The 70,126-nt window shown below is 34.0% G+C and overlaps 6 protein-coding genes, 1 long non-coding RNA gene and 2 other non-coding genes across 13 annotated transcripts; 3 read left to right on the top strand and 6 right to left on the bottom strand.

Moving 5' to 3' along the window:
- Positions 1-264: 264 nt before the first annotated feature.
- On the top strand, positions 265-336 carry TRNAN-GUU (transfer RNA asparagine (anticodon GUU)). Its single transcript has one exon. It is a non-coding gene; the product is annotated as a tRNA-Asn (tRNA).
- Positions 337-802: 466 nt separating this feature from the next.
- TRNAE-CUC (transfer RNA glutamic acid (anticodon CUC)) lies at positions 803-875 on the bottom strand. Its single transcript has one exon. It is a non-coding gene; the product is annotated as a tRNA-Glu (tRNA).
- A 55-nt stretch (positions 876-930) lies between these two features.
- LOC126709479 (60S ribosomal protein L37a-1) lies at positions 931-2,973 on the top strand. Of its 2 annotated transcripts, XM_050409734.1 has the most exons (5): positions 931-1,064; positions 1,981-2,020; positions 2,410-2,498; positions 2,597-2,679; positions 2,771-2,973. In XM_050409734.1, the coding sequence occupies exons 1-5, from the start codon at positions 1,062-1,064 to the stop codon at positions 2,832-2,834; spliced, it is 279 nt and encodes a 92-aa protein (XP_050265691.1). In that variant the 5' UTR covers positions 931-1,061; the 3' UTR covers positions 2,835-2,973. The 2 variants fall into 2 exon arrangements, with proteins under 2 accessions (XP_050265691.1, XP_050265690.1); XM_050409733.1 differs by lacking the exon at positions 931-1,064 and having other exon boundaries at positions 1,975-2,020.
- A 3,151-nt stretch (positions 2,974-6,124) lies between these two features.
- Positions 6,125-12,131, bottom strand: LOC126708570 (uncharacterized). The gene is made up of 3 exons (XM_050408359.1): positions 10,801-12,131; positions 8,088-8,346; positions 6,125-6,823 (listed from the first exon to the last, which is right to left on the bottom strand). Exons 1-3 carry the CDS (start codon positions 11,892-11,894, stop codon positions 6,644-6,646), a joined length of 1,533 nt encoding a protein of 510 aa, XP_050264316.1. The 5' UTR covers positions 11,895-12,131; the 3' UTR covers positions 6,125-6,643.
- Positions 12,132-22,742: 10,611 nt separating this feature from the next.
- Positions 22,743-27,779, bottom strand: LOC126710576 (casein kinase II subunit beta-1-like). Of its 3 annotated transcripts, none has more exons than XM_050411107.1 (5): positions 27,223-27,779; positions 24,361-24,579; positions 23,953-24,047; positions 23,691-23,856; positions 22,743-23,325 (listed from the first exon to the last, which is right to left on the bottom strand). In XM_050411107.1, the coding sequence occupies exons 1-5, from the start codon at positions 27,464-27,466 to the stop codon at positions 23,195-23,197; spliced, it is 855 nt and encodes a 284-aa protein (XP_050267064.1). In that variant the 5' UTR covers positions 27,467-27,779; the 3' UTR covers positions 22,743-23,194. The 3 variants fall into 3 exon arrangements, with proteins under 3 accessions (XP_050267064.1, XP_050267062.1, XP_050267063.1); XM_050411105.1 differs by having other exon boundaries at positions 23,953-24,062; positions 27,223-27,775; XM_050411106.1 differs by having other exon boundaries at positions 23,694-23,856; positions 23,953-24,062; positions 27,223-27,775.
- A 2,762-nt stretch (positions 27,780-30,541) lies between these two features.
- LOC126709463 (uncharacterized) lies at positions 30,542-34,523 on the bottom strand. Its single transcript, XM_050409713.1, has 3 exons — positions 34,299-34,523; positions 32,620-33,149; positions 30,542-30,999 (listed from the first exon to the last, which is right to left on the bottom strand). The coding sequence occupies exons 1-3, from the start codon at positions 34,450-34,452 to the stop codon at positions 30,739-30,741; spliced, it is 945 nt and encodes a 314-aa protein (XP_050265670.1). The 5' UTR covers positions 34,453-34,523; the 3' UTR covers positions 30,542-30,738.
- Positions 34,524-39,418: 4,895 nt separating this feature from the next.
- Positions 39,419-44,999, top strand: LOC126709935 (MLO-like protein 13). Its single transcript, XM_050410310.1, has 14 exons — positions 39,419-39,563; positions 40,274-40,331; positions 40,506-40,720; positions 41,155-41,271; positions 41,416-41,470; positions 41,566-41,663; positions 43,111-43,185; positions 43,270-43,358; positions 43,446-43,495; positions 43,577-43,617; positions 43,715-44,002; positions 44,155-44,222; positions 44,318-44,378; positions 44,504-44,999. Exons 1-14 carry the CDS (start codon positions 39,444-39,446, stop codon positions 44,765-44,767), a joined length of 1,599 nt encoding a protein of 532 aa, XP_050266267.1. The 5' UTR covers positions 39,419-39,443; the 3' UTR covers positions 44,768-44,999.
- Positions 44,436-46,366, bottom strand: LOC126709936 (uncharacterized). 2 transcript variants are annotated; one of them, XR_007649533.1, is made up of 4 exons: positions 46,095-46,366; positions 45,584-45,908; positions 44,716-44,827; positions 44,436-44,573 (listed from the first exon to the last, which is right to left on the bottom strand). It is a non-coding gene; the product is annotated as an uncharacterized LOC126709936 (long non-coding RNA). The 2 variants fall into 2 exon arrangements; XR_007649532.1 differs by lacking the exon at positions 45,584-45,908.
- A 2,478-nt stretch (positions 46,367-48,844) lies between these two features.
- LOC126708788 (NAD-capped RNA hydrolase DXO1) lies at positions 48,845-56,016 on the bottom strand. Its single transcript, XM_050408722.1, has 13 exons — positions 55,547-56,016; positions 54,581-54,810; positions 54,209-54,274; positions 54,009-54,087; positions 53,756-53,835; positions 53,625-53,648; positions 53,103-53,224; positions 52,005-52,221; positions 51,858-51,911; positions 50,267-50,313; positions 49,793-49,877; positions 49,596-49,659; positions 48,845-49,194 (listed from the first exon to the last, which is right to left on the bottom strand). Exons 1-13 carry the CDS (start codon positions 55,917-55,919, stop codon positions 49,091-49,093), a joined length of 1,545 nt encoding a protein of 514 aa, XP_050264679.1. The 5' UTR covers positions 55,920-56,016; the 3' UTR covers positions 48,845-49,090.
- Between the last annotated feature and the right edge of the window lie 14,110 nt (positions 56,017-70,126).

Raw genomic sequence — 70,126 nt, 5'->3', positions numbered from 1 at the left:
CCTAAAAAGAGGCAAAAAAGAAAAAAGAATTACATTATTGAGACTGGAATCCAAATTATTGAAAAAAAAAAAAACGATTACAAAGTTTAAGGATAAAAAAATTATTAAAAAAAACTATTTAAAATTTATGGACAAAAAACAAACTTATAATAAAGTTTAAGAACCAAAATAGTATTTTGTTTTCCAAAAAAGAGGTAAATTGGAATTACGAAGGAATGGATTGAGAATGGGAATTGAACTCTATAAGATCAAACCTCTTGTTGTTCCTCAATAGCTTAGTGGTAAAGTGGTCAATTGTTAATTGACTGGTCGTAGGTTCGAATCCTATTTGGGAAGATTTGATTCATTCCAAATTAAAAAATTCAGAATGAAAGGGTTGCTTTGACCGTTAAGAGTAGCTAACCCATTCCTTGTGTGTTTGTTTCTATTGCATTCTATTTCAGTATATCACATTCTATTATGTAATATGGGGGAATTACTGTCAATACCTCGGTGTAGGTCCGGGATAATCATTTGTTCTGTAGTTTGGGGCTATTTACAACTAGTCAATTAAGACTACTTAGATACACTAGTACTAGCAAGTGCTTCTTTGATGTAGTCATCAATTCTCCCAAAAGCCCACAAATATTTGAAAATAAAAATAAAAAACTTTTTTATGTTTATGGATGAAAACAAAATTATAGTAAAATTTAAGAACTAAAGTAGTATTTTATCCAAAAAGAGGCAAAAATAATGAAAACAAATTAAAGAACCAAAAGCAGGTTTTTTTTTTTTTTTTTTTCAAAAAAGGCAAAACAAAAGTTTCCGTTGCCAGGACTTGAACCCGGGTCTCTCGGGTGAGAGCCGAGTATCCTAACCAACTAGACTACAACGGATGCTGATTTTTAAACTTCACGATATATTAAATAGATACTATATAATTTCCTGTACCCGCTTTAAAACTCTGGACCCGTTTGGGCACTTATAAAAGCGAATCGAAGAAACCCTAAGGGTTTCTCCAACTGCTCAATTTCATCAGATTCCGCCGCTGCTTCTCTCTCAACACTTCCAATCCAATCAACATGGTACCCTCTCTCTCTCTCTCTTAATAGATTTCAATTTTCTCGATCAGTATTGTATATTGAAGCCCAGGATATGTTTGTTTACTAGGAAAATGAGACTTTTCCGTTATTTTTTTCATATATGTTTTATTCGTATTACAAAAAAAGCAATTCATTAAAATTGGTGTGTCCCTATAATGTTTGAATTTATGGTGAACATGTGAGTCCATTTTTTTAAATATTGGGTTTACTGAGTTGAATCGTTCTAACTACATTACCAGTATGTGCATTGGTTTGGTTCTAAATTTGTTGAGTTTATTGAATATCTTAGTAATTCTAGATGGAAATGTTGCAAATTTAAAGTGGTGCAAAGACCCCGATGCCTTAGTCAATGTTTATGAGACAAAAGAAATATGGGTTTTGGTTGTTACTTAGAAAGAAGCTTTGACTGCTTGTATGGTGTATTGAACATGTTGCATATGTTATTGATTTAGAGCTATTCAATTTGTTGAGGAGTATGCTGTTCTCTGACTTGCATTATGTTAAATTCGCGGCATGATCGATAATAATGGCAGGAAGCGGTTTTGCTGTCAAGGATTTTACACATCTAGTTGAATTTCTTTCTTAAACATCGACTAAGAGTGATAATACCACGAGTTTGTTTGTCATCGGCTTTTTACAACCTCATTTTCTCTACGAACAACCAGACTTTAGTCGGTTTTCAGTAAATAAAGTAATAAGCTATCAGCAAGAAGCTGCATCCAAATGCATGCACATCTCTTCCTTGTACCTCTTGCTGTCAATAGATAGTCTGGCTGACCCATGATTCGCTAAATTTCCCATACTGTTACCGTACTTTTGGATCCTTTTTTAATTCAAATTGCATTTTCATATAGTTTTGGTTTTGGATCTAAGTCGATCCCTTTGTTTTTGGATGCAGACTAAGAGAACAAAGAAGGCGGGTATTGTTGGAAAATATGGTAAGTGCTTTGAATTTATATGTTTTTAATCTTATATGAATCTTGATTGATATTTTTTCCTCATAAATAAGAGATTGCATTTCTATCTAGTGTTCTTGATTGGATAGTGCCTCCACTTGCTCCTCAATAAGGGTGAGCTGAGAATTTATCTGATAGTGAATTAATGAGACTTTTCTTAACTATAATTTTAATTGTCTGAAGTTTTTATGTGGAATTTTTTTGTTTTTACCTAAAGAGAATATGGATAAGGAAAGAAAAACACTGGACAAATTCTCCTTTTTTTTCCTCTTTTTGATTACCTTTGCCAGAAACCATTTATACTGTTCCAAATTTACAGTTGCCTTTGCATGAATTTTTTTTTTTAAATTGCATGTTGCCTCTTTTTATAGGTACCCGATATGGTGCCAGTCTGCGAAAGCAGATTAAGAAAATGGAAGTTAGCCAGCATAGCAAATATTTCTGTGAATTCTGTGGGAAGGTAAGGCGACGTTCTTGTGTCTTCTTTTTCTTTTGGGGGTTAATGACAGCACTTCATTCAAATGTAATCTGTTCTAATTATTTACTTCCATGTGGCAGTTTGCAGTGAAGAGGAAGGCTGTTGGAATTTGGGGCTGCAAGGACTGTGGGAAGGTCAAAGCAGGCGGTGCCTATACCTTGAAGTAATAACTCTAACTTGAAATGGTTTGCTTTTCCTCTATTTTTGAACCCTTACAAGTAAATGACTAATTGCTGTTTTTGTCATTTTGACAGCACTGCTAGTGCTGTGACTGTGAGGAGCACCATTCGGAGGCTGAGAGATCAAACTGAAAGTTGAGCAGCAATCCTATTCTATCTTGTTTTTGAATGTCCGCACCTTTAGAAAGATGCGCTACTTTAAGAACGTTTGTAGTTTGTTACTTTTTAACCCGTTCATCATTAATGCAATGGAAATTGTCGGAAGTATTTTTGTTAAACTGAGATTTACACTTCTCTGCTGTTGTCAAGTTGGTTTCTGGTAATATTAGAACAGTTAAATTGTGTTTTCACGACTTAGAATGTGAGTTACAAGCTATAATTTGTTTCCAATGTTGATCTTGTCTCCCTGGAATCTGATTCTTTATACACTGCCTTTGTGGGATATCAGGATAACAAATAGAGGTGCATCCTTGTCCTTTTTTATTCCGCAGCAATGAGGGTTGGGTTCTGGAGTAATTTACGTTGTGAGCCTGTTAAGCTCATAGTTGTGCTAATCCCAATTTGTCACTGATTGGGATAACCCTTTTTCCTTTGCAAGTGTGATAAAATGTGAAAGCACCTTGAGAATACTTCTACAGGGTTAAGCAGTTTATGAAGATTTTTTTGGGATATGAAATGACCATTGTGCCCTAGCTTGATTCGTTGCAATACCTACTTGTTGGTTACCAATATCTGAGAATGAGGGACCCGATATCGTGCCACAAATGAGAGAGCCTTTGTGTTATTTAGACCACTCACCCTCACCGTAGGTGGTATCAGTTTATTGAGATTATATTTGAGCAGAGAGTATGAAAAGTTAGACAGAACAGTACCCGTGAATGCAGAGACCCACAGTAGCGGCAACGACGTCCCAAGCAGAGAGAAGGTGAGCTCGAGCGAAGCACAAAGGGATGGGTTCGTTTGTTCCGTGTGGGATTGCAATTACCATGTTTCAGCTCTTGTTTTGATGGTTTATTGCAGGATGGTGGGTAGATGCATTTCATTGAAGACGAAGAGGACGTGGCATTGATGAAAATTGAAGACATCTCTGCACGGTAGTTGAGAGGAAGAAAGGGAATGCAAAAATTTAGCTATTGGAGAGAACGCAGCATTTTGTCCTTTTGCTTTGTGGGTCAGAGAGTGTTGTGAACATTACAGATTGGGTTCAACGCGTTTTGTGTTTATGCTCACCAAAAGTGGAGTACCTACACGCACAGACGTTTTAATGAAACGGTGCGTATTGGAGTTTCATTTTGCGTTTCAGCGTGGAGGTGTTGCGCGTTACTTGCTACCATTGTAGCCGGGTCCCACACCCATCAAAAACGCAAACGTGAAACGCTCACAGTAAACGCCCAATCCAAACGTAACCTTAGTTGACGTTTATTTTTTTTACTAAGATGATGGAGTTGAAACATGGTTCTCAACTAAACCCACAACCCTAACAGATGACTAGCAACCCAAAGATTATTGAAGTCCCAAATTTACTACTATATCAATTGAAAATCTTGAAAACCATTTGTCAAGAACTTCTAATGACTAGCAACCCAAAGAGTATTTGAGTCCCAAATTTATTACTCTATCAAATCTTGAAAACCATTGTCAAGAACTTCAAAGCTCAAACCCTTATCAGCCAAATGAAGCTTGTAGCTTATAGCAGCCCTCTTTGAAACCCATTTGCGTAGACAATGAGCTGTTGTTGTCAAATTCGTTATCCATGTGTTGATAAATATTTCGGTACTCAGTTGATACTTATAAATATTTTTAGTATCGTGTATTGTATTATGTATCAGAGTATCCGTTAAAAGTTTCAAGAATACCTTCTTGCTCTATCTGGGCCGAAACATCCCACACTTCCCTTTGTCCTAAATTGCTTGGTCCCACCACCTCTAGGTAGTATAAAAATCAACATCGACGCAGCTATTTCTACCAACAAAGTAGCTTTTGCGGTTGTTGCTAGAGATCACCTTGGTGCTGTTGTAAAGGTTTGGGCTAGAATCTTGCCAACCCGCTCCTCTCTTCAAGTTGAGACTGAGGCCTCTTCTAGGCGGTGCAGCTTGCCAAGCGTGAATGTTGGCATCATGTCATCTTCGAAGGGGTTTCAAAGATTTGTTTTGACGCACTCCTCTCCCCCATTTGCACCCCGGACTAGTCCACCTGCACCTTAATAGATAATATTCGTGTTTAAGCTAATGTTTTCATTTTCTGCTCTTTCCTTTGGGTTAATAGGCTCTATAACTCTGCTACCACAACAATAGAGTTTGCTTTAAGTTCTAGTTCCTCTTGTTTTTATTCCGGAAATCTTCCCATTACTTTGTTTGCAACTTGTAAGGAGGATTCCCCCCTTTGTTTCTCGTCTTTTGTTTTATTTCAGATTATCAAAAAATAATAATAATAGTAATAATAATAATACAAACACCTAATAAAATATATAAAAAAGATTATATATATATATATGAAAGGTATTTCATTTCATTATAAATTCAAAATATATTCAACTAATGACTAATTTAATCATTACTTATGTAATAATATTTAACAAAGTTAACTTAACAAATCAAACTATGCATATTTATAACATATATGTTCAAATTGATTAAACTCAAAAGTGATAATACGCCAAAATAATAATTTTTTTTCGTCATATCTATTATCTTGCCTAATCAACTACATCTAAATTAATGTTATGATCATGTTCATTATCTTACAAAATTATTTATTCATTGAATTTTTTTTATCATCAATATTTATTATCTCTTTTAGTTCTTTTTTTTTTTAAATTTATTTTTCAATTTTTTTGGGCATTCTAGCTTCTTTGACTTAAAACAATAATAGCAAAAATAGAAAATAATCATGTTGTCATTTAATAACTTATTTATAATAGAGAAGAGAAATTTGCAAATATGAATGTGAAGTATCAATTGTCAAGTGTGTAATCCAAATTTCGTAAGAGAAAGGAAAAATTTGGTAAAATAGTTTTTTGTGTTAAGTAAACCAATAATTTGTGCTAAAAACAAGTTTAATAACTTGTTGGACTTAAATAAAAGTACAAATTTTAACAAAAATGTCTATGTATTATACGATACGTAAAATTTTACTATATGATATAATTTATACAACACACTCCCATGTAACATACGATTCAAGACCGCTTCCCACTTCCGATAAGGAACTTTTTTGTACATGATATGTTATTGTCTATCGTATAACATTGACAATTATAAACATAGTGATGTGTAACATACAAATTACATCAAATTAATGCAAATCTCTATTTTTCTATGGATAAATTCATAATTTATGTAATTATTCAACATACAAAGTTACTACTAATTTCTTTTTTGCTTTAAATATGAAAATATGTAAAACCTTATGATTTATGACCCAATCCTATGATCCACCGTAGCATCCTGATCTTAGAAAGATCAGATCTTTTCTTCTTCTTTTTTAAAATAAAAGTACTGTACACAACTTTGGCTGGGCTATTTTATCCGATCACCAGCTCATTCATGATATTTACATTTACAAGACAATGCTAAATTTGTGATTGTGAAGGCAGCAAACCCAACGCTAAACTCAGGCACCTCAGTGCCAGTCTTCACTCAAACCTCAGAAATCCTATGTACAATTATTGAAGCCAGAAAAATGCAGGAACCAACTTGCTCCACAATCAGCCATTTATTCCAATGACTGAATGTGGTTCCAAGCAGGAACCCAGCATGCGCAGCACTAAAATGGGAGAATTAACGGCAAAAGTAAAAAGAGTAATGGATACAATAAAAGTAAATCATTTTGGCATTTTGCAGCATTCTTGAAGACTTGTGCATCTTAAACTTTATCTGATGTGAAAACAGATGCAAGTGGGCATTTTGTAGTGAAAGCATGATGCTGATGATGAGAAGTCTTTCAGGATCAGACACATGGAATTGGCGTCCCATAGTTGTTGTTACTAAGACGCATTTGGTTTTGGACTGCCTTTACAGCCGCAACTCTTGCTGCATTTGCTGCTTTATTAGCTGCTGCAACAGCTTTCTTCACCCTTTCGTCCACCTTTCCAGCATTAAATGCCTTCTCAGCAGCTTTCTGTGCTTCCTGCTCATAACACACCTCAATTAGAAGTTGTTACTTGTTTCAATAATTAAGGTTGTCTATGTTTCAAACAGAGTGACAAAAATGCAACTGTATAACAAGCCTATTAAAGTTCTGTTTGCATTTTTTCTTTGAGCTGCTCTCCACAACCCCAGTGGACAGCTATCTGAAACTAATCGTAAAACAAACCAAACACAATCTAGGTTCCATGTCCTTCAGAAAAGAACTAAACACCACAGATATGTCCCACCTTTGACTACTAAATACACCTTGACCGGACAAAGAAAACACCTCAATTGTATGTTTTCCAGCCAATCAGCTATTGTGCGGAGGAAAGAGCTTTATCCTCCGCAAGCACAGTAATCTTAGCCATTAGTTTACCTTCCACATATAATTTATATCCTACATATACTATATACAGTTCAATTTCACTTGGGGAGGAGTAATTCAAGCTCCCCTGCTGTACTCTCAGGCTCCACCATTTACTTCATTCAATAAAATGCAAAGTTGCCCTTACAATGAAAAAGTGTGTAATATTTCCAGCCTGGCAACCTTTTCTTTTTTTGGGGGGGTGGGGGGCATCCAGGCAACTTTGTCTCTCTCACCCATTTGGAGCATCTTTGGTGGCAAAATGGTTAAAAATCTAAATTCTTTACTTTTTTTAGTTAACATTTTGTTGGGAGGCATTTATTTTTGAAGGTTTCCATTCTGAACGCACTTAGGATATTCAGATTCTCATTGGAAATGCAGACAATGATATGGACTTTGGAACAAGTGCAACCTATGGAGAACAGGAGTGAGTTTGATTTCAGAATGTCAGCAGCTTTTTTTCCCTCATAAGAATTAGGTGGTGGTTGAGGTTATAACTTATAGGTTTGCCCTAGGGGATGCATTAGTTTCTTACCAATGGTCATACCTAGTGCACGTGGCACTTGCTTTTGTGGGATTTGGGAGAGATTATAACACTGGTGGGAGGCAATGGCCAACAGCAGCTGCTTAAAAAAAATTTCAGGTTCTCCAATATGAGAGAGAGAGAGAGAGAGAGATTTTTCCCTCAGGCATAGAAGAGAGGACAGAAATGGCTGATGATCAGGTTTTGGGGATTCTAATCATAAAATTAAAGGACAATTTTATCAATATTTTTGTCAAGTTAGGAGTAGAGGTAAGTGTAAATAGTGATAAGCTTTACTGATTCTGGATTTCATTTTATTTAGTGGTTTTTCTTTGCACAGGAATTTCATTTCACAAGGTAAAAAACCACATTTACCTTGACTGCATTGAGAACTTTGGTATGGCTGACAGCATAGGGAGAATCAGGATGGGTTAGTTGCACGCAAGGAATGTCAAGAACCCCATTTTGCCAATGACCAGATTGTGTCTCCCCGTTCCTGAAGGTGTACATACCAAGTCCCTGCCTCCTTCCCTCATGCCAGGCTCCCTCATACCGATGTCCATTTCCAAACTGATAGACTCCAAAACCATGCATTTTGTCTGCAAAATATTCCCCAGCATATGTGTCCCTATTCCTGCATTAATATAGGAAGCACATTAGCATGAATGCCCCATCATAAAAAATTGCAATCTGGCCATGTGTTTATATTACACAATGATCAGAACAGTATACTTTATATAATTGAAACTGCCACAGGTAAGTAAACTGCTATCTCAGATCAGGAATGACCCCAGCTAAAAGAAAGCCTTGGTGTAATGCAACTGAGAGATGATTGTGATTTGTGACTAATCCATTGATTAACTGTCACAAGATGTTGGATCTATTCCTCAAGATAAGTCAGTGGCCCCTTTGCATGGCAAATTCTTAGATATTCAAAGCAAATGAACATGAAATCATATACTGAAGTAGAATTTAAAATCAGACTAGCTATTGCTTTCTAATGAAGAAAATATCTGCATCTTCTACATATGATATTGGCATTAACATTATTCAAATGATGTTTAACAATTTTCATGCATCAAGCATTAGGCAAGATCTTAACAGTATCCACATGTTTTTTAGCTCATGCAAATATGAATTATCCAAATCATAAGCCTACACAAATCCAATAGTTAGTTTTAATTGCTTAATCATCAATATACTGAACATATTGCACTTAATTTACAACATTTCGTACTTGATTTTTTGTATTCTTTAGCTATCCGACAATATATTGTCATATGATGTTAATCAGCTTATACAAGCTTTTTTTTGCAAAACATGAACCTATATAAATTTGAGATTTAAATGTTTGACTCACATTCTTTAAAAACAGCTCATTCTTAAATTACCCAGAAAGTCAGGATTAAAGCATCCGCAGTTTCCTATTCTCAATTCAAATCAAATATAACACATCCATGTATACAGCATATAAATATGTCCAGTTTTGCTTGTCTGCAGTTCTTTACGTGTTTGACACTGAAACAGAATTTCCTGCAGTAAGCTTGTTAAAAAATTCCTTGGGAATATGGACATAAGGTGGAAGTCCCATTTGGCCTATTGCTAATTACAACAATGGTAATGGAAACTATTTAGGGCATATGGAAGTTAGGTGCCAGAATGGTGGTGAATAAGGCCTAATTCAATAACTTACGTCAAGAAGACATTTATATAGTGTTTAAGCAGGATCATCCATAGGTTAATAAGGTTGGGGGGAAGGGGGTTATGAGGAAACTATAATTAGTCCAGCCCAACCATACAAGGATTCTGATACAGCTGCTGGTATAAAAAACTACCAAGTTTTCTGACTTGGCATCTTCAAAACAAAATCAACAAAGAGTGACAACAGATGAAATATGGTCCCAAGAATTCTGTAATTGTTTGTGACACAGCAAATGCTTGCTAAGAAATGTGCATCAGGCAGCCAAGTAGAAATATATCATGATGGTTAGACTCGGAAACATTTCCAATTATTTGTTGAACAATAATTACATTTATAAAGTATAGGATGCCATATAAATAATTGAGCAGCAATTCAATGCCAATTACAATGTAGTCTATGACCATAAATACATCTGTTGGGTAGTTAGTGTAAAACCCTAAGAGTTTCCCTTCAGCATGTGAAAACATATTGCATATTTAGTTAAGTAGAAAAAATAACACTCATTGAAACAATGAAATTTCAAATGACCAGCTGAAACTTCAAACAATCACCATATTCACTGCTAAGCAGGAAATGTAAAGAGGATATAGATATTGTTTAGACCTTTAAAGAATATATGTGAACAGCAATGAAAATTACAAATGGCAACCATAGGAATGCTTAAAACCCGAAAAAATTTTAGATGTGATGTTCTAACACATGCTGGAGGTAGCTTGAATAGTGAAAGTCCAATAATTTTCAAAAATGAACTCTACACAAACAGGGAAAATTACAAAATTATGTGCAGGATCCATTAGATCACACATTCAAAAGCTAACAAAACTTGGGTATACAATTTAAGAACTCAGGAATGAAACAAACAAACTTAGTTGACCTAAGTTCTAATCTATATGATGCACTAAACCAGAAACCCCCTAATTCTGTAGCCCTGAACAAAACAGTGTTGCCATACTTTCTGTATAAAAAAAACACCTAGATTATTACACGAAGTTTTAAATGGAAGGAAATGTGTAGATTAGGATTCATCCAATTCATTTACCGGTGTTAGTTTCACCTATATTTGCACGTAATGCAAACACATTTATAAATAGAAGGCATAAGTAAGAACTCGATCAAGATAGAAATAGGCACCATAGACCGATATCAGCTAGAAGCATAAAATCAAACTCCAGAACAAGATTCTATATTTGAACAACCCCAAAAATCAGAGAAAACACAATTTACCCATCAGTGAGGAAAACATTATCAGCTAGTAACCTACTAAAAATCCTTGTAAACAAATATTCTGCAGTTTGGATAAGCTAAAATTCAAGCATCAGCAATATACCAAATACAACAACAAAAGAATCCAATGCAATCCATTAATGGAAACCACAAAAAACCTACCTGAAATGGTAATGACCAAGCCCGTGTTTAACACCCCACTTGAATTCCCCAACATAGTGGCTCCCATCCTGACAAGTATAGACTCCGGACCCATGACACTGCCCATTAGACCATTCTCCAGCATACACATCACCAGTGTAGAACCTATAAACCCCAATCCCGTGCCTCAATCCCTGCCTATACTGCCCACGATACCGGCTTCCTTTTGCCCACGTCTCAACTCCATATCCATCATACTTCTCATCAATCCAATCCCCCTCATACCTCCCACTCATATGATAGTAATAAACCCCACTTCCAGAACACTTTCCCTTATGGAATTCACCCTCATAAACATCCCCATTCCTGTAAACTTGCTCCCAAGACCCTGAATTCGGCTTTTTTACCGATTTGGGCTTCGACCCAATTGACCAAATAACAGGATGAGATGGCTTTGAGGCATAAGAAGATGAACAAAGCTTAATTGGGAATGACCGGGCAAAGAATAATCGAATCGAAGGAAGGCGAGGAAGGGCAAGATTGAGAGAAATCAAAAGGGCAGCTAAGAAAGCTAGCAAAGCAAGGAAATCAAGGATAAAACAGCGGCGTGGACTGGAGACGAAGTAGTAAAGGGAAGGTAAGGAAAGGAGGAAAACAAAGTGATAATGAGCTCGGAAAACCTTCAAAGCCAGTAACTTTTGGGAAAGGGAGATTAGATAAGCAGCAGTAAAACATGAAAAAGATTGCGATGAAGATTGTATGCCCAAGGTTTTGTGATTGTAATGGTTGACAGAGGATAGTGATGGAGAGTGGGAAAGTGTGGAAGGTGATTGGATCATAATAGGCCTCTTGTGGGGTGTGGAATGAAGGGTTTTGCCTTTTGAGGAATTGTTGGAAATGAGTTCATGCTGAAACTGGTACTGGTTTTGGTTTTGTTGGGGTTGGAATTGGTTGGGAAAGAAGTGGCTGGTGCTTTGATGTGGGTTTGATTGGATTTGGATTTGGAGCTGTTTTTGATGAATTGGAGGAGACAAAAGTGGTGAAATTGGGTTCAAATCGGAAGAGATGCCTCTGCTTTCTTTTCCGATTTGAGTTTCAGGTTTCTTCTGATGCATTTACATACACAAATCAAAATTCTGTCTGTGCGTGTGTGTGTATATATAAGAGAGAGACAGAGTGTAATTTAGTGGATTTTGTTTCCTTAATTTTCTGAGCGAGTGAGGTTCGTGGGAGTAATTATAGTATTTGGAAATATGCGTGTAGTTTACAGTTGGTTCTGGTTTTCCATGTCTGGCTTTTGCAAATAGATAAAACCCAAATCAGTCGGGAGAGAGAGAGCTCACAATGTTTGGGGAATGAGCCTGTGCGGATAAAGAAATAGGTGTTCTTCTTATTAATAGACCCTGCCTTTTATCTAATTCACGGATATGCCACTCATGTTTGTATTTTAATTTTAACTGTAAAGTTTTGGTCTTGAAATTTTATATCATTCAAGTTAAAGGATTAGCCAGTCTTCTTCTTCTTACCCAAGAAGCTCAAAGACAGGCAATGAAATATAAAGCTACCAACTTTAGCTTCATTGTCAATAGCCAAGAGGGGTCTTATCTTAAGGTATAATAGTGCAACTTTATCGTTTCTTAAGAAACCACCATATTATTTATGGGATTAGCTAATAGATCCCTAAAAAAAAAAAAAAAAAAGCCCGTTAAAACAACAATAATAATGTTAGAAGCACAATTTTTTTTCATAATTTGATAAAGTAATAAGTTATAACTGAAATGTCACTTTTATATAAGTTTATTAATGACATTACTTTTATTAGTGTATATATATATTTTAGAAAGCTTTTTATTACTATATACTAATTTCAATAGATTATGTTAATAGTAATGAATAATTTTGTATTTTAAGATTTCCCATCTTTTTAGTGAGTAGTCAAGAGAGAGAGAGAGAGAGTGAGGTGGATATAGTGTACATTGTTACATACTCTATTGATCTATTGAAGTGACAAAATTGATGTATATTCTGTCACTAGATCTTATCACTTAAACTAAGTTGTAACTAAAGTAACAATCATAATAAAAAACTAGATAATAGCAACTAAGGTACATCCATCTTTGAATCTATTTTTTTTAAAAGGTACATCTATCTTCCATTATAAGAGTATCACATAAACCATGTAGAAAAATAGTATAATCATTAAACTACTCACTTTTTTGTCTGCAAGTTAAGTATTTAATTGGGTTGCGATCTTGCCTTTTACTTGGTCTTTATGATGCTTTGCCCTGCTTTCTTGCATCTTATGTTGCTAATAGCTTTGTTAGTCAAACCTTAAAAATGAGTTTAATACTATCCAATGTTAAAAGTTGCCTGCCATTTATAATATATTAATTTTAATTTTAATTTAAAAAAATCCAAGACCATCGATCAAGTTGAACAAGTTGTAAATATTTATTAATATAAACAAAATAAACTTCGGAATATAGCACGTCTAGAGGATTTATTAATATAAACTAAACTTTCAGTTAATATATTGTTGGATTCTGTTATAATAGTTTCTACATAGAAAGTAATAGTAGAGAATTAATATATGAAATTGTCAATAGTTGATTTGAGTGGAAGTGTTTTGAAGGGAAGAATTTGAATTAAATGGATTGTATAAAAAATAAAATAAAAAAACGAAAAGTACTCATTTTTCCAATGCAATTTGTCTATGGGTATAATTTTATTTTTATTTTTAATTCTTTTCAAATGCAATTTTTTTTAGTACACATTTTTCAAATGTAATTTGACATTTTATTTCAAATGTATAAGTTGTAGGGATAAGGGCCCGAAATAGTATATTGGGCCTGGGGCCTTGTCCGAGGACATCGATAGATCCGAAGAGAAGCGAGTAGTTGTTAAACATTCCTAATTAAAATCTCAAAGGAGGGGAACAAGTGAGAGGTTGTCCGAGGAGGAACTACTCATCGGATATGATGAATACAGTTCACAATATGTACTCCATCCGTTAGTGTAATCCTCCAAGAAGCTCCAATGATAGAGATACGCTTCAGGAATATACGAGAAGAAAGGAAACCTAAAAATATCTAAGGGAAAGTTGCCACCACCGCATAAATGCACTGCAGCTACTTTTTTGGCCGCATTTATATGGAAAAGACCTCTGAACAGTACTACCTCTACTACCATAACTCACAGAAAAACAAAAAGGGTGTCTGATGAGACAAGTATTCAAGTAAGGGTTCAGATGATCAACAAGTGAAGGATGAAGATGATCTAAAAGAGGATATATAAGGTGAAAGACTCTTTATGAAGAAGAGATCGGAAAAAGAAAAAACAGAACACTATAGTAATCAAAATTGTCTCTATATTTAACTTTGATCAATATACATAATTATAGCCTCCTTGGACCGAAAGTCTATTGATGTCAATATATCTTGTTTGTGCCTGATTGTCATTTAATTTCATATTAGCCGTTATTCGATTCATTAGAACCTAGTTCTTTGACCCACTCTCTATAAATTTATTGTATTGCGCTTATTGGGCCGAGATCCCCTATACTTTGGGTTTGGGCCACAAATCGGGACTCTACATAAGTTTTTTTAGTTTATTGAAATTTGACAGCTCTTGTAAAATTTTAAAAAAAAATTATAATTCAATAATTAAGATATTAGAAATTTAAACTCTAAACATTTTCATTATAAATAACAAAAAAAAAAAATGTCAATTGAAGTATAACAATATAGATTAAATCTTTATTTATGAGCACTCTAGATTAAATCTTATTAAATAATATATTATTTAAAATTCATGACATAAGAGTTCTTATTATAAGTTAGAACTCAAATCAATTAGAATACTAGTGATATTTAGCAAAGTAGGAAAAAAAAAATCTTTTAGTGAGAAAAAAGGCAGCTAGGCATTTTTGTAAATTGAGTTAGGTTCAAGGGTAGTACCTAAAAGTTAGGTTGTGTTGACCTTGGAAGGGTGGGGTGGTCGCTTCTCCTCTTCTTAAATCTCAACTTCACTTGCGGGAAACGACAGAAGACCGTTTCAAAAGCGGTAACTCCCGTTAATAGTTAACTGTTCCGTTAGTCTATGTGGCACCGAATCAACAGCTAGAAGAGAGGGCACACTACCGTACAAATATTTACGGAAACGCCACTCTATTTTTATCTTTTCCAAGAAGAAAAATGAAAGAATTGGGTCACGCATACAAAATCCAAAAAGCATCCTATTTCATGCCTTAAATTTATTTCAATATTACAAGTACAAGACACTCATTTATTTAGCAACAAAAAAAAAAAAAAAAAAAAAAAATACAAGACACTCATCTATAATTTTTGTACAAGATACTCAGAAGGTATTTTCGTCGGATTGGTATTAGCTTATGCAAATTTTTTTGTCTATTTTATAGCATAATAACTTATTTTTCCATTTTACATACTTACTTTTTAAAATATTTTACATTAGATTATTTATTTTACAGCACATTTCATTAAAATATTAATTTTTCTTTTTTTTTAATTGTTTCTCTTTCCTCACATACAACAACAACCATTCACTTTCTTCCTTTATCTTCAGGATAAGTAAATGAATAATAAAAAACTAAATACAAAATAAATAGTATTAGTGTAAATTTATATTGCTACTGTAGCAAACGTGTAAATTTACACAATTATATATTCATTAATGTGGGTTATTTTTAGGAAAAATATATAAATTTTACACATTTTTTCTATTATATACTTACTGATGAGAGTGCTTTAATGTTGTTGTTGTTGTTGTTTTTTTTTTTTTTTTTTAAATGTGAGTGCTCTAGGAACTACTTTTTTTTTTTTTTGGAACAAAATTCTACATGTTTGATATTTGCCATTTCCTGGTTTAGACTATCAAGTGATTAAATGGCATACAGTGAATGTAATTATGTAAAGGTATATTAATAATATTTAAACGATAAAAGCAGTAACTAAGATGCATGCATAATGATAGAGGTGAAGCTAGGGTCATTGTATTAGTCAAAATTGTCGACCAGTAGATAAAAATTCAAACCAATAAATGGTTAATGCATTAAGGTGTGAAGTCTTATTCCAGTCAGCAATGAACAGATTGGGCTAATAACTTAAAATAGATGGAGCTAGCTAGCTTCTGTACTGAGTCAGCCAAAAGGACTATGACTATGCATGTCTATCTATCTTCGACCTTTAATTGTGGGATATCCTTTGAATTATAAATCTTTTCTATTTCGTTTTGAAATTGACCAGATAATTAATTCAGAATGAAGATTTACATTTTATAATTAATAAGGGTGATCTCATTTAAAATTTAAGTTACGATCAATAATTTAAACAATTAGAGGATGAGACTAAAAATAACCCGATATCCTATATATTGTAGATTCGTAGGAAATTACATTTCAACCATTTGTCTTGTGTCTTTTTCAAAACTAAATAGTGATTATGGCCTTTCTTCTCTTTGGTGTAGTTTGATAATTTGATTGTGTAGTAGTGCTCTTTTTCTTTTTGGGGATAAATGTAAGATTATAACTAGAGAAATGGAGAACAATCGTTAATGATAAAATAAAAAAGAAGTAGAAAACAAACAAAGAAACGTACAACAAACTGAGGGCTGCAACCTCCTCTCAAGGCAGGCACCAGACTTAAGGGAACAAAGAAAGGAAAAAAAAAAAAAAATTAGCCCTCAACTTTCAAGGATAAAGTTCATTTCGCCACATGTGATGGTATGTGTGTGTTTAAAAATTTTACTCTTTGTTATTTGTCCCACATTGGTTACGAGTGAGTTTTGCTTTGAATTTATAAGTCATTATTTACTTTAAAATTAAAATTAAAATGATTTCATAAAATAATATGCACTACTATAGATTTGGGTTTATTTATATCACACGCGTGCTGGTCCAATCAAAACTTTTTTTTTCTCCAAATTATTTCCAACAACATACTCTGTTGGTGTTTCTCAAAAAAAAAAAAAAAAACATACTCTGTTGGTCTGCCTGTGAATCCAAAACAATGAGCAATATGCGATTTCTAAAGCAAGAGTCTTGAAGTCTTTCTATAATTGCCTCAAGTTGTAGCTAGGATACACATCTAACTTCACAATTGCATGAATACAGGTTTTAGAGGCTAAGTTTCTTTTCAATACATGTCAAAGTTAGGCTCTGTCCCAATTTTTTTTTTCTTTATTTATTTATTTATTATTTTTTAAAAAGGTTTAAAGCTTCCTCTTAAACCATCCTAGGAAAAGGAGGATTTGCTACATTTATATTTTCTCATGCTGTCCAATAGTTGGTGTATAGGATAGGAGTTGTAATTGTTGTGCTAAAAGAGTACTCAATAATATCTCAAGAAAAGTAATGTTATTTATTGGAGATTTTATATAAAAGAAGTATCATGATCTTCATCCTCATATCTATTATTATGTCTCCATGTCAAGCTACCTAACACGTATGCAAATGTCATTCAAATGAAAAAGATTATGCTGAATTCAACTTTCTCCATACACCCAAAGAATTCTAAACTATTATTTATCCTTTCTTTTAGTGGAGTGATAAGAACTTTTCAGATAAAAAATTCGAGTATGCAACACCCTTTCCAAGATAAACAACTTATTATTAGTATTTTATTTTATTTTTTGCAATTATTAGGGGAGAAGATACTAATAAGAAAAATAAAAATAAAAGCGCAATTATTAGCTCCCCTAATAATAGGTTAAAAAAAGAAAAAAAAAAGAAAGAAGACTCTAATTTTATTCTACTAATGCTGAATCTGCGTTAACAAAATATGTGGTATATCCTCCATTCAAACAATAATTTAGAGATTATATATGAGTTGGGGTTGGTAGTATTAAAGTATGGGCAATTCAGCAAAAAAAAAGAAAAAAAAGTATGGGCAACTGAATTGTCCTTCCGACATAATGAAATTGACACTCTTGTAAGAGTTTTGCAACGTCTCTACTCTCTAGCCTCTCTGATTACATGACCCATTGAGAGGATGATAATTCCACATCGATAGCTCCATTCAAAGCTCTCACCACAGCTTAACAATCTCCTTCCACATCTGTATTGTACTGTGCACAGCCCAATCTCCATAATACAAAAAATAGCCACCTACTTTAGAGCGTAAAGTTATATTCAAATAATGTTAGAACTTACAATAATAATTAAATCCACATTTTTTAACTGTGTAACTTTTTAAGATAAATAATAATTGGGTTGGACAATATTAGGAGAGTTTGACTTGACTTCAGTATATTTTTAACTGGATATGTCTTTTTGTTTTAAATATATAATTGTAAATCAAAGTAAGTTTTAATCTCCATATTTTATTTAGTTAGTAGGTAATGTGACAGTCTCTCATTAAAACAAAAGGAGATTCCTTTTTAAAAAGTACTGGAGGTAAGCCAAACCCATCTTAGGGTAATTGTTAATAAACAATTTTAAGAAAAGTTTGATACCACTTTTATAGGAAATAGAAAAAACTGTCAAAATATTAATTTTTTTTTTTTCTTTTTCCATAAAATTTTTTCTAGAATAGTTCATTAACAAATGCATTTAGGAATTGTTTGATTGAAAAAATAGAAAAGTGAGAAGATAAAAAATGATAGAAAGATGAAAAAGTTGAAAATATAAAAAATAGAGCTTGGACATTGGAGGAGGACATTTTTGTCCAAAATAATGTGTTTTTGTTCCCCTTTTCTCTCCATTTTGGAGAGATCAAATTTTTAAGGGCCTGGAGGAAAAGTAGTTGTGCTCCACCATTTTTCCTCTTCTTCTCTCTCCCCTTTTAGCCAAATATTACTCCCATTCATTTTCTCCCTTATATTTTCCATCATTCTTAAAATTCACTTAACTAAACATAATTTTAAGACATCCATTAATATTTCCCAACATTACTCCCATTCATTTTCTCCATAATATTTTCCATCATTCTTAAAATTCACTTAACTAAACATAATTTTAAGACATCCATTAATATTTCCCATAATAATTTATCATTTTTGTGGAAGTCATTATTGTTTTTTTTTTTTTTTTTTTTTTTTTTTTGAAGAAAAAAGATCAGGGTTTCAAAGAGCTTGACCAAGATACCAAGAATAAAGCATAATTGGTTTAGTACACCGTCACTGGTGTACTAAAAAAAAAAAAATTGGTTCAGTACACCTATATTCTAGCTGAGTGACTTTCTATATAGCCACGCCATAAGTTAATAAATGGTAGTTGGTAGTTGGTACCAGGCTTGAACAGTCCGGTAGACACCAAAACGTACCCCTTCCTTTTCTGTGTGCGCGTTTTTGTTTTTTGGCCAAGTATTTTATTGACTGTGAGAAAAGTTGAAAGGGTGAAGCCTCCACATCTATGAAAGAAAATGCAAATGGATGGTCTGTCTTTGTTCTTATCCGGCTTTGCCCTCTCCTTTTCATAGCCTTACTTACATTACATAATCCACACCCTTGTCCTTATCTTTTCCCGCCCTCCAATGTACCCTAATCTCAGAAGGACACTTCAACACCGTCTTTCTAAGTTCATGTGATCATGTCCTATTAGTTTTGCACTTTCGCTGCTATCAATTACAAAGTGGAAAATAAAAACAAAGAACGCCCTGTCTTTGTTGCTGTGTCTTCCTTTTCAAGATTTTGGATTGTGATATCTCAAAAAAAAAAAAAAAAAAAAAGATTTTGGACTGTGCATAAGATAAGGACGGAGGAAAATAATAATGAAAAACATGCATTTATGAGATTGCGATAGAATTGGGATCTTGCTATTTGATACTATAGAATCAAACCCACTTTCTAGTTGATTTCATTTTCAAAGGGATCATATAAGGAAATCAAAATTTAAACTTTGTGGGAAAAGGTTCAAGAGATATGTATGGCTAAGATTATATATGATCAACAGATCAAGTCAACTTATCCTTTCCTACACAATTGAAGCATACATATGTTGATGTCACTTAGTGAATTTGTGCAATCATTCAACCAAGGTAAATCAAGCTTGGGAACCCATGTAGGATTAGCGAGAGGGTTTCGCGGATCGGATCGTAGAATCAGATCAAGAATCGGAAGATTTTACTTTTCTTTAGAAATTATAATGAAAAATCATTAATAATGATAATATATGTTAAATAATCTTAAGAAAGATAGTAAATGTGACACAAGTTACTCATAAAATGTATTAACTACTTTGTAACATATTACCAATAAATGACAAACTTCAAATTTCAAACTTACATGCTTCAGCCTTCAAGTTCCAACACCAAAAATATATATGAAGTTCCAAATTAAAAAAAATTGACATTGACTACAAAAAGAAAACCATCCTAGTTCCAAAGTTACGAAGACTTTGCAAATGGTTCAATTGTATTAAGATAATGAGAAGTGTCAAACCCTTCAAAACCTATTACAACTTGATCAATAGGGCTAGACAACTCTAATCTCACCATAGAGAGACATAATTACAAATATTTATAACAACTTTATTGGATGTAGATTTTGTTATTTAGAGACTATGAACAATTCACACTAATCCAAATTGATTCTATGGGGTAGGATTTGCATGAGATCACAATCCTAGATGATGATCCTACAATCTTACTCCATAGAATCCTTAATTACTATCCTACCTCATAAAAGATTCAACACAGATTTAAATTGTTTTTATGGAATAGGATTATAAGATCTTATTTTTCTAGGAACTAAGATCAGGATTCTAACAACCATGCAAACAACTTTGATAAATATCGATAATGGTTCATGTATGAAAACCATTTAGATGTCAACTAGATAAAAACCACAAATTTTTCCTTTTTCTTTTTAATTTACTCTCTTAGTTGCAATCTTAGGATTTGTAGTTATATATGCACGTTAATTAGACCATTAAAGGTTTCTCAACAAAAAAAAAAAAAAAAAAAAAAAAAAAAAGACCATAGAAGAAAAGCATATATTAGTGCAACCCAAACTTCTGAATTAACCCCAAAAGAGCCTCAGTTAAGTAGGACCAGAATGAACAACCAGAAAGCTCAGCATGATACTAGGCATAGATTACTATAATTTAAAAAAGATTTGGCAGAAAGGAACTAAAGGAGAAAGAGACATGAGATAATTACATCACAAAAAGTGACAAAAGGGCATCTCTTTATAATATGTAGCTGCCCCTTTTTCCATGATCAAACTATTTAATGGGCCCAACTACTACGCAATAACCCAGCATTCCGACCAGAAAAAGATCACTGGCTCTCCCAATTGTTGATCAATAATCACCCATCAATCAAAGGCTTATCAGGATAGCCCACCACTTATACATACTGGGCCGGGTAAAGGTCCCTGGACAAGACTTGGGGGCAATAAATATTTCTCTCTCCCAAAATTACCTGTCTGAGCCTACCTATCCATCAGAAGATTTAGGTCCAAATGATAGAGAACAATCCTTCCTTACTTCCTAACCCACATTAAATTTCCAGCATAATGTGTAAAATCTCATTCCTGATGTGTACCACTAAGCCATAAGAAGCGTATTATCATGTTAATACGCATAGTATACATATATAAATAAAAAATATTGGGTTTTCTTTTTTGTTGGGTAAGAAAGATGCATAGATTATAAAAAAAAAAAAAAATTGTATATATATTTGGTATATAAAGTGAGTACAGCATTACCAACAATGCTCGAAGGAGGAGATTCCTCCATCCGAATCATACAATAATGAAAATCATTAGCTTCCAAACTATGGGGTAATTGACTTGAAAAAAAAAAAAAAAAAAAAAAAAGAGTTTTCAAAGTGTAAGCTAGTCTAGCTACAAATGCTGATTCAGTCAATCAGGTGGCTAAGACCATAAATAAGAGGATGAAATTTTCTTACCAAAAAAATAATGATGAAATGTACAATAAAAATATTATTCTAATTATGAAGATTTGATTGATATGTTGCAACAGGAAGATTAATAGAAAATAATATTAAAAATGACGTATAAAAAAGTAGTATTCCTAGTAACACCTAGTTACCTCTTTAATATTTTAGAAGATATATCTTGTATTTGTTGCATGCAGCAGGTCTCTCTCACATGTGAACTCCACCACTGTGGGGGGCTCACATATTGTGAGAGAGCTTGTTGTATCTGATGAGAGAGCTTGCTGTGTATTGAGTACATGATATCATTTCACTTAATAATCTCTCCAAGGTTAGGAGGTTAGTTTGGCCCTAACAACAACCTCTTTTTTTAAAGGAAAGATGACCTCTAATTTATATACTTATTTTTTCAACATTGCAAGGATATAGGTTGAGAAAGAAATGCAATTCAAGTAATGCTAAACAATTAGTTTATGAGACAAAAATTTAACACTTGATGAAATGGAAAGTTGTTATTGATAGGTTAAAAAGTGTTGTCAATGGTGAGCTCATTCAAGAGTCAGTAAAACTTGCCAGCTCAACCATTTGTGAAAAATATTATGTACAATGCTAAAGGGGCAAAACGCAAAACCCATCTTGGCCCCCCTTAATTTACATATATTATAACAATTTTATGCTACATGAACCTATATTTGTTTGGAGGAAGATGAGACACCCCTTTAATTTGCTTTTATTGCTAATATTATTTTGCTACATTAACCCTATATTTGTCTGAAGGAAGATGAAAGAAGAGACGGTGATTAAAATATACTAAATTTTTGTATGCTCTAGCCACCTTTCGCTCTTCTCCCTCCATTCTAAAAATACTCAAAAGGTTTTTGAGAGAGAGAGAGAGAGAGAGGCAGAATTCTTGACATGCAGACAATAGTTACAAAAATGGGGGAAGGGATTCAAACGCTAATTCGTCTAACAAAGGAGAGTAGGCTTTACAACTGAACTACAGGACTCTTGGTGACAAGTTGAATATTTAGAGAGTAGAACTACATTAAGCATAAGAAAACCATATCTCTATTCACATGAATATAACGTTATACTTCAACAAGTGCATACATCCAACTGCGGAGTTCAGCATTAAATTTTAAATTATCAACTTCAACTGTAAGAAAATTAATGAAAAAGTACAAAATGATGAATCTGAGCATACGATGGAATTCTAACTTATAACTGCCAACAATCACACACTGCCAAGCTAATGCCAGAATAGAAAAGCAACACCGGAACAATCCACTACAAGGCCATTTCATTACCTACACTACCAAAAATGAAATAGTTCTAGAGAAGATTACCGATAAACATCTAAAATTGAAACTAAATTCTTGCTTGTAATGGTTGCACATGGCTTTACAGTATTTTTCCAGAACACATAAAGTAGGGGAAGGTAAATGTCATATTTTAAGGAAACTTTGCAAATTCCACTGAATTCTTAAAAGCTTCCACACAAAAGCTAAGCAGTAGACTTGCATGAACTCTCAGCCCAATGAGAGTTTTGAATTCCAGCATCATGGCTTGTGAATCTTGAATCCAAACACTCGTTGAACATAGCTCTGTGCCGCCTTCTGTGGCTTGAGGTGCCCATATGTCATCAAGAAGAGGTGGGGGAATGTGGTTCCGAAATAGGCCCCATCAATGTCTAGATAGAGTTAAAGAAACTTAGGAAATATTTAAAACCCCAGGGCACATAGTGTTCGGCCATTAAAAATGAATTGGAAACCCAAATATGTATTAATGTTGTTTTTATGACAAAAACAAAAACAACAGCAACAATGATGATGATGATGATCACACTTATTCTAGTGTTTATTTATTTATTTATTTTATAACATAGGGAACCTTTATAAAGAAGAGCCTTTTGGACTAGCCTCTAGCCATTGAAACTTACGGGCAACTGATAAAGTGGGAAAAGAGGGAGGGGAGCCTATTCATGAGACACATATTGCAACCAGTGGATATATGCAGTAGGCAATGAAATATAGTTTCAACAATATAAAAGGATACTACCTTGATACTTGGATCGAGGGTAGTAGATATCTTCACATCTGGGGCAGTATATTTTTACCGTGCTTGACCGAGGAATGTCTGATTGACCAACTGGGAGGCAGGGTTGCCCACAGCAGTAAACTCTTGGGCATCTCCCAAAATCATAGTTCTTGTACTTTTCCAACTGTAGAAGTTCCAAAATTGAGATTCTAGCCAGACCCAAATTAGATGAATATGAAAGCATGAAAATGCCACAGACAACCAAGAGGAAGAATCTCACCATGGCAGCCATTCCTTTGCTTGTCAATATATATCGGGCATGAATCAAACCATAAAGCATCTCCGCTGCTGATTCAACTAGCTCATTCTGTTCCTCTGTAAACATATCACCTACCAATTTCAACCATTGCAAAGTGCACATCATACAAAACTGACTATCAAATGAGTGAAGACTAAAACCACTCCACCATTTAGTTTAAAATATCAGGTTCAAAGAACAATTGTCAGGACATCAGATACCACCCAAAAAAAGAGAAAGAAGAACTATCATAAAACAATACAGCAATATCATGACTAACTCAAACACAGTACAAGCATTAACTTTAACAACTTCAACATGAATGAAATAATCATCACTATGTATTAACGCATAAGAACAACAATTTCTGAAAACAAGATGTAAGCTTACCATGAGAAGATTCAACATCCAAAATCAAATCAAGTGCATAATCATAATAAGGAACTTGACTACTTAACCCACAAAGGTTAAAATCATCTTGAATATAATCATCATCCACCTCACAAAAGAATTCATTTCCTCGCAGATTGCAAAACCATGAGATCCAAGATGTGTCATCTCCATCAGAGCCACTAACGTCTGATTCTTCACTGTCTGTTTCAGATTCCTCTGCAGTCAGTGTAGATAACATGTAAATCAGAGAATTGATGAGAATGGTTGCCAACAATCAATAGTTTGCTATGAAAAAAAAAATTTGATATGAAAAACTTACAGGACAAGACCATGTAGAATACAATACAATTATACATAGTGTGCGTGGGTGTGTGAAATATTTACTCAACAAAGACCAGGTACTCTCTTTCAGGAAGTAACTAACTAGGGAGAATGCAGTGTAATTGCACAAAAACCAATAAGAGTTGCAAAAACCTAATCAAGAATAAACTATTGTAATTGAATGATCTACATATTATATAGAAAAGAACACATATTGCACGCACAACACAGTCTAACCTGTAACATGGCTCATTCTCAAAATATTAAAAATTGCACTTAAAAGTTAAAACAAGAATGGGAAGTTGTAGTTACATAAATTATGTAGAAGTTCCTTTAGATCACTGAGGCAGGGGCCAAAGATTACAAAACAATTAGTTACCATCCTATTCATACATCTATACTTATATAAAAATTTAAACTATAAAACATAATATAAAAGCCCCATTGTAAGCCATTAAAAATAGCAATGCCATCTTAGTAGCATATCTAATTCCTTTCTTGTCGCCAAGAGTCTTGCAACTCAATTGGAACCTCCTAGTGTTTTCAACCAAGACAGGTAAAATCCCTACCCTCCCATTATAACAATCGAATTTATTAAAATTACTTTCTTGTCAAATATGGCCATGAACTTTAGCAAGGTTCTTTATATTATGTTTGGCTATTTAGTAAATTCCATTCCTTCAAATGCAGTGCCCTTTTCTCATGATACCAGCATAAACTGGAAAATGTTTACCAGATATCTTCATCCCCTTTAAAAATTTACATCAAATGGCTAGAAGCCTCTGGATGAAGTTGACTTTTTGTACACACAGAGAGTATGGGCATCAATAGGAGGGGGCACCAATGCAAGTACACAGACCTGTGTTGATATCTTACAACAAAAACATAGTCCTTTTATCAATGCATCCTTCTCCAATCAAAGACATGCCAATTTCATATCCTATATATGCCCCATGTTTGTGTCCATGCAATCAAAATACACAAAAGGACATAAAAAGAAGGAAAGGGGGCGTTTTGGGTGGGGAGGCGCACCCTTGGATAAAGCACACCTCCTTAAGCAGAATTTCTATATAAATGATAAACCCATTTTATAATTTCGGTCTTTATATGATCTGAAAATAATCCAGCTGGTTGACATTGTTAATGCTGGCAGAAAGCAGGTAGTTATTCCTCTTCATCTCTACGCATTGAGATCAAAATTTAAGTTATCCAACAAGTGACAATTGCATCTCCACTAGGAAAATGGGTGACTGTCAATCATATTATAGTCAAAAGGACCAGCAAACATAGAGTTCCTTCATAGTTTTCCTTTAAGAATTAATACCATAAAAATGACTGACAGAATATCTAGTGGCCTTTGTAGGTATTACTGTCTCCTCCTTTAAATTTTGGGCAGACACCATTGTCTTTGATCTTATAGAAACTAAAACCAAAGTGTACAATAAGACCATGTGTGCTCTTCATAAGCCATAGTTCCTGCTGATTCAAGAGAAGTACCAATTTATACTTTTCAGTTCTTTTTGATAAGTAATGTTTATATTAAAAAGAAAAACAGGGGCACAACCCTAATACACAGGACATATACAAGATATACACCGATAACTTATCATGTAAAAGTTTAAATTTCTAGTTCTATCCCCTCTTCTTGGTCAAATGATGTTGCGGTTCATGTTCTATGAATAGAATGTCAGAAACTCAAAAGCTTAACCTTGGCTTCCCCAAAAAGTTATTTCATGAGCTTGACTTGAATAACGAGTTGCTGATAAAAATAAGGAAGTATGAAGTACCCATTCCAAAATATACCATTTGAGGCTATACACTGACTTTCTCTCATACGGGTCTGGCCTATTATGATCTCCAGCTTTGTTTAACAGTCCAGTTTGTATCACTGATTTCTAAAACCAACGGATTAACTTTACCAGACATCATAGCTGAAATATCCTTTCGTTTTCAGTAATAGGAAAGGGAAATCAACAATAATGGATTGAAATGTCTTTGACTATCAGCAGCATAATCTAAAGAAAACACGCAAAAATCTCTTTGACATCATACAATCACAAGTATTCACTTGAAATTTTCGTAAAATATACCACCCTTAATAATAAAACAAAGAAAGACTTAGAGCTCCAAGTTATTAACTTCAACTATAATTAATCTCATTTGCATCATTGTGACCACAATTACCCTCTAATTTGAAGGGATATTCTTTTCTTCTTAAGCAGTCTTACTAGTTTTTATTTATTTATTTACAAATCTAAGCTCAGAAAGCAAATCACATACAGATTGTAAAAAACAACTAAAACCCATTTTTCCTTACTATAAGAAATCACATTTAAAAGACCCAAAACTTTAAATTTCAAAACAATTCCAAAAGTTACCAATCTAAGCACAAAAAAAAAAAGCTCAACACACTCATAATTCGAAGTATAAAAGACAATTATTTAAAAAAAAAAAAAAAAAAAAACGAATCAAAGTTTCAGATTTCTCAGATTCTATTACAAAAGAGAGAGAGAGAGAGAGTGTGTGTGTGTTATATACCATCGGAGCAATTGTTGTTGTTGTTGTTGGGGAGAGAGTCTCTGTGATCGGGTGGAGGTTTAGGCATGAACACGGACTTATCCTTGCCGTTGATCAACGAAGGTCTAGAGGTGGACGGCGAGGATCGCTCGAGCTGCTTATCGAGTGCCTCGTTGATCCGTTGCTTCCGATCGAGCTGGGGCCCGACTCCAACTCCGACTCCGACCTCCGACCTCGAACCTCCGACCCCTCTCTCCCTATACATCTTTCCCCCCACCCTTCCTTTCTCTCCGATCAACCCCTCTCTCTCTCTCTATCTTTCACTGTGTTCTGCTCTCAAAACGGCATCGTTTCGATTGATATCTCATATACGAAAATAGGGAAACGCTAGGGTTTGTGAAAATTAGGGGATTTTGTATTTACAGAATCAGAGAGACAGAGAGAGAGAGATGGATTTTTTTTTTTTTTTTTTTTTTTTTTGTTGTGATGAGAGGGGGGGTCTCAGCTGAGAAGAGAGAGAAATGAGAGCAGTTCGGAGCGTGGTTGCCGATAAATCGGCGCGGAGAACACCTTGCCTTTTATAGCAGGGATCTTATGTTTTTTTAGTATAGAGCTTGTTTTAGATTTTGTGTATTCAGCTATTGGACACGTGGCACTTGATTAGCTCTTTGTTTCTTGTCCCCCATCATATCAAAAAAAAAAAAAAATCATAGCTTATTAACGGTCAAAACTAGTCACAACATTTTTATTTTTTTACCCCCATAGTTTGTTTGGGTGGTAAATTGTAAACCATGTGATTCTTTAAATAAAAGAATTGATATAAAAGACAGTGTTATGGTAAGTTGTTATTGGTTATAATGTGAACCTACTATTGAAATTACTTTTTTTGTTCACAGTAGTGATAACGGCTCATAACAGCTAATAATTTACTGCTTATAATTTGTTGTGAAAATATTATGAAGATAACATTTCTCTTGATATAAATTGATAAATTATGATTAATATGTTAATATTATTTTTGTATGGTTTTTACTTTTTTTTAAATAGCTTTATTGGTAAAGTTTGTTTATTGTTCTTGAATGAAAAATTTATGGTGTAAAAAATGCCTACACAAAAAAAAAAAAAAAAAAAAAAAAATCAACTAATGTTTTGAATTGATGATAAAAAAATCATCATTTTTGGAGTAGACAACATAAATTTGAAACTCTATTCGTACTCTTAAAAAATTGGTTTTATTATTATTATATATTAATTAATCCGTATTTATCATTTTAATAATTATTAAACATTATGTTTTTATTTATTTATTTTGAGAATCACATTATTTATTTAGTGTTAAACTGTTAAAATAGAGTTGTTGATCATATTGGGTCCAATAAGTAGGTGTTGTGCACGTGCCAGTTTCACCGCATATATGATGAGAATGGTTGCATGTGAAAGTTTTATAACGTCTTGCGATGGCGACTCTTAGTGGAGATTTTTTTTCCCTTGGGTCCTTCGTGATTAACGTTTGTTATGTTTTTATTGAAAAAAAAAAAAAAAAAAAAAAAAAAAAGGAAAACCTAACTGGGGTGCAATAATTAATAATTAAAGAAGTAAGTGGGGACCAAAAAACCAGAATAGCTGGGAAATTTGTACTAAACATTCTCTTGGAGAGGGGTCCAATTTTTTTCTGATAATTGTGGAATCACCAAACCTTCACGTGAAAAGTATGTTTTGATAGTGCTTCAGCTTTGATTACTCCTACAAATTCAATAAACCGTGCAAACTGCATTATTCAGAAGAAGAAAAAAAAAAACCATGTATATAATTGTTGCACATTTTTCTAAAGAACGAAACACAGCTCCACCCCATTTGCCTATAAAGCAAAGATTGGTGTGTATGCTGCTGTACAGTACTTCCTGCATCATGCGTCCACAAATTAACTAACACCATTGAAAATGTACGTGCATTCCGACCGGAGCTTCAGCCTGTAATGAATTGCCACAAATTCCTTAGTTTTATTGTGTTATCTTTATATGCCTAGTGTAATTTTTGTTGTGGAGGGTCATAACATATCTCAACATCATGAAAATCAGGGCTAACTGAAGTTACTATTAACTATAAATCATTTTTATTTAAATAAGACAAGACTCTGGAAGATTGTCTCGACGATCACGTTATATCACCATAACACTCCTAAAAAGTAGTATTGGTCATGCAGAATATCAATCATCTTTACATTTATTATACCTAATAACCTTTTATTCTATTTAATGTTATGCGATATGCTCCATCCCCTTTTTAGGTAGGTCAAAACATTGGATCGCCCAATTGTCCATGAATTAGGATGTGGCCAAATCAGAATAACAAGCAACAAATCAATAAATCAATAAGAGAATTATACCCAATAATCATTTGTTCTATTTTAATGTTATGTGATATGCTCCCTCCCCTTTCTTAGGTAGGTCAAAACATTGGGTCGCCCAATTATCCCTGGATTAGGATGTGGCCAAATGAGAATGACAAGTATCAAATCAATAAATCAATAAGAGAAAATTGAGTTTTGGGGCCTAATTTGAGGTGAGGGAAATACATTCCACAGGTATAAAAGGCACCACCAGAAAGAAGAGGTACAGCCTTTTCAACCCAAAAGTTATTATATTATTTCCAAAAAATTCCAAACCTAACTAATTCTATTATTGAAGTGTCACTGGTCTTCAGGGAGAAACCAATTTTACAATGACTTATGTTGGTGTTTGTGTAGACAAAAGCTAAAGATACATTTCGACTTTTGTGGTCTTCTTAGTTAAAAGAATCCCAACTCCCACATCATTCAATAATTTTTAATTAAACGTGTTGCATCGACACCATTAAATTACACTATCTTCTTATATACTCATAATTATGATATTAATATGATCAAAGTTTAATAAAAGTTTAATATCAAATTTCAAATTTGAGGTTTTTTTTTTTTTTTTTTTTTGATGGGAAATTTGAGGTGTTAACAGTTAACACACTCAAAGAGAACATATATTTCAATTATAAGATTTCCAAAATATTAATATAATAAAAATTATAAAGTGGTATAAACTATAACGTAATCAAATGGTTACTCACTTTGGGTGTAATTTGATCTTGATCTCTTTTTCTCTCTCCCTCTCTTTATGTATTCTCTATAATAACCTCGTATAACTTGATCTTGATCTTGATCTCTTTTCTATAATGAACTCTTATCGCTTAACTTTTAATGCAACCTGTTCACTGTTCTAGATTCCTATTTGGACTATTTGAATAATTTCCCAGTCATCTAGGGTCCTTACAAATTGTTCACTTTCTACCAACTTGTTCTGCTAGAATATTAAGTGCGGAATCTGAATTGATTTTATTCCGATTTAAGCGCTTAGTGGAAGTCTAAACAAGCAGCTGGTCACATATTTACACAAAAAAAGACATGTAATTACATATGCAAATCTCAGCCCAAGACTTAATTAGAAAACAAAGATTAAATGAGAAGCTATGGCGAACAACATAAAGTTAATGCAGCTTCCGTCCTCCTCAGTCCTCAGCGAAATACTTTTCCTCAGCATCATGGCTGGCTTCTCTTTGCCAGTGATCATCCAGGGTCTCATCGTTATCTATTTTTGAATAATCTAAATGTTCATGATCTTCCCCTAACAGAAACTTCTGCTGCATGATGTAAGTGAATTGATCCATCTGATCTTGCATCTCCGCGGCAGATAAAGTTTCTCTCTCATTGTGTTGTTCTGCGGTGGAGTGGGCACCATTGGTTGCATCATCACGATGATCCGAGCCCATCTATAAGTGACAAGGAAAATCTCAAAATGTCAGTCAGAATCAAACTGCTGGTTATGTTTATAGCAATTGACACCGACTAGGAGTATTGGATTACTAAAGAATTCAAAACACAAAATATATCATTCAATGTTACAGATCAAAATTTGGCAAGTTTAATGAGGTACAGCAAGACAATTTAAATTATAAATAATCTATACACAGAACGTCTAGGACCCACCAAGTAGAACTAGTGTCATAATTCTTTGCTTCTGATGGCCTGACAGTAATTTTCTTTGTTAACATCCTCGTTAAATATGACAAGAAGGGCCAATCAAGGCATGGAGGGGTTCACTAAGGAATGAGTAATTTATTCACATTTCTTTTGGTTAATTAAATAATTGAATCTCATGGACTGGAATTGAAATAGAACCAACCAATTTGACTCAATTTAATAAACAAATGTTACTGGATAAGCTTTTATCCAACTCAGATCCTGTTCTAAGTCTTCTGACCTGTTGCCAACTCAGATCTTATCTTAACTAGTATCTCCACAATTAATGAAATACTACAGACTGTATTTCACTCTTACAATACATTACAAAGGAAACTTCCTACTAAATTATGGAGGGAGGGTTAATTTATAAATTGAAGTACATATATATTGATAGACGTAACTACTAAAGTTCATAATTATGCTTCGGGTTGCATGAATCCATAAATTTGCTAACTCATTTGGAAAGTACAAGTATAGACTATTTGACTAGTTCTCTCTCTTTAATAATGTCATGGAAATAGCCAATCTAACATTGCAATAGTAAATTTAAACAAACTTAAGGGTATATATTATAAAGAAAATCTGATAGCTCTATAAGCCTGAGGCCCTGTATGTTGAATAGACATGAACTGGTGTTATCAGAATTAGTTTATGATGGAGCAATAGAAAAACAAAGCCAACTATTTGCTACGTTTCTCTATTCTAGACAATGAAGGAATGAAGGAAGACTAGTAATTGTTATAGCTAAGAACCCATAGTGTGCCCCATTTTTCCCAACAACACTCTGAATTTAAGTAACTATGAGCAACGCAAAATCCTCAAAAACAACATTAACTCAAATCTACACCCTTTCAGAAATCCACACCCTTTCAGAAATCCACAGTATAAGCGAGCAACTTAGACAGCAAGAAAATAAAATTTCATAATTAATTGAAAAAAATAGTAAGAAGACAATGAATAATTATATAACAATTCAAACTTCAAAATTAAAAGATTATGCTAATGTTAAAATACTGAAGATGGATTGTGGACTATTCTATGCAGAAGTTTCCTATATATCAAAACATTAAATTTACTGGGCTTCCAAGATAAGATGCTTTTGTATTTCATTTTCTGAGCATCTGAAAAAATCTACACCATGTACATTGCATTTTTCATTTATAAATATGCAAGGGAGAAAGTTCAAATTGTGCCACTATAATAATTTTAATATCAAATGTCTGACTGCATGTTTTAGGAAAGGCTTAGCTGGTTAAGTAAAATAGTAGAAAATCCAAAATCAACCCTCCAGATATTTAGTGAACAACTTTAGATAAACCAAATAGAAGTCATTTGCTGACATGGATAAAAATAAACCCAGAAAATACCTCTGCAGAATTTGCAGCTCCATCAGCCTTCTTGGCTTCTTCTTCTTCTTCATCCTCCTCCTCCTCTTCCTCTTCCTCTTCTTCTTCTTCTTCTTCTTCTTCTTCTTCTTCCTGGTTTCTATCATTACCAATCCAGTCCCTCTCAGCCACACCTAACCTCTGTTGCTCCCTTCTAATCTTTGCAACCAAAAATGCTTCCTCTGATCTCCTCATCAATGTCTCCGACCACCGCTCCCCTGGTCTTGCCATGCTCCTGCCAGTTGGATCCTGATATTTGCCTACATACTCATGATGCAAATATGGTTCTCTTTCCCTCATTGCATCCTCTGAGAAATATTGCCCATCATGTATCAGTTTATCCAAGTAGGCTCGTCTCCGGTTCTTCACTGTCACTGACCTCAACTTCAACTCCTCTGATGTTGGACTCATTACACTTCTGAGGTGCTTTAAGTGCCAATTGATCTCATAATCTTCTTTAAGTGCATCAAATTCTTGAAGCTCATTGGATGTCAGTTGTGATCCATATCTTTCTGAGTCAATAAATCAATGAAAAGGGAATAAGTGAAATTGGAATCTATTTATATATATATACTTATTTGAAAACTAATTAAAAAAAAAATCATCATAAAGAGAGGCCCCATGTCAGGTACATAGGCAGTGTAAGAAAACTCCACCTAAAATTAGAAGTTCCACATTCAATAAATAAAGAAAGTCTAAGAAACAGGAGATAAGATAACAGCCACTCAAATTGAGGGTAACGCAATTCTTAGCTTCCTTAGGATAGATTTACAATCGTATGACCTTTAAACTATGTAAAACATAAACTTCCTAATTAATTTTTTTTTTTTTTTTTTTCTGTGTGTTCACAGAGTCCAAGCATAAGTGCCAAGAGCCTTGTAGGCTAGAAAGCACAGACAGGAACATGGAATGGATATTGTATGGGTACCAAACAGTGACACGAGCAATTTCTGAAAATTCATAACTTGACACGGCAGGTATGACACGGATATGACACCAGCATGACACCCGAAATGAAGTGTTTGAGCGCTTGTTCTCCATTACGAGGAAAACTAGGGTTCAAATCCCCCCTATACCCACTTATTGAAGCAAATGAATTATAAAAATAAAAATGCATATATAAATTACTCTTAGATTTTTATTTATTTTTTAAATACCTTTGCAGTGAATTGAGACCTCAAATAACAAAAATCTCTACTCTATCAACATGTCAATCATCAACACCACAGATAGAATCCGAGTTCCTATTATCTCAGTCAATGAGCCCTAAGTAATAGGCTTAGCTGAGCTAGATTTTTCTTCTTCTTTATAATAAATTTATTTACATAAACTACACTGACATAGAGCATAGAAGTAAGAGATTTTCTCCCCCTTTCTCTTCCTATTTTCCTCAGCAACCAAACAGAATATAGTGATTGTAAAAGAGAGCAAAGTCTATGCAGCGTTTAGTCGCTGAGAAAAAATGAAATTAAAAAAAAAAAAAATCAACCAAGATTTTCAACTTTAGAACTAAGAAAACACACAAAAAAACAGAAAAGTAGGGTTTAAGAATTGACAGGAAATTCGAACTAATTAAGTGAATTAAGGTAAATCATTCGTATATCGAATACTAAAACAGTTTCCGAGAAAGCAAACAGAAAACTTGAGAGAGAGAAAGAGACCTAAGAAGAGGGCGACGTCGCGGGCGAGAAGGTCAAGGAGGGCGGCCTTGCGGTGAGAAGGATGATTGGAAATGGCATTGGATTGAGGGAAGTAGAGATTCTCAACCCCCGATAGTCTCTCTGTTATGCTCTCCATCCCTTCTCTGCTCACCATCTCTCTCTCTCTCTCTCTCTCTCTCTTCCTGGTGACCAAAAATGAAGAAAATCTCCAATTGTGCGAGTCGGTGCGTTTTGGGACTCTTCTATGCGCACGTGAGAGGAGAAAAAAAAGGAAATATTTTATTACACAATCAATTTCACAATTTTAACTAAAATTGTGTTTTAAGGCTAGAGCTTAGCCTTTTTTTTTTTTTTTTTTTTTTTTTTTTTTTTTTGGAGAAACTAGAGCCCTGTTTGGTAGAGTGGTTTAATAACATGTTTTTAGTTTTTAAATAATATTAAATGTATTGTTACATACTTTTTCACACACGCATATTTCAAAAAAAATACAAATAACGTTACTAAACAGCCCCTAACTTTTTTTAGTTTTTAGTTTTATGTACAACTTTTTAAAAAATATATTTTTTCTTACTTTCTCTAACTTTTCCAAAGTACAAATATATTTTAACATTTTTTTTTTTGTTTGTAAAAAGTTAAATAAGTTATTTCTAAACTAACACTATGTTGATGTTCATTTTTGACAAAGGGCCCTACAACAAAAGAAGCCCAACAATAGAAAAGGTAAGAAAGAAATGAGGGGCAAAACGGTAAATAAATAAGGAAACAAGGCCAGCGGGCTGAAGCAGCAGGATTGATGGCTAGCAAGCACAAGAAAATGAAAAAAAAAAAGTAAAGAATAAGTAAATGGACCGAGGGGGGCCAAAGAATGAAGTAGTAAGCTCATGAGACTAATAAGAGGTAAAGAAAAAGTAAATGGGCCGAGAAAGCCCAGATAATGAATTGGTAAACACAATGGGTTGGCTTAATGGCCAATAAGCCCAAAAAGGTAATAAGAGGTAAAAGTGTAGTAAAAGGGCCAATGAAACCCAGAGAATTTAGCAACAAGCCCATAGGAGTAAAAAGAGGTAAAGAAGTAGGAAACGGGCTAAAGAAGCCCAAGAAATAAGGTGTTAAAATAGGCTAACGTGACAGTAATGTTGGCCAATAAGCCCAAAAGAGGTAATGACACGAAAAGTGGGCCAAGAAAGCCCTAAGTAAAGGATTGACGAAGAAGTGTGTTGACATGGTAGGAACATCAGCCAGTAAGCCCACGAGATAATAAGAAATAAAAAGAAAGGCAAAACTGTAGTAGACACAACAAAGTGATGTGGCACGATTAGTAGCCAAAAAGGCCCACGACCATAAAGAAGGAAGCATAAGCTCAGTAGGAAGATGAGGTTTTTTGCCCAAGTGATACCTAGTCCAAGAAGGGATGCAAGAAAAAAAATATGAGCCCAAAAGCCCACATATCCTTCACTCCACAAAAGATAAACATCAACGAGTACGTACAGTAGAATCAAACAATGCAAGGGTAGTAGAAATGGTGTGAAGGCTAGAAAGAAACAAATTCAAACTGAGTGGAGTATGCACAAAGGGTTAGGGCACCACTTACTTGTACCCAGTCAATACATGGGAGGTGAGTCACGGGTCAAGATATTCAGAGGGTGTGGTTTGGTAGTGGGGAGAAAATATAGTCTATTCTAGGGTTCTTGCTTAAGCTTCTTTAGAGGAAATGTCCTGCTAGGATAACATCTTACCCAAAAGAGGTAAGTATGGGCTGGACTTGATGCATGTCATAGAGCTAGGTGATGAGGTAGCTTAATCCTTATTCACATGAGTAAAAAAAAAAAAAAAAAAAAATAGAGAGAGGTAAGAAACAATACAAGTAATTTTGTTTGGGAATGGAGAGTGGTGCAACCAACACACTCTGAGTAGAAGTAGTGGCTGGGCAGCTGGCAAGCTAGTGGGCAATCCTAAAGGGATACCCATAAGGAGCCAAAAGCAGTTGATGGACAAAAATCGTAAATCCCACAATGGTAGATGGTATAAAAGGGGGTAGCCATGGACAGTGAAATGGGATAGATGGATGGAGGGGAGGAAGTAGAAAAGAAAGGAGAGGAAACAAAAAAGGAACACACGGAAAAACCAAAGAGAAAAGAAAGAAAGATTGGCTAGAAAACCACAGAGAAAGAAAGTGAACAGTAAGAATAGAGGCATCTATCAATAGACTATTTTTTCTCTCCCTCTTGGTAGATCCACTCTCTGAAGATTGAGAATCAAAACTCAAACCATTTAGGCCCTTTCTCCAAAGTGTGTAACTTCTATGACAGGAGCCTTTCTTGAGGTTACTCGCATTGAAAATTGACTCCCTTCTTAGGTCTGCTTCTGTTGAAAAGTTCAACCTATTGTCTGGCAAACAATCTTTCCTTTTTTTTTTTTACTATTCATATTTGTTGGGTGATTTGCCTATTGACTATTGTTCAGTTATTGAGTTATTTGCCTTTTCTATTGTAGTGTTATTTCTATTTGTTGTATTACTCTGCTGTAACTCTGTTAACCATCTTCTCGGTATTAGTTTTATTTATTTCATTTAGTATTATAGTTATCCTGCTGTGCTGTATTCCTGCCAGAACTTTTGTAACAGTTATTCTTGCTATGACCACTCCATACGCTCAACTTGCAGCACTTGTGCTTGGGCGCGTCTACATTGGGTTGGCTTAACTTGTGCATAAGCTGGCCTGAAGCGTAGCCCCAATAAGGTTAGTCCCAACTCTCTTACCTTAGACTAATAGGCCGCAGCGTAGTAGAAGGGATTGAGGCTCAACAATACAAAAAAGGCCCACCACACACTAAAAACATTTTTTTACAAGAGAAAGGACTAAGAAAATAATTTGTCCAGTGTGAAGTTCTTCACAATTCTTATATCATCTTCATGACCTCTAAAAGTTCCTAATTGAGATGAGTCATGGCTGCCTTATCTTATGTGCTGTGTATAGGCAATATAGTGGCCTAATTTTGGGTTTGACCCAAGCTTGGATCCTCGAGTTCACTTGGCCAAACTCTTACTCTTGGAATATTGTACCGTACATAAGGGATTTGAGCCCATAAATGTCTTTAGGCCAGGTCAAGCTTCATTATCCTCCCTATTTTTAAGGGTTTTCAAGAATTTCATGCAATTACCAAACTCTATTTACTAGAAAGCCCATGTGGCAATGTGTATATAATGAGTATGTAATAAGGAGTGTATGACTATCTTTACTTGCAGAAAAATTATCGCACGAGACGGTCTAATGGGACATATATCTCATGTGTGGGCCCCAAATTGTGCTTTGGGGTTTTTATTATTATTATTTCTCTATAAATTTAAGCTTTTTATTTTTAGTATATAAGATATAATTTCAACTTATGTGGTAGATTACATGATGATTGTTTTTTATTATTAGGCCAAGAAATCAATTAGTTTTTTGGTGTAAACTACATTTAAATTTTGAATCCTAAATCTTTTATTCAATGACAATTACGAGACATTACCAATTGTCTATAAGAATTTAGTTAATAAATTATTAATTATTGTATTTGACCCATCTAAGGTTTGAGTTTAAATAAAATCGTTGAAATTTTATTTAAAATAAGTGTTTTTTAGCACGTGAAGAGTACATGAGATATGATCCTTTAACAATTTAATTTTAACCAACTTTAGGAGGTTAAAATATATCTATTGAAAAATTTGTAGGGCTAACTTGTGATCGATATAGTAACCAAACGCCCAAACCATAGAAGGCAAATTGAAATTTATCTTATTAGGAAATTGAGGGGTTAGATTTGTCAACGACACAAAGTCTATTAACGAAACTTAGTGATTTTAATTTAATCCAAAATTTAGGGTTCAAATTTAACAAATAAAAATTTATAGACTAAATTGTGATAGGGTCAAACTATATATATACACACACTATGAACTGACTCAAATTAATTTTTTTTTTTTAAAATGTTAGTTGTTTGTTTATTAATTTTTGTTAGCTAGAAAGCTAGTCATCAGGGATTACTTATTTTTGTTATCAATGTCCTAATCATACGTATTATATTAAAGAGGAAATACAATCAGGTTCTTCCTCTTCTTTTCTTTTTATTCTTTGAGATATGAAATCATCAAGTATTCTTTAAACACAAGAAGCTGACAGTTTGAGATTTGTTGACAAATAAATTTTCACTTGGAAGTCCCGCGATTACCTTGTTGCTTTCTTTTTTTTTCTTTATTGTTTTTTCGTGTTTATTTTTGAAAATTTCCGTTCAGTTTTCTTTCTATGTTGTGTTGTTTCATGATGCATGCGGATTTAGCTACTGAAAAGCCATTCTAATGGTGGTGAATTTCTTACTCTTTATACTATCTGAATTGATTTAAAAGAAATGTTATGTTCACAACACTTTTACAACAAAGTGTCAGATTTATATTAGTTGTTACAAGTGGCAGAAAAATGATTTAAGTTGTGAATTCAAATTAGAACTAATAATAACTTACCATCTATGATTTGTTATAAAAATATTGTGGACGCATAATTTTTCTCGATTTAATGGACTTGCTTGCATTACTTTAGTTTCCAAACCTTGGTACTTTGTAAGCCATCAAGCTTAATTTGCTTCAACAATGCTCCCATTAAATGTCATATTTGTCACCCTAGTTTGCCCGTGTTTTCACTGGCGATAGAATTGGTCACCAAGTACATATTTCCCAAAACTGTGATTGGATAGTTCTAGAGTTTTAGATCAACAGTAAAGTTCCTTTTACTGTAAAGTTCTTGGGGATAGATTCGTCGGTACTGTCAGATACTTAGATGAAGGTCTCAAGAAAATGTTTCCAGGAAAGTTGCTATTCTACGCACGTTTTACAACTGACTCTTCACTGCTAGTTGGAGGGATTAGAAGTTAAGAACTAATTAAAGCAAGAACCTCAATATTGCTACTTTTACTCTTTCCCAAATGCATGCATGGTAGATTATTCTGTGCGTTACTTAAAGTGTTAACCATAAAGTGATTTGTCACATATTCTATTCTTTGCCCCCTTACAGCCTCATCGTGATCTGTCTCATATATATATATATATATATATATATATACAAAGTTCACCACAATATCACCTTGTCAACTGCATTACTGCATTACCAAGATATGGAAGCGGAAATCAACAGCTCCTTAGAGTATACACCGACATGGATAGTTGCCAGTGTCTGCTTCGTCATTGTTCTAATATCTTTATGTGCTGCGCGTGGCATTCATCACCTTGGAAAGGTATTCAAACTCATCTGTCACCACCTAGAAAAGTAACATAATTATTATAATGCATATAGTAAAGGAGTACCTCTTTAATTAATTTTCTGGTCTTCTCTATATTCATGGTTTGATCTTTCTCTGGCTTTTGGATGGAAAATACTTGGCCAAATTTCTCTCTCATTTCTAGGCTGCTGCATTCTAGTCTTGAACTTTATCAAATTCTACTAATGTTGTTGGTTGCATTCTAACCCAAGAAAGTTATTTCAGAGTTAGCTTTTGATTCACTATTGAAGTTAGAAATTTAACTGCTTCACTGATCCAGTTTTGACTTTACAATGACAGCCCTCATTGAGATTTTTGTCAAAAATGTCTTATTCTTAGTTCTAAGCGAAATAAGCATAAGATCTGAGATAGACTTTTTGACAGAATCTAGAGTTTTTTTAAAACAATTTTTTTATTTTTTTATTGCTCTGGTATATATTAAGCACTGCGCCTCTTGAATGATAACTTTACTGGGAAAATTGCTCTGTGTTTGTTCCAAAAAACAGGTTCTCAAAAACTGTTCTTTTTTAAAACACAACTGCACCTGTCCTTTTAACATTTTTGCTCTGATTATGGGAAACTAGAACTTTATTTTATAGAATGATTTTATAATGAATCTTTTTTTTTTTATGCATAGTGGGGTCTTTTAAGTATTTTGCTGCTTGTTGCATTGGTTTGCATTTCAGTTGTTGGAGCATAAGGGTCAAGATGAACTAAATGAAGCGTTAGAAAAATTAAAGGAAGGTTTGCTCCTCTCTCTCTCTCTCTCTCTCTATTAAGAGTGATTAAAGCCAAGTTCGCAATTCTAGTCATCTTTCAATATGATTCATTTTGCCTTGCAAATTCAGCATGCCTAAATTTTTTACATTATTTGCAAAGTCTAATCAATGTGCTACGTACTGATTTGTGTTGTTGCAGAACTGATGCTTTTAGGGTTCATTTCCCTTCTATTAACGGCCTTCCAAGGTTTCATAAGTCGCATGTGCATACCAACTCATCTTTCATATACCATGCTTCCATGCAAGAGGGGCACTGTTTCCTCCAATGGTTCCGAACATTACTATAATCTTGCTACAAACAATCGACGACGACTTTTGTCTGAAGAAACTAATTCAGGGCACTGCCTACATGAGGTATATCATAGTCCTGTAATTTTAACTGATTTTTATACATTAGCCTTTATTATTATTGTCAATTCTTAGACTCATTGTATTGAATTGCTGCCCTATATATAAATGACCATGAACAAGCAATGAAAATGTGAAACATACATACAGACATATGATAATAAAGAATTTGTACCCCTTCGCCGCAAATATACATGATTACAGGTGTAGCCAAACAATGGTGGTCTGGGAAAATTTCGGATTACTCGACGTAGTCATTAGAGAATACAGTAAAGATACATGGATAGGTAGCTAACTAATAAAAGGGAAAATGATACTTATAGATGGAAAAGGTATGGGATCTTCCACCCCAAACAAACATTTGTATATGCTATCTAATGAAGCTGATATTCAATTGATATATTGTTACATAACTAGTTCTCTCTCTCTCTCTCTCACAGGGGAAGGTTCAATTGATATCATTGGAAGCATTACATCAGCTACACATTTTCATCTTTGTATTGGCAATTTTCCATGTGATCTTCTGTGTCTCTACAATGGTCCTTGGAGGAGTCAGGGTAATATATTGATGCCTTTATATATATATATATATATATATGTTTTTAGTTAGATTTTCAGTTAAGAAGTTTTTACACCTTATATGTGGAAATTGGATAAATAAGCGTTTCATAATTTATATATTTTTTCTTCTACATATGTAGATACGCCAATGGAAGGTCTGGGAGGATTCAATTAAGGAAGAAATTTCAAGAGGGGGTAACATGAACCAGAATTTTTAAAATGCCCTGAATTGTCTTTGATGTTTTTGGTTTGTTTAAGATGCCTGTATGAATTCTGAATATTTTGTGCAGATTCAACAAAGAGAAACGCTCCTGCTTATGATAACAATAAGTTCTTGAAACAACGTACACAAGGATTTTGGAGAAAGGCAGAAGCTGTAAGTTGGCTGGTGAGTTTGAACTTGTCTCTGCAATAATGAAATTCTCAAATTCTCAATCTTGAGGTAACTGTAATTGTTTTTCCCTTCATTAAATGAATGAACTCAAAGCTTATCTCATACACTTCAATATCCCTAAATTAGTCATAAATATCTTCATTTATACTAAAAGTTACAGTTTTTTTTTTTTTTTAAAGAAGAGGGGGTATTATTAATATTTATAGAAGCGTCTGTCAAAATTAGCTGATCATGGGGAATTCCTTATGGGTTCCCACTTTCATCAGGTCCCATACAAAACATTCATACACAAAAGATGAGCAACTGTCAAATTCTTCCATGCTGCTTGATTGCTCTCTTCCCCCCCTTTGTCAGTCTATCTACACATCTGTTAGCTTCATGGTATATGTGACATGGATGGGTGGTCTAGTTGTGAGCTAATAGATTCCTGAAGTCACAAACCAAAATATAAATGTCTGGTGCCAAAACACAATGGATTGTTTTTCTTCATCGTTACAATTACATTTCTATTACACAATTTAAATTTTACTTATTTTATTTGCATGACTGATTTTTGATTTTATACCTTATGATGCTTACAATATTAAACAATATCTCTTCCTACATATCTTAAGTTAATAAAGTTATTTCCTTAATTATTGAAAATAAGCTTGAAGAAAGAGCCATCACTGCATTATGTGTCTTATTTGCAACAATGATTTGGTTACACATTTATTTTTCCTAAAATTTTTAAAATTTCTACGTAAACTCTAATTTGAAAGAAATGGAGTCTATGGGACTTGGATGCTCCAAGTCAACAAGTCAAGCCAATTGGTGCCTTTCAAATGCACACTAAGGCAGGCAACAAGCAACGAGCTGATGCAGACACAATGAGCAATGTTGTAAAGAGTATTACAGATAAATTTTCTCTACATGTATGGCAAAAAAGTCATTAAAAAAGAAAATAAAAGAAAGGTCAATCATTTCTATGCAAGATGTACTAGCTCAATAATGAACCATCAGCAGTACCATACCCTTTGCAATTTGCCATATTGCGCAGATCCAGAAAATGGTTTTATATACTTTAAACTAACTTTACTGAGATCCCTTTAAGAACGTAAGAAACTACTTTGTGCATTAAGGGGCTGGCTCATTTGCATTTAAACCACAATGCGCCATTTGGACAGTGTTGTGAATAATGCAAAACAACTCAACTAGATTTGTGCATGTCTTTGGAAACAATAGTGCAATTTAAATTATTTAATCGTTCATAATAAATCCATCATATTGCAAATAGTAGTGTATTGTTTCTGTTTGAGTTTAAATTACTGCTCTATGCTTGAAAATTTATGTGTATATAAAAAGGTTGAAAACATTTTTTGTTATGGAAGTTAGACTGTTATCCTGGTATGAAGGCTTACATCCAATGTGGTGACACCCAGATTTTTATATTTATTGGCAGATATCATTCTTCAAACAGTTTTATGGCTCTGTTAACAGGTCCGATTACACTGAATTGCGAAAAGGATTCATCAAGGTTAGGTTTGCATCATTTCTAGGTACCATATAATACAGATCTAGATTGTTTCATATGCCATTTACCCTAGTTTTCTCCTTGCAGGAGCACTGCCCTGGAAATCCTAAATTTGATTTTCACAAATACATAGTGCGGACACTTGAAAATGATTTCAAAAAAATTGTTAGCATAAGGTAAAACTGAAAGAAAGGTTAACTTTAATTATTAAATTATTTTCCAAAATTCAATTTGACTTTTTAGATAAATGTCGTCAACTGTAGCTGGTACCTATGGGTGTTTGTTGTGGTTTTCTTGCTACTGAATGTGGCAGGTAATTTCCAAATCTTGATTGATTCACCTCATTTCATAATTGGAATTTCATATCTTACTTGTGCCTGAAATGAACATGCAGGGTGGCACTCGTATTTTTGGTTGTCATTTTTGCCAGTGATTGTAAGTGGCTTTGGTTGAATATTCCAAGTGAAAATTAATTGTCTTTGTTTATGGAATGACATAATTGGACTTATTCTTGAGTTGGTTGGAGTGACAGCTGCTACTTTTCGTGGGTGCTAAGTTAGAACACATAATCACTAGTTTGGCTCAGGATGCGGTTGAGAGCAAGATAAGTAATCGTGAAGCACAACAGGTTACAGAGATGACCAGAGACAATAGTGTAGAGCATAATGTTGTGGAAAAAAAGGCCGAAGACCATGAAGTACCTCGAGTGAAGCCTTCAGATAAACACTTTTGGTTTAGTAAACCTGACATTGTTCTTGACTTACTTCAATTCATTTTGTTTCAGAATTCATTTGAGATTGCATTCTTCGTCTGGATCTTGGTGAGGAAATATATATATATATATATATATATCAGATAGATAGCTAAACAGTACATATTTATATATCAGTTAGTCAGCTAAATGGTACATAATCAATTTCAAAAGCATATATGCAACTGCATTCTTACGTAATCAAATATACTACCATGCAGTGCATATATGGATTCAATTCATGCATCATGGAGAAACCAGGCTTCATTATCACAAGAATTGTTATGGGGTAATACTTAGGGGAGAGAATATGGAACAAATTATCTTAGCTAGCCTGTGTGTGTCCCATCATTCACATGCTCACGTAATATTTTTCTTATGCAGTGTGATTGTTCAAGTGCTATGCAGTTACTGCACCATGCCTTTGTATGCTCTTGTGACCCAGGTTAGATAATATACAGAATCACAGATATGCTTCTTTGTTGGAATAAAATATAAGCTCCACCTAACACCTGAACTTATCACTCATTTCTATGTACTTCCCTTTAAACGTTTGCTGACTGCTTGAAGATGGGTAGCTCATACAAAGGTGCTATATTTCACGAGCTTTTGCATTCAGCATTCAGAAGTTGGGCTACACCTGGTCCAAGGAAGAAAAGATTCGGAAGAACAAGGGGCCAAACTGAAGAAAGTCAGACACAAATGCAAAAAATGGCTAAAGAATCACCCCAAAATGATCCAATTTCAGAACAAGCAATTGTTGTGATTGAAGAAACTAGTACCTCAATAACTGAGCATACTTCTGTAGCACAACTGCCTTTTACATCATCTTAACTTTCTTCCATGATATCGAGGGCATTAGATTGTTTCTTCTCTTCCTTGAAAATGATGTGCCTTTTCAACAATAAAAGAAATTAGGTTTGCTTTGATATCATTTACATGATCCAAGGAAAGCACTAGTCACACTAATACCCAAAAGGACCAATTGAGTTGCAACTGGAACTCCTTGTAATCAATTATTACCTAAGATTCACTTATTAAACATCTGATGTGAGATTCCCCTCTTGGCTTTGTCTCATTGTCTATTTGACTATTTCTTAATTATTCAATTCCGTCTAATAGAATTACAGTAAATAATGCAGGAAATCAGCATCACACAAAAAAAGAAAAAGAAGAAGAAAAAGAAAAAATGAAACATCTATAACGTTCTATATGGTTTTATAAGTTCCAGTTGCTAAAACGATCTGATGAGAAATACAACAGCAAGCGAAATAAAAGGTTCAAAGTTCAAACACCCAGTACTGTTTCAGCTGACTCTCTAAGGTTTAACCCAACATTCATACAATATACTGTTTAACATGCATCATCAATACCATACACAGAATCAATTAAGCTGCAAAACCATCTACCCGGTAAAGTAAACCCTGAAATGGATCCCAGTTGAAAGCTGTGATCAGCTACAGGCACAGGCAGAACAGATACAGTACGTTTAGCCTAAAAAGTTAAAGGGGTCATACTTTTGTTATATAAAGCATCAAAGCTGCACCATTTGTGTATTTTTTTTTTTATGCACTACATCTTGCAAAATTAAAATCCATACGAAACAAAACATCATAGAGCTTAAGGTTTAGGACAGTGTGATGTAATTACCGTCAAACTAACTGAACAAGCATAACTTAATTCTCACATTCACAGATGGTAACTAAGAACTTGCATAAGAAACTGACAAGCTTAGAAGTCTCAAGCATTTCTTATAGGATATAACCAAGCATTGTTTTATTTTTTGCTCCTCTTTTGGGACTAAGGCTTCATTGTTGTTATTGTTGTTGCGTGTACAGTTTTTGTACTTACAAAGATAAACCCTGTGGCCCCAAAAAAATAAAGTTACAAGGAGATAATGTTGTATATAATTTCCACTGTAGTCAGGTGCAGGATTCCATACTTTGCACCTGCTAATGTCCTAATTAACCAACCACTGCACAAAAGTTCAGCCAACATATAATTTAATTACCAGTAAAAAGACAGCCTTCTTTTTTATTACAGCTTCATCCATCAACTGAATGACAGGAAGAGGAAAATATATTCTGTTTTCATATTTTATATATTTTCTTAGAGCAATGATCTCAGAAAAATAATCATATTAGGAATTCAGAGCACAAACCTGTAGATATAAAGGAAAGCTTCAGGGCCCAAACCTCATACTTGTTACCACGTGTGGCATAGTTGAAAATTGTGTAGGGAAAAGGCGAAACCCTAAAGAGAGCAACCACTTTGAATTGATGGAACCAGGTTCCTTCTCCAGCAAGCTAATCATTTCAGCTTTATTGGGCCATTTCTTTAACCATTGCTGCACAAGTAAGAAGAAAAGATGGACGGATATGTAAAAACATGGCTAAAATTCAATTTACTATTACATGCTCATTATACACACGCAAGTCACGCGACCACATGGGAGTGTGTGACTATCATCACTCAGAAAAAAATGATCTCATGAAACAGTTTAATGGGACATCTCTCTCACATGTGTAGGTCCCATATTGTGCTTCACTGATATTATTCCATTTTTATCTTCATAAATTTACACTTTTTATTAATAGATAAAATCTAATTTCAACTTTTGCGGTAGATTACAAGATGATAGTTCTTCATTCAAAAGTTAAGATACCAATTAGTTTTTTTGTGTAAGTTGCTTTTTAACCCTAGATCCAGTATTGTTAAAAGCATGCTTAAGCTCAAAGCGTAGAGCCCTTGGAGCTTTTTCCCTCTAAAGCGAAGCACCCTCACAAAAGCACGCTTTTCTGAGCTTTTTGTAATTTTTTTTTTTAAAAAAAAAAATCCTAATTTGATTTTTAGCCATTAGATCTAAATATGTTTGATATAAACCAATGATTTACTATATAAAAACTAATAGTGTGGTGTGCTACCATACACCTAAGCCTATCTCTTTAGATATTTTTAAACTTTTTACCCCAACTACACAAACAAACACTAAATCAAACTCTCACAAAGATAACATTACTTAACATTTTAGTACTTTTTAGCCTTTGCCTTCTTGGTTCTATACTTCTATTTTGATTCAACCATGTTTTGTAATCATGGCCATCAAATATCATGGTTGCATATATTTTGTAAAGCACAATAGAATTATATAAATGTTATATAAATTATATAAAATTTTTTATTTTTATTTTTATGATTAATCGATCACTTGATTGTTGTATTGATCATTGATAATTTCTTTTAATTTATTAAAATTTTTTTAAAAATGTGCGCTTCACATTGATTAGGCATGAGCTTGCGCTTTGCGCCTAGGCTCCAAAGGGCCTTTGCGTTTAAGTGCACTCAGCGCTTTTAACAACACTACCCAGATTTCTTATTCGTTAACAATTAAGAGAATTTACCAATTGACTTGGTTTTACATGAATTTAGTTTTTAAATCATTTATTATTGTATTTGACCCATCTAAGGTTTGTGTTAAAGTAAAATAGTTAAAATTTTATTTAAATAAGCATTTTTTTAGCACATGAAGAATACATGAGATATGATCCTATAACAATTTAATCAATTTTAATCTAAACTTGAGGAGGTTAAAATATTGCTATTGAAAATTTTGTAGGGCTAACTTGTGGTATAATAGTCCAACCACTGAAGGGCAAAGTGAAATATCTTATTAGAAAATTAAGGGAGTAAATTTGTCTACAAATTACCAAGTCTATTAACTAAACCTTAGCGATTTTACTTTCATCCAAGCCTTAAGGGTCAAATTTAACAATTAAAAATATATAGACTAAATTGTGACAAGCTCAAACTATAAGGGATAATTTGTTTTTCCAATACTGTGAAATCACTCAAAACTATAAATAAAAAAAACAAAAAAAAACTAGTCGTTTCTTTATTTATTTTTGTTAGCTTTTTTAAGATATGGCTCTTAAAATGTTACATATATAAAAAGTATATTCATTATAAATTCAAAATATATTTAACTAATGACTAATTTAATTATCACATATATAATATTATTTAGTAAAACTAACTAAATAAATCAAAATAATATATGTTTATAAAAACTCAAAAAGTGATAATATATGACATATGAGATAAAATAATATATTTTTTTCATCATATTCATCATCTACCCAATCAACTTCATCTTAGTAAAAAAAAAAAAAAAAAAAAAAAAAAAAATTCATCTAAATCAATATTATCACCATATTCATCATCTTACAAAATTATTTATTCATTCTTCGTCGTCATCAACATTTACTCCTCTTACCAAACTTGAGTTTCACTTAAAACTCAAGTTCCAAAAAGATGCTACATAACAAAATAACTTTGGCTCAGTGCTTTTTTCCTAAATTGTTTATAAAATTATGCTATTTGACAAAAAATGCCCATTTGATGGCTCATTCATAGTATAGAAATCAAATTTGCAAATATAATAATAAAGTGTCAAGTATGTAGTCTAAATTTTCTAGGAAAATAAGGAGAATAAAAAAATCATGAGCATGTTATTTTATTGAGCTCAATTAAATAGTCCAATAATTTTGTATCAAAAACAAGTCTAACAACTTGTTGGACTCCCAAAAAAAAAAAAAAAAAAAAAAAATTTAAATCTCTATGTATACAATTTATGAACACTTTTTTTTTTTTTTTTTTTTTGAGAAATATTTATGAACACTTTCAATACACCTTTACAATACAAAACTTTTTATACAGGATACGTATCATATACCATAAGATACTAACAACTATGGGTAAAATATGACCATGCCCATAAATCCTGTTATATATATATAAAAGAAATGAACAATCGAGAGATCAGACGAGTTAGACTGATTTGGATTGCATTTTCTATATTAAGTTGCAAACTACGAGAAGATATCAGTAATTTCATTATTGAGAACTATGAAATAAAAAGACAGGAAAATTTTTTTCGATTCTCTTCATTTATAAGTTTAGCTGACCTTACAAATTACAGTAGTCCGCACTTTTCGACCTCCATTTTGGGGTAACTTAGTGAAGAGGTAATCTGATAAAAGCATGCTTTTGTTTCTCAAAATGACGATAAAATTGAGTCATAATTTAAGTTAATTACTTAGCCCCACTCCATTTCTTTCTCTGTGTGCTGTATAGAACAGTGGGAAGTCTACAAAATGTTTACAATTGTTCGACATGTTTAGTAATTACATCTGGGCAAGATTGGGCTTGCAGAAGCTCTAATCGGGTGTAAGGGTGAGCAAATTGCAATATGTAATCTTCATCTGAAGCCACAAAATCAAAGACATAAATTAATCATCTGATTTATGAGAAAACACTTAAACATATTGAAAGGTAAAGAAAAAAAAAATCTGAAACTCACAACTATTGTTGGGAAAAGCTATTTTGTTTGGATTTGGAGGAAAATTCCTTTAACCCATTACCTAGCAGTTAAAATGATCATCTACATATACTTTTCATCATATGACCTACTTATTAGTCACGTGCCTTGTTTAGATGGATTAATGAGTCATGTGATTTAGTACACATAACGATCATTTGAATTGGCATGTAATGGGTTGAGAACTTTGTCCTAATAAGATTCCATTATCTCCAACTATTGTCTCAGCAACCAAATGATAATGGCATACAGGGCCCAAAGCAAAAATAAGGGTGAGAAACTCACTCTCTTTGACCGTTCCATAAAGCCAGCATAATACCTCGTCAGCAAATGCTAGGCAGACTCCTCCCTGCCAGCCAATTTTGTGAGAACCAGGAGAAGAAGGTAAGCAACACTAAAAATTAGTTCATCAAGACATTTAAAGACTTGCTGAACATCAGTGGTAATCATCATGCATGTATTTGCTGCAAAAAAGTTTTTACCTGCCAATAGTTCTTCATTTTCACTCGCTGTGTTATGTCTTTGGTTCTTAGTCTCTCTGTTCGGACAAGTCGGCCAGCATCATCCCTGCAGCACCAAAGCAGGAATAGTTAACAGTTCTGAATTCAAAGGGCAGATAATAAAAATCCATGCTACTGTAAACCTAGCACCAGCATAGAATTGCAATAGCATGTGAATCTGGGGTTTAAGAGATGGAAGAAAGAATAAAGAGAGAGAGAGAGGGAGGGAGGGGGAGAGAGGGAGTCGTTTGTAAGAAAGAGGCAATGATGTTGCCCATTTTACAGTAAATCCAAATATTACAAACTTATATCAAAATTTCAGTGGATTGCTATTTCCCTTCAATCAATCCCATTCCTTTCTGATTCCACCATACACTTACGTATGTGATTTTTTCCACCACAAAATAAAGGGAACCAGTAAGCAAGCAGAAAAAGATGATGCAGTAATGAAATTACCTAAATCCAATAACAATATAAGGAACACCTGCTAGGAAAGATTGAATCTGCAACAGTTAAAACAGAGATGTTAATTCTTTTACACTAGATAGTAGATACAGAAATAAATAAATAAAAATAAAACAAATATTCCAATGACAGTGCAGGAAAAAAAAAAATCAATTCAAAAGACACACCTCTCAAAAAGTCAAGATATAGGGGAGTTTTTTTCTTTTTGGAAACAATAATGAAGGATAATAATGAATTAAAAAGCACAAAAAGGGCACAATCCTACACCAACTATCATTTCAGGTCTGAGGTATGAAACCAGAAATTATTGTAAAAATTATCACAAACCAGATTTGGGGAAGGTATACAAGAGAAACACCTAAAGAAAATCTAGTCTCTAAAAATATAAGAGGTCAATAGACTCCAATAAATTAGAAAAAGAGAAATAAGAAGTAGCATTCATCCAATCACACAGAGAAGCAAGATATAGAAGAAATGTAAACTATGGAGTCAAAAATATAAGAAAGGGTATAAAAGAAAAATCCAGTTAACTCAGCAAAGCACTAAATTCCAATTGCCTGGGATTCAAATAACACACAGGCCATACATTTTGCAGATATACACACAAGCATAAAAATCAATATTATTAGAATGCCTTCTTAAAATGCTTAAAGGCACGAAAACCAAGTCAAGATCATATCCAAAATTAAGTGAATAACTTCTACTTCTATTCAATGCTAGAGGTTGCTAGCAGGCCTTGTAACTCAATTAGCACCTCCTGATATTTTCAACAAAGACATCTAGGGTTCAAATTCCCCCACCTCCAACAATCAAAAAAAAAAAAAAATCAATGCTAGAGGTCATCACCAAACCTTAGCTGTGTCTTTTGCAAATTAAAGTTTGATTGTCACAATCAACAAATTATTTACCTTTCTGTAAACGCACTAAGCTTCTTTCCATTGACAGCATTGAAGATTTAATTGGGTATGGTTCTATTTTAGTCCCTGTGATTTGAATAGTTCTTTTTTAGTCCTCAAAAAATTGTAAATGTACCAAATTAGGTACATTTACAATTTTGGAGCACTATATAATAAACTTTTCAAATCATAGGGGCTAAAATAGAACGGGGCCCAAACTAGGGACCACATGTATACTTTATTTAGCTTTTAGTTTTTGAATGACACATTGGTTTAATTTCATCTAATGGAAATTAACCACCCAAATATATTTTAAAATGCAGTTTATATATAATAACACCTATGAGAAAAATAACTTGAAAAGATTTTTTTTTTTGATAAGTAATAATAATACGTGAAATTGTCAAGTATGTAACCTAATTTATATAGATTCTCGAACCCATTTCCCCTTAGACCTCCAAGCACTTTGTGCACAGGAATGTGCCAATTCAGCTACAAGGCTTGCATAATTAAAATGACATGCTCTATCTTTTATATGATTTATTCTAGTATATCAATATTATAAATACATGCTGAGTCAGATATCAACGACCACCAACTCACACATTCCCATGCATAAAGGCAATAATTCTCAAATGAAAAGGAAATATATGAAATTCATAGCCGTATTAGGAAGTCAACTTTACCCAAATCCTGAGCAGTTTCTCTTTCTCATATCTTTCCTCAGTATGATAATCCAACTGTACAAAAAAAGACATTTACAAGCCATTAAAGTATAAAAAATGTTGAGATTTAAATATCGATATTCAACAGAAAATGATGTGCATTTCAACCTCGCGATTTGTTTTCAACTCCACATAGAACCTCCTTCCATCATCAGTTGAATCACAGCAATCCATTTCAGCACCCATCAAAATACGATGAGCCCCTAGTTTTGTTTTAACCACAGAACAATATTCTACGTTAGCATCAATGTGATGTATCCCTTCTCCATCAGCTCTTCTTGGATCTTCAGTGGCAAGGCTTTCAAAACAGTATCCCCAATAACATCTAAATCAAAAAGACAACAATAAATTAAACAATGTTCACTACCCCCAATAACATCAAAATCTAGAAGACAAACAAAATAAAACATTGTTCACTTAAAATTAATAGTAGAAAGAGAATGTAAACAAATGACACAACACTCTTAAACATGTGTGGAGATTTTAGACCAAGTAGATGAAGTACACCAAAATATTATTTAGAGTTATTAAAGAGATGCAATATGAGACTGTACAGTGACGTCATCTAACAGAATTGATTGGTCAATAATATTTTCCCTTTGTCTTTCATTTTTCGGGTTTAATGCCTATCTCAGACAAAGCACTTGTCTCTCATCTATACTGGAATAACCCTCAGTACAGCTAGTGAACCAAACAATGTTTTCCTCCCAATGTTGAATTACTCACTCTCCAGCCAAAGACAAATACTTCTCCCATTTGATTTCAAACTCTTGACTCTGTACAAAACGGAATGAAAATAGGGAGAATTTTTCTCGATAGTCACAATTACTATAATGTTTAGTAGAACATTAATAACATTATGGATTCATCTTCAACACCTCCCCCCCAACCACCCCCCCCCCCCCCCCTTTTTTTCTCTCCCTGCACTCTCTTAAAGAAAAAGAAGAATCTTCTAATGAAACAGAAAACTGCCTCAAATGATCCAAGAGGTATACTTTTGCTTTTCAATGAACCAAAAGTATATCTGTGATGTAAGAAATATTCCAAGCATCTAAAAATCAAGAAAATTGCATAAGTAACAATTGTCTACTCCCATCACAAAGAAGTCAGACCAAAAGGTTTCCGCCTTGTCACCCTTCTAATTTCCTTTTAACTAAGAATCTCACATCTGTGTTATTCTGAAAATAAGAAGATATGAAGCAATACCTTCGACGTTCCAATTCACTTTTTGGCCTTTCTGGAAGCTTATGTACATCAAGATAGATGACCCCGTTCCTCTTATGCACACCCATCTCCCAAGGCTCTCGAAGATAAGCAGCAGATAATATCTGCAGAAAAGATGAAAAAAGCAGTTGAAGCACTATTAGATGCTGCTCATCAAACCAAGTTCATGGGTTGAATACCAGGAAAAATTGACCAATCATAACTACCAACAAAGAATAGTAGATAAATTCTAGTAACATTCTTATGATTAAATGAAAGCATATTCACTTCCAATATTCTATAATTTAATCAATCTCTTCTATTCTTCCTTATCAAGGATGCCTCATTAATTTCTGTGTAGTTTAATTCTTTTTTCTTCCATGTCCATGTGTGTGTGTTTGGTATTCAAATGTTGTTTGAGTATATCTCCTGGCATCAGCCATCCAAGGATACAAAAAAGTAATAATAATAATAAAAATGAACATAAAACCAGTCGTAAACATTGCTAAAGGTATTAGGACTTACCTTATTAAGGTTGTTACGAAAAGTCTGCAAAAGCACCCCAGAGAAAGGAGAGAGAAGGAAAAACCTTTAGTAAATAACCTCAATAAAAACACTATAGGCTTATGAAAGCTAGAGTTATAAAGCATTCATACCACAAAATGCATGTTTTGAAGAGGAATTTTTTTGTCTCTTATGCAACCAAGAAGATCACCAAAACCTTCAGAGCCCAAATCTGGTTTAGAGAGGGGGGGGGGGGGGGGGGGGGGGAAGGGAAGAGTTGCCTTCTTACATCAGCCACATACACAACCCAAAAATAAATGCATATATAAAGATAAAATTCAATATTTTCAAATAGAAATCTCGTTATGCTAATTCAAGGTTGCAATATTTGGGAAACAAGCATACCTTTTTTTTCAATAAAGGTATCAAAACCTTCATTCAGATCAGCTCCAACATCTTCAGAAATTAGACGTTTAAAAAGCCTCTAGTAAACAGAGTAAGGAGTGATGTGAATGAGAAGACCACAACCACAAATTTCATATGTACACCAACTAAAAGAAGTTTACAAGAAAACTAATTTAGAGGTCCAAACCCATAAAACTTACCAAGCTGCGATCATCGAAGTGCACGTCTCCCCCTTCTACACGACTATAGCAAGCAAGTTCGCATGGCTATTGGATGAAATTAGCAAATTCAGTGACGGATAAGAATCAACAAAAATGTCCAATTACAATCTGTTTTCACCATCCAAAAATTCTTTATTTTATGTTGCTTTCCTTACAAACCATTATAATGAAAGCTATACAAATGTCGATACAATTGTGGAGCAATCAATTACCATCTGGAAAGATCTAGGCCAAAGTTTTTAAAAAGGAGATATGGAAATTAATATTTGGTGGAAATCTCCTTTTACAGCATTAATATATCAGACCTAAAGAGTGCTTGATCAAATTACAAGAAGAGAAAGCAGTTCCTACCTCCTGAATATTAATACATTTTCTTGATAATGTTTCTTCACTCTTTGAAAGCTTTAGTTCAGAAACAAAACGTTCATCACGACCATTCATAAACTTAGAACCAAAACCAAAGTTCTGTCTCTGAGGAAAAGGTCCAGGTCGAGGAAGGAGGCCTGGTCCTCCTCTATCATTTTGCCAACGGCCACGCCCACCTCTACTGTGGTTGTTAGGATTGCGTACAGCAGGCAACACTGCCAAAGGGGATTTCAATGAGTTCACTCGGAAAATACAAAATCACAAAATTTAGAGAGTGCAAGAGAGGGGAAGGGAAGTGACAGGGCCTTGCCTCACAAATTGATTAAAAAAAATACATTTATCACTTGCGTTCAGTAAGATCAAGCTAATTGGCAATATGTAGCCACTTATAAGATTGCTACAAGCAAATGCAAGGAACAAATACTCTTAAGCTATTAACTTTTATCATGTTGAAGAGCACAGTCAGTCACATTCCAAAAAGGCAACACCATTGTTCTCGAAAGCTGATTTGAAACTAAGTTCTACTTCTCTGTAGCCAACCTCCAATGTCTGGATATGTCAATGACTCAATCTTAATAATAATATTCACAACAGTCTTTAAAAGGCTTTACTTCATTCATGTAGCCAGTATTAGCCATATCATTATAAACTCACACCAAAATATTTCATACTAATGGAACAAAATAACCAAGCTTCTTTAGTCACAATTGAATTCAAAGCTCCAAGCACCCAATTTTATCACAAAATGTTCCATTAGTATGTTGCAGCAAAACAATCACAACCGCTACTAAAACTAGCACAATAAAATAAAGCAAAACAAGCGATATTAGAGACAGAAGAACCAACAAGATCATAGAGAAGCAGTCATAGAAACAAAAACCCAGATGAGGGGATTGCTTCAAAACCAAAGTAAAACCAGAAAATACGAAAAACCCATGAAAGAAAAGTAACCAGGAATAGAGAAAGGACTAATCGCAGTGGTTTTGCAGTAATCTTCATTATCAGAGCCAAACAGATCTCTATCGTCTTCTTGGTAGCCATGAAAGTCTCTACTGTTAATCTCTACCTCTTCATCGCCGTTCTCCTCTACTCCTATTACTTCTTGTTCTTGCTCTTTTCCACTGCTCACGCTCCTACTGGGGCTGCTTGAAGCTCCGCCGTTGGATGAAGAAGCGGAGGACGATGACGATGATGCTGCCGATGAAGACGAGGAGGAAGAAGAGGACGACGATGATGATGGCGACGATGAGTGGGCCCCACCATCTGGTCGTTCGTTTTCGTAGTCTTCTCCGAAGATATCTACGTCTTGTTCTGAGAAATCCATGGTTTTTTTTTTAATCAGTTTTGTGGGTCTGTCTGTGGTGGTAGCTTGAAATTTTGATGGGTGGGAGGGTGAGTTGGTGGAACGTGACTCGGTTTGATTCGGTGAGTCGCGGGTTTTTAGTTTTTATGCGAGATGAGAGTACACGGCACTGAGTTGGAATTAACTGGGCCGATCTATTGTGATTGGACCCTGGGGGCAAGTTTTTTGAGCCCAAGAATGAAAATTAAACCCTATAATAGGTTGGAGCTCAACAAGGCCTGTCACAATCAGATTATATGGGTTTGTTCAGCATCGTTTAGATGGACCTTAACTACAGCCCTCAAATCCAAGAGATGTTCAATAGTTTGAAAATTGTAGTCATGAGTCATGACAAATTACATAACATTTTTTTTTTCCTTTTTCCTATCTTCTTTATGACTTTTTCGTTTTTTCCCAGCAGAGATAAGCAAATAAAACCATAGATCAGTACGTTAACAATCTTAAACGTACACTATATTATAAATTTTATTACATAACATCAATACAATACATTTTTTTTTTTGTTGATAAAAGACCAGACAATACATAAATACATTGAAAAATGTTCTAAAAAGAAAAGAAAAAGAAATACTACGTTAATTGAAAATGGAACAAGGGAGGGAAAACGAGGAAAGACTAAACAGGGAGGGACTCATGAGTAGCTGGCGAGTCCACAGTAACTTCAATAGCATCATCTAAAGCTCCAGCATCTGAACCCGGCTCCTGGGATTGTTGGTACCATTCAATAGCTTCAACTTCATGTAAATTGTGCCACCTAGTAATAGTTGCCCTTATTATGATGTAAATCACGGGAATGCTAGTAAGCACGTTTTGTAGCCAGAACAGGAAGCTCCCAAGCACATTTAAAAGCCAAGAATAACAAAATGAGATCATTATAATGATTGGATAGGCATACCAGAAAAGAGCTTGAGGGAACACAATGAAGGCCAGTAATAAGACAGTGAAACAGGGGTCAAATTTTCCAAATCTTACAATTATGTGGCCTGTATCGAGTCTGAGGGGCACTTGTATGCAGGTGAAGGGAAAGATGAGCAAGAGAATAGCAAGAGTAAAACTCTTAATCCAAGTAGGATGACCAATTGTGTCGAAGGGTTCCCAATCCCAAGCACTTCCTACTTGAGATTTTAGGATGTTTAGGGCAAAAAGGAGGGCGTGCCTTAGATCCATGTATTACCTCCTAAACCTGTGCTTCCTTGTGATTCAACTTCATACACTATATAGTAGTACTACTACTCCTAGCTTTTGTTTTGCAGCCAAGCAATTTCTTTGTCCTTACCGGAGCGCGCTCAAGAGTCAAAGGAAAAGCTAGGACAAGGGGCCCCATTTTATAGCTAGGACAAGGGGCCCCATTTTATACGTAGCTTTCCTAAATGGGGCCCTTTGTCCTAACTTTTCCTTTTGACTCTTGAAAACGTAGCTTTCCTAAATGGGGCCCTTGTCCTAGCTTTTGCTTTGACTCTTGAACGCCCTCTTGTAAGGCTATTTCATTTTTGGAGAAGGCTTTTTTTGTTAGAAGTAGCTTTTCCTTTGACTCTTGAGGCCCCTTGTCCTAGCTTTTGCTTTGACTCTTGAACGCCCTCTTGTAAGGCTTTTTCATTTTTGTAGAAGGCTTTTTTTGTTAGAAGACTTTTGTCTGGTGAAAGTTTTCATTGGACACGTTAAGTGGATATGTGTCCAAGATCCAACGTGTTTAGTAAAAATTTTCACTGGACACATTTATTTACACATTCATTTTTTACGTAGCTTTCCTAAATGGGCCCCTTCTCCTAGTTTTTGATTTGAGCCCTCTGGAACCAGCTTGGGAGAACAAACATCCATCACGTTGGTAAGCTTCAAATATTGGTTTGTAAGTAAGCCCATTTTTATTTGTCTGTTCGAGAATAGTTTATTTAGTATTTTATTAAATTTTTTTTTATTGAAAATGTGTTATAGTATACTTATATTTTGAATTTTTTTGAAAAATAATAAAAAGCAAGAAAAAGGAAGATTTTAAAAAGTTGTACTTAAACACTAAAAACTAAAAACTGAAACTAATGCCAAATAAGCTCTTAGTCTCCTAGAGCAACTATTTTTTTTTCTTTTTCTGTTATGTGAAAATGGGCTTTGGTACTATATTGGATAATAGAGTTACTCATTCATAATATTTTCCTTTAAATGAAAAGTAATTAGTGTGTTGTTGGGTTACACATGTGAGTGAAGTCTCACATTAAATAATAATGAGAAGAATGAATGGTTAATATAACATAATTAATCACATACCCCATTGAGTTTAGGCCTTTGAATTAAAATGTTTCTATATATTATATTAATTGTTCAATGTTCACACTTTTCATGATCCAAAGGTTGAATAGTGCAGTGACATCCAACCTTTGGATCACTTTCCATTATTTTCCTTTGGATCGCTTTTCATTCCAGAGAAAAAAATCATACTCATACTGAGATAATGATGGTTTTCCAAAGGAAAATAGTCATATTGGGAAATACACATATAGTGATGTTTTTTCAAAAGAAAGGCTAAAGGGCAAATACCCACCTAACATTTTAAAATTTGGATATGCGTCCCTAATGTTAGGGGTCTTTTTGATTGGCAGCCCATCCGTTAGGAAAAAAAAACTAATGTGTTTGTTATATGCCACAAAAGCTAACCACATGTGTTCAGTTTGTCCAATAAAATGATATTGTATCATTTTCATTATGTCACCTCAATTTACAACCTAAACATTAAATAATTAAAATAGTTTTTTTTTAATCTAAACAATACAATAAACAAAAAACAAAACAAAAAAATAATTAAAAATATTCTTTCCAACATTTTCTAAACTATCTTCATGTGAAATTCAATAAAATATTTTCAGAAAATTCTCCTCTCTCTCATCGTTCCCAAATCTCATTGTATTTGTTTTGATGGTTGGTTTCTTCTATCTTGTGGTGAACTTGATCTTTTGCAAAATAGTATTATTTAAAATATAATTTTGTAAATTATGAAATTTATTTTATTTACTAATTTATGGTCATAGGAACAACAACTTGACAAGGGACGAGTTTGTGAAAGATATGATGTTATTATATATGTCTATGTTATATATCGATTTGATAAATTTTGAGAACTCATCATTACATTTATATTTCTTGTTTACGGAGAAATATAATATAACCTAATTTATTTCATCTGGCTAACTAGCAAATACATGATTATTAAAAAAAAAAATTGTTCGCACATTTTTCTTTGAATTTACTGAAATGATTATATATGTATAAGTTGTTTATGGCGAGAAATGTGACAACGGATTCTAAGGTTTCTACAATGCAATATTAAGGTTTGTTGCTAGATATAAGTTTATGGACAAAACTTAGCTATAAACTTAGTAACAACTAATGACTACGATCCCATTCAATATCTTTTGGACAAAATTTTGTAACAAACTTGGTTGTAACTTAACTGCCTAACGCTACAATTTCACTCAATATCTTTTTATTATAACATTAATTTACATTTTCTTCTTATGTCTTTCATGCTTGTAAAATTTTCAAAAGATTAAAGATCAATAGCTATGACATCAATCAAATGTTTAAATTTCAAATTTTAGTAGTCTAAAATTATGCATAAAAAATAAGTTTATAGATCAAATTGTAAATTATATCTGATTGGTATGAAATTTGACATATGTGTTAAGAATCTAAAAAACATGCAATTCATCTGTTAAATTTTACAAATATGTAATTATGTTAATTTTTTTATTAGGAGTTGTAGCCAAAATTTGTCCATATACACAACATATAATTTCATAAGATGCATATGGATATGTATCAAATACATTATTATAGTATATTGTTGACAATAGATTTCAGGATATATTTTGCTTGATCTTCTTTTACAAGATTAGTAAATAAATCTTTAGAAATGTTTAAAGAAATTACAAGAAGAGAAGTAGATAGGAAGAGAAACAGTAGAATTGCTTTCCTACCTCCTGAATATTAATACATTTTAATGTTCCTTCACTCTTTGAAAGCTTTAATTCAAGAGCAAAATGTTCATCGTGATGACCATTCATAAACTTAGGAGTTACAACCATAAACAAAGTTTTGTGTCTAAGGAATGTTAAGCTAAAGCCAGCTAATGCTAAGTCTAAGTCCACCAATGGCTAGTTTTTCAAATACAGAAAACAAGGGTTTTAATTCAAAAGGCAACAGCTAGTGTCAGAATGGTGCCGTTTCTCTTGAGTAATCAAGCCACATGTACATTAGTGTAAAACACGAAACGGTGTCGTCCTTGGAAGCTAGAAAATAGTTGGAATTAGGCGGGAAATTCGGTTTTCCTCTCTTGGCTGTTGAGCTCAACTGCCTCCGATTTTCACGGATCAATTTCATGAATTATGGAGATGTAATTATTCAGTTACTAATTGATCTTGTATATAAATAGAGGAACTGTAATCAGAATTAATTATACAAGCATTTTTCACAAAAATCTTTCTTGAACTCTCTCTCTCTCTTTTCTCTCACTCTCTCTCCCTCTTTCCTCACTATTCTTCTCTGCATTTCCTCAATTTGCTTGTTTCACAAGTGTTATTGCTTGAAAGCTTTATATAGCTTTTCTTCATGGTATCAGAGCAATCGATCCCTACTAGTACAAACTCAACAATGGCAACTTCAATTTCAACAACTTCATCCTCCACTATGTCTCCATCAACAACAACTTCACTAATCAATTTGGTCAATCAGCCTCTGTTACTGTTGTCAAACATGGCTAACATGATGACTGTTAAACTTGATAACTCAAATAACATAGTTTGGAAGCACCAGATCTCAACGGTGCTAGAGACCTACTCGATTATTAAGCTTCTTTATGAATTTTAGCTTGTTCCAGAAAAATTTCTTAAAGATCTTTTTGGTGTTGTTACTACTGTACTCAATCCAGACTATCTTATTTGGAAATTAAAGGAAAAAGTCTTGCTTACCTTTATCAGCTCAACACTAACACCTTTAGTTCTTGCTTTAACTGTTGGTTGTTCTTTAGCTTTGGAAGTGTGGAGAGTTTTGGAGAACATATTCTCTTTTATCTCAAGATCTTAGGTTATGAATCTCAAGGGAGAATTCCACAATGTCAAAAAAGGATTGAATTCTGTAGATGTGTATCTGTAGAAGATCAAGGTCATTAGAGACAAGTTAATGGTAGTTGGTGTTCTATTGGATGATGAGGAGTTGCTCTATGCAACAATCAAAGGTCTTCCAAAGGAATTCAGTGCTTTCAGATCTACGATTTGGACTAGGAGCACAAAATCAGGGTTTGATGAATTGGCTACTATGCTAAATGCAGAAGAAGAATCATTAAATGAAGGTATGGTGAGTAAAGATCCTACCTTTGCTATGGTTGCTAAAACAACATCCAGGCCTAACAATAACGGTGGTTACAACAACTCTTACAATCAATCCTCTATTAGAGGTCGAGGCAGAGGCAATAACAATAGAGGTAGAGGTAGAGGTCCTACTCCTAATCAGTTTTCACAATATTCATCAAACCAAGCTCCAGCCACAAGGTCAGAGAGACCTAATTGTCAGATTTGTGGTAAAGTAGGTCACTTAGCTATAGACTGTTGGAGTCGTCACCTAGTTTTTGCAATGGTCTAGGAATCATATATATATATAGCGTCCTCTCGAGGAAGGACCTTTTTTATCTTACTACTAAATATATGGGTTCGGAGTTTAAGTACGGTTTTGGGAAGGTGTTAGGCACCCAAAACTGCCCAACCCTAAGGTTGGCCTTCTCTCATTGTGTTTTATGTCATAACCCTATTAAAGACACACTCAATATTGCATTCTAACTCACACACACACTAGCATACATCTAAGCATATAACATTACATCAATCATCCCAAAAATCTAATCATACATCTATCATTGCAATCAACCAAAGCCTAACATCCACCTAGCATACATGTCATATCAACCTAGCATTCATCTAGCATCATACCATATCCAAGGCGTAAACATATAAACATTCAATCAAGGCAGAATCACAAGCATATAAAGATCCAAGCAAACTTGTGATTATGAACAACTCATCCAAACAAGCATGTTTATATCTATCATCAAGCAAACATCATGCATGTTCATGTGAATGCATAACTTACCTCACTTACCTTGCTGCATCTCAGCACCTATGACATTAGTGCATGAACATGTGGATGCGTGTTCATGGCATCAAAATGAAGCAACCTAAGATAAACCTTAATTTAATCATGTGAAAGCAAACAAATAACCAAACAATGAAATAGAAGATCAAAGCCACAAATATATATATATATATATATATATATAAAGGATCTAAAACAGAAGCATCTTTATGCAAGGAAACATGAAACATAATCAAATAAACTAGGGTTAGGGTTTATGGGTAGCTCACACGCATACATAAATAAGCCTGCGTGCACAAGCAGGATTATATGCACGTGGAATCCTCTCCAAAAACTCTAGCAACACAGCAAAAAGAGCAGGGCTTCAAAACTATAAATCTAAAGTCCTAACATGCTTTTAAAATGTAAAACTACATAAACCTAAACTACAGAGACATATTAAAACATATAACAAGCAAAGAAACAAGATTAAAGGCAAGATTAAAATAGAAAAGAGAGAAAAGAGTTGAGAACTCAATACCTTAAAGTAAAAGCTCCTAAGCTTGATTTTTTATCATTCCCCTTAGTCAAATCTATTTACAATCAATAAAAAAGTGATTAGTAATATTAAACTCAAAGATCAAGGCTAGATAAGGCCCTAATCAAAAGAAAATTGACTTGAGTATGTTTTGTGAAAAACTCCCTCTTTGATTCACTATTTCTAATGAATCTTAGTATTTTCCATTCAAGATTTATGTGTCTTTTGAAAAGATACCATGTATAGCTATTTATATTGTGAAAATGGGGGTTTGGAATGGCTCCCAGATAATGTGGGATTCATCCCAAACCTTAGTCTTTTATGTAGTAAACTTGTCTTTCATAATTTCTAGAACCTTACATGCGCACACAGGATCGAGCCTGTGTGTGCATGATCTCACTTGCGCACGTGTGCATGCCGAGGGTTTCTTTTGCTTTACTTTTTCAAAAATAGATTTATTTGCTCATTAAAAGTTATATTTTCTATTCTAACATTTTTCAAGTCAATTTAACATCTGATTGAGCCCTAAACCAACTTTGGCTCTTAGAATTCAATATTATTGGGAAACGAAGGCCCGAGTTGTAAAGGGCACGAAATGCGGTGTCTACAATTGCTACCACTGGATGGATTATGCCTATCAAGGCAAGCATCCTCCTACAAAATTGGCAGTAATAGCCACCTAATCAAATGCTATAATTGCACAAGAGTAGCCCTAGCTTGCAAACAGTGCAACCACTGACCATGTCACCTTTAGCTTAAATCATTTCAACTTTCCCAAGTCCTATAATGGACAGGATCATCTCATATTTGGTAATGGACAAAACTTACCAATCACACACCTAGGTAATACTCTTATTCCCTCTTCTAATTCAGCCATTCATCTCAAAAATGTATTAAGAGTTCCCTCTATGGCATCTAATCTTGCATTAGTTCATAAAATTTGTCATGACAACAATTGTTGGCGCTACTTTGATGAAAACATCTTGCCTATTCAAGCTTTAGCCACGGGGATAGTTCTCTACAAGAGCAAGAGTGAAGGTGGAGTGTATCCAATTTACCCTCACAAAGCATCTAACCTTCTTCTTCCTCATAAACTTTGCAATTCAGTTTTCACAACACCTCCTAGCTGGCTTCTGTGGCACAGCGGACTTGGGCATCTCAATCACTAAGTTCTTAGTTTTCTTTTTCCATATAAAAGTCTTTCTATTAATAAATGTGCAAACCTTGTTAATTCTTGAACACATTGTCTTCATGGCAAAATGCATAAGCTTCCTTTTGCAAATTCTAAGTTTGTTGCACATTCCCCCTTTGAACTTGTACATACTGATCTGTGGGGTCCTACACCTCTAGATTCAATAAATGGTTTCAAGTATTATGTGATTTTTGTTGATCATTTTACACGTTTTACTTGGTTATATCTGCTTGTCAATAAATTTGAGGTTTACTCCAAATTTCTCATGTTCAAAGCTATGGTTAAGAATCAATTCTCAACTACTATCAAAAGCTTGAGGTCTGATGGTGGAGGAGAATGCACTTCTAAAGTCTTTGAATCATACCTTGCCTTTAATGGCATTTTTCATCAAATTTCCTATGCATATACCTCTCAACAAAATGGCCTAGTAGAGAGAAAACATAAACACTTGATAGAAACCACCATCACACTCATTTCACAAGCTTCTTTACCCTCTCAATACTAGTCTTTTGTTGTCCAAATTGTTGTGAGTCTCGTTATTCTCCTTCCCATTGATACTCTTGGTTTTCTATCACCCTGTTTCAAACTATATGCTCAACCTCCACATTTAACACACCTCAAAGTGTTTGGTTGTGCTTGCTATCCATACCTCAAACCTTACACACATTACAAGCTTGAACACAGAAACAAAGAATGTCTCTTTCTTGGTTATTCCACTATTTCTAAAGGTTATTTGTGTCTTAATCTACATACTAATCATTTTTACACTTCTAGGCATGTGTTGTTTAATGAGTTCGAGTTTTCTTTTCTTCATTTCAAATCATTTGGTTCTGCTTCCTTTGCTTCTAAACTTGCTCATGAAGTTTGGTTATCAAATCTTCTTTATCTGTAATCCTCCAATCAACCATCTATCTTAGGTTCTTATGTGCCATCTAATACTCATTCCACAACAGAAAATCCAACCTTTGTCTCTCCATCATCACCTTCATTATCCACATCTCCTTCTCATCCTAGTCTCCCTACACCATCTGTCTCTTCCAATCCTACTGCCTCATTTGTCCCACATAGTCCTCTACCACCTGCTGATGCTGATCCTGCCTTACCCCTTGTCACTAATGCACCTCCATCCTACAAAATAGCTTCTCAATATCCTCAATGGACTAAGGCAATGGATGTTGAGTTTGCTGCATTATAGAAGCAACAAACCTGGTCTTTGGTTCTCCCTTCTCCATGTGTCAATTTGGTTGGTTGTAAGTAGACATGGCAAAACGGGTCAGAATTTTCTAACCTGACCCGACCTAAAAAATACTCGACCCGAACTCGATTTTTTTGACCCAAAACAAAAACGAGTTGACATGTGACCCAACCCGTGTTTTTTGCGAGTTAACCCGACCCGAACCATTTAAAAAAAAAAATTGGTAAAAGAAATGATAAAATTAAGACAATATTGGTTTAATTGTTTGTTGTGTGCTTTATGGAAACAATTGAGACATTTACATAACTGTATGCAAATTAATTAAAAGTTAAATGGTTGAGCATTCTGTAATGAGTAAAGATTTTTAGATATCAAATAGCAAAGTAAATGCTAAGATAATCTAGTTATAGTAGAGTTAAAAACATAGATTTAAAATTGTGGACATGTGTGAGAAACATTCACAAGTGTGAAAATAATGAAGTCAAAGTATCAAATTAGCATAAATTATGAATATTTAGACCTATTTTTTTTAACAATTGTGTGGGTTCTTTTTCTTGGGACAATATCCAGGCCCAAGTAGAAACAAGGATCCTAGGCCCTTTACTTATTAATTGGTGGATTGGGCTTGGTTCACTGCAACTAAAGGGGGCTAATTACGAACCAAATTATGTGCAAGTCTCATAAAACTCCTCAAGGCAAAAATGTGATTCCTCCAAGGCAAAAATGTGATTCCTCCTAAGCAATAAAATATCATTATAAGTGTTTTAGTGTCATAAACTGACCCTTTACTCTTACGAAATAAGTAAAATAAGTATTCATAATATTCACAATGAGAAGGAGATTGAAATAGAGTATTTGAGACTTATCTTTTATTGTGTGAACATTTAAAAGAGTTCCTTCACTTGATTCCCCAAGCGTGATGTCGTGGCTCCTAGGGGTACTAGGTCTATGATCTGTGGAACCCAAAATCTCTGGTTCCTTGAACTATAGGATCTTTGTCCATACTTATTTTGCAATGGAGTTTTTTCCTTTCCTTTTACCCCTATAGGTCCTGCATAAGAACACAATATACACTACACATATCTTCAAATAATTGTTAGTTTCTTAAATTAGGATATACATTTTAATACATATACATATATGTATATGAATTTCATGAGAATGAGTCAGCCACGAGGATCCTAACCCCAATTCTCACAGACTTAATGCTTTTTCACAAGACTTGTGGGATTTGGAAATCAAGTCCAAGTAGCTTTGCTTGGGCATTGCCTTCCAAGATAGTTAGGTGAGGAGGATTTTGTGAAAGAGAGTAATATCTGATGTGTGCAATTTTTGGCATATGTTTCTTTGGAGGCTAAGTGATATTTTGAATAATCTTAAGAATATGGGACGAATTCCTACTCCTTGGCTCTCACTTGTTTTGTCCCTTTTTTCTTTCCCTCCCCTTGCTGGGCTCTTAGAGCTCTAAGAATATATCTTTTGAACCTCTGAACTCTCCCCCTTTTCCTCCCTCTGAATCCCCTTTCTTCCCCACTTTTCTGCTATGCCTTAGTGTTCATTTTATAGTGGACATGGTCTGGTACCTTGGGCAAGGACGTCCTTGGTCTGCTGGGTAAAACCATGTCCTCTGGTACCTAAAAAAGTGCATTGGGCAGAGGTTTAGCTTAATTAGGCAATTATAACTCAAAAGGGGGCATTTGGCTTTAACTGTAAATGAAAGATTTCTTATTGGAAAGTCAAAGGAATGGGTGGGTTGCTCAATGTACTGGATGACAACTTTAGTTGAAAGTGATAATTGAGAGGAAATTGTGGGGAGGTGTCATGCACATGGGGGAACTGAGTTTTCCATTGGCTCATGCATTCCAAGCAAGTATATGAATCAAGAGAAACCTTCAGGATCTTCCTTTCACCAGAAATCACTCCCCTACCGACCAAACTACTTCTCCCTTACTATCCACTCGGGATCCCACGAGCTTGGACCATGGGTTACAAAGATAATACTTGATTTTGCTGGATTTTTTTAATGGTTTTTTGCTAGAAATCTGAACATACACCTTTGGTTTTTCCAGATATCAGCCAAGGTCCTCTTCTCAAGGTTTCAAAAGGACACATCAAGATCCTAGGGCCTTGATGTTGATTCTTCTTGCTACATATCCTCTGGCCCAACCGGGATCCTTTTTCTTGCTGCATGTCCTCTGGCCAGACCGAGATCCTCTTCTTTTTTTCTTTATTATTATTGTTATTTCTTTCTTTTTCCTTCTTTTTGGGACTTTGGGCCTTCATGGTCCTTCTTAACTTTATGAATTAGGTCTTCTTTTATTAAGGCCCATGGCCTTTCTTTACTTTTTCATGGAATGGGCTATCATGTAAAATTTTGGTCCTCAACAACAATTTATGTAAAAAAAAAAAGTTTTTTCAAAATAAATTATGAAATTTCCTAGAGTGTGGGTTGCTAAACAATGATATGATATTCATAAAAGAGACCATGTACAAATAAGTAAACAATCAAACTTTAATATATATATATATATATATATATATATCTCAAATTGAAATAGAGTGCCAACCACAATTGATAATAGATTATAAAATTCATTTTCATGATTGTAAATTTCTTATATGTTTTTATTTTTTATCAAATGAGTTATCCAATAAGTCATTTGTAATTTTGTTTTATATTTTGGGATGTTGATATTACGTAGAAATAAAACTTGTGTATTTATTTTACTTATCTTTGTATTATTTTATTTTAGATAGCAATGTTAGGATTTTTATAATTTTAAAATTATTAAATAAGTATTAATAAATTTAACTGAGTTCATTCTTGATATAAGTGGTGAATTCAAAGTAATGCATTTTACATCAAGTAATTTGTTGCATGACTTTCTAAATGGCAAATATATGTTGTTTTCTTTATAATTAAAAAAAAAAAATCATGTGAAAAATACAGGTCAACCCAACCTAAGCCGACTCGCAACCCGATTGACTCGAACCTGTTTTTAACCCATTTAAAATGACCCGTATTTGACCCACAACCCGTTTAACCTAACCCCCCCATTTTGCCATGTCTAGTTGTAAGCGGGTATATAAGCTGAAATTGAATAGTGATGGCACTATTGCTAGATATAAAGCAAGGTTAGTTGCAAAGGGGTTTTATCAACAAGCTGGCATTGATCATACTAAAACTTTTAGTCTGGTTGTTAAACCAACTTCAGTCAGATTAGTATTAGCTATTGCTATCAGGTTCAAATGGCCTCTTTGACAATTGGACGTGTCCAATGCATTCCTTCATGGATTTCTTAAGGGGGAAGTTTATGTGTAGCAGCCTCCAGGCTATGTTGATCAACAATTTCCTAATCAAATTTGCATATTACATAAATCCCTATATGGTCTCAAACAAGTCCTTAAAGCCTGGTTTGATCGTTTTACATCTCAGCTTCTTCACCTTGGCTTCATTGCTTCTTTAGCAGACCCTTCCCTTTTCATTTATCATAATTCTCACACAACCATCTACCTTCTGCTCTATGTTAATGATATCATTATCACAGGTAATGATCCTCCTCAAATTTCCCATCTCATTACTGCTCTCAGTATTGCATTTGAGTTAAAGGACCTAGGTGCTCTCTCCTACTTCCTTGGTATCCAAATTGTTCCCACTAAGTTTGGCCTAACATTGTGTCAATCCAAATATGCTTCTGATATTCTCCATAGATTTCACATGGAGAATGTTAAACCCATTAAAACCCCTTGTTGTTCATCCACTAGACTAACTGCTTCCACACGTTCCTCCTTGTTTAATCCATTTGAGTATAGAAGTATGGTAGGGGCACTACAATACTTGACCTTTACTCATCCTAATTTGGCTTTTAGTGTTCTTCAGCTATGCGAATTCATGCAAAAGCCAACCATAACACACTTAGAAGCTGCTAAACGGGTTCTTCAATATGTCAGAGGGACCTTGCATCATGGTATCCATTTCTCTCCAAGCCCTCTCACCCTATTAGCTTTCTCCAATGCTAATTGGGCTGGGGACCCTTCTGACAGAAAGTCATTGTTGAGAATTTTACCAAATCAAGGAGTAATAATGAAAGAACAAAATGAATACAGTAAACAAATTGAAAATATGATTGACTTGGAAGCACAATTGAATGTTATCCTTAGACAATATTTGTCCCCATACGCAAGTTGCTAAAGGATTTCTACAAACTTGTCCACAGGATACAATCAAGTTTTTTGGGTTCTACAAATAGCAATTTTGGAGAATACCCACGGGATTTCTTGTGTTTTTAAGTAAACATTAACCTCTATTTATATCCATAGGGTTATAACCCTTCAAAAGGTACGTATGGAGAGTTACAATGCCTCATAAAACCATTTACAAGATTTAAAACATTTCCCAACATTCAGAACGATTACCACAAATTTTGCAGAAAGTTTTGCAAAAATAGTTTTTATGAGGCTCGATTGATCGAGAGGAATCAAGCATTAATCAAAGGCTCTTTTCGATCAATCGAATAGGAATCGAGCATCAATTGAGTTAGGCAGAAGCTTCAAATCAATTTTCTTGATCAATTTGATCAATCGAGAAGCCTTTCTCATTGCTTCAATTGATCGATCTGAAGTCTCGATTGATTGAACATCCTGAAACTTGAATTTTCACAAAGAAAATTCTAGATCTCAAAATTCCATTTTATTCATTTTACAAACGAATACTCTCCAATCTTATATCATTATTACAACCCATCCTTGTATGTGTGTGTGTGTGTGTATATATATATATATAAAAGTCCACTACTGGATTGTTGGTTTTTCTTGGTTCTAATCCTGTTTTGTGGTCCTCCAAGAAGCAATCTACTGTCTCTCATTCTTCCACTACTGCAGAATTGGCTTCCATTGTTGCAGAATTGGCTTGGCTTCGTACATTGTTCATGGAGCTTCATTTGTTTCTTCATCACATCCCAGTCCTTTGTTGTGATAACATATCTGCCATTGCTTTAGCTTCCAATCCTGTTTTTCACTCCAAAATGAAGCACATCAAGGTTGACTGTCATTATGTTAGAGAGAAGGTGCTTCGCCGTGATTTGGGTGTCAAATTTATCTCTGGCAAAGATAACTACACTAATATCTTCATC

The sequence above is a fragment of the Quercus robur genome, chromosome 12 (assembly GCF_932294415.1).
Source record: "Quercus robur chromosome 12, dhQueRobu3.1, whole genome shotgun sequence".
NCBI lineage: Eukaryota > Viridiplantae > Streptophyta > Magnoliopsida > Fagales > Fagaceae > Quercus > Quercus robur.
The sequence above is the reverse complement of the archived record's forward strand: the minus strand, read 5'-3'. Positions and strand labels throughout refer to the sequence as shown.

Bases quoted from the DNA above. Each gene is read 5' to 3' on its own strand.
- LOC126709463 (XM_050409713.1), bottom strand. From the start codon at position 34,452: ATGGTGAGCAGAGAAGGGATGGAGAGCATAACAGAGAGACTATCGGGG. The intron at 33,150-34,298 runs GTCTCTTTCTCT...TTATTGACTCAG, and splicing joins CGACGTCGCCCTCTTCTTAG to AAAGATATGGATCACAACTG. The intron at 31,000-32,619 runs GTATTTTCTGGG...TGTCACTTATAG, and splicing joins GAGCTGCAAATTCTGCAGAG to ATGGGCTCGGATCATCGTGA.
- LOC126709935 (XM_050410310.1), top strand. From the start codon at position 39,444: ATGGAAGCGGAAATCAACAGCTCCTTAGAGTATACACCGACATGGATA. The intron at 40,332-40,505 runs GTTTGCTCCTCT...GTGTTGTTGCAG, and splicing joins GTTAGAAAAATTAAAGGAAG to AACTGATGCTTTTAGGGTTC. The intron at 43,186-43,269 runs GTTAGGTTTGCA...TTCTCCTTGCAG, and splicing joins TGCGAAAAGGATTCATCAAG to GAGCACTGCCCTGGAAATCC.
- LOC126708570 (XM_050408359.1), bottom strand. From the start codon at position 11,894: ATGCATCAGAAGAAACCTGAAACTCAAATCGGAAAAGAAAGCAGAGGC. The intron at 8,347-10,800 runs GTAGGTTTTTTG...ATATTAATGCAG, and splicing joins CTTGGTCATTACCATTTCAG to GAATAGGGACACATATGCTG. The intron at 6,824-8,087 runs GTAAATGTGGTT...TGTTATGAGCAG, and splicing joins AAGTTCTCAATGCAGTCAAG to GAAGCACAGAAAGCTGCTGA.
- LOC126710576 (XM_050411105.1), bottom strand. From the start codon at position 27,466: ATGTATAGGGAGAGAGGGGTCGGAGGTTCGAGGTCGGAGGTCGGAGTC. The intron at 24,580-27,222 runs GTATATAACACA...CACTGACTGCAG, and splicing joins CAACAACAATTGCTCCGATG to AGGAATCTGAAACAGACAGT. The intron at 23,857-23,952 runs GTGAGATTCTTC...GAACTTCTACAG, and splicing joins GCAAAGGAATGGCTGCCATG to TTGGAAAAGTACAAGAACTA.
- LOC126708788 (XM_050408722.1), bottom strand. From the start codon at position 55,919: ATGGATTTCTCAGAACAAGACGTAGATATCTTCGGAGAAGACTACGAA. The intron at 52,222-53,102 runs GTATTGCTTCAT...TTTTTGATTTAG, and splicing joins AGTGAATTGGAACGTCGAAG to ATGTTATTGGGGATACTGTT. The intron at 49,878-50,266 runs GTAATTTCATTA...TTGGTGCTGCAG, and splicing joins TATATTGTTATTGGATTTAG to GGATGATGCTGGCCGACTTG.
- LOC126709479 (XM_050409733.1), top strand. From the start codon at position 1,975: ATGCAGACTAAGAGAACAAAGAAGGCGGGTATTGTTGGAAAATATG. The intron at 2,021-2,409 runs GTAAGTGCTTTG...CTCTTTTTATAG, and splicing joins GGGTATTGTTGGAAAATATG to GTACCCGATATGGTGCCAGT. The intron at 2,680-2,770 runs GTAATAACTCTA...TCATTTTGACAG, and splicing joins GGCGGTGCCTATACCTTGAA to CACTGCTAGTGCTGTGACTG.